Here is a 72089-nt window from a genome sequence, read left to right on the forward strand (position 1 = left end):
TGTCACATCTAATTCCCATGTCAACGAGCGGACCGGTCCTTTTGTGTGGCGCGGCGTACAAATCTGTCCATAGGGGGACAGAGGTCAGGGGTCAGACGAATAGAACGTTCACCCCGGAGCTGGGAGGATGTTAGGGGACTGGAGTCAGCATTGTGGCCCCTGGACCTCCGCCACTGTTTGTCTCCCAGGGGCCAGGGCAGGGCAGGTCAGGAAAGTCATGTGACCTTTAAAAGGGCATGTTTTTAATCAAATTGACTTTAATCTAACTTTATTCATACCACAATGGACAATTGTACTAGGTAAAGTTCCCAAATGCACAAAATGTATGCATGTATGACTAAGTTGCTTTGGATAAAAGCATCTGCTAAATGACATATTTAGTAAAGTTGTGTGTGTGCAAATACATGAAGTTAATACATTAATCTATAACCACATTCAAGCATACATTCTGGATAGCCATCAATATGATCATTGGAAAGCATAGTGACATTTTACTGAAAAAAAAGAGACAGAAAGTACAGAAACGCAAAATGTATTATAATAACACAGTTTATGCCAGACGCTTTTATCATAGCGTCTTACAGTTAGTTATATGTTCCGTGTATACATTGATACTTATCATTGGTCGTGGGAATCGAACCAACTACCCTAGCGTTACAATCGCCATGCTCTACCAACTGAGCTAGAAAGGAGCATAAATAGAGTAAAGTTAGAAGAATCCGATGCCCATGGCACAGCACAGTAGACCTGACCTCGGCAAGGCTGCTGAGCTGAGGCTGTTCCTTTCAGTGATTGATATGAGCCTCTAGCCGTCAGCAGAGGTTGGTTCATCAACTCAACATTGGGCCCTTTGTGAGCGCAGAGCGTCTGAGCGACCATGCTAAATGCAGTGTTGTTGTTTTTCATTATAAGAATTATATCTTATTATATCTCCGCTAACCAGATGTCATAACGGATGATGTGTTTGCTTCCCCAGGACATTTAGGCTGTATCATTTGGAACAGCAGGTGTAGGCTGTCATCGTTGATTTCGATGGTCTAACATACATTAGCCTATATAGTTAATTAGATTATTTTCGCTCACTGTATTTACCGTTTTATAGTCTGGGATATTGCAGAATGGACAGTTGCTTTGCTGGAGAACGATGATTTATATTTCCATTTTTTATAGGAATACATGTGTTGATGGCTCAGTTTGAACAAAGACATTGTACTGGTTTGTCTGTGCAAGAATGCAAGAAAAGTTCACATTTTATGACAAAAAAAGATTTCGAAATATTTCTAGAGGACACCATGATTCTAGAAGCCTAATTGGCTGACATCTCTGGAATTCAAATGAAATACTTTCAGGCAATAACACCACACCCATGCATTACTAACGGCGTTATTATACTGTTCTCATACGTATGTCACCGTTAACCCAGCCCTCTTCTGACCGGTGGGATTTGTCCCGTAGGCGCATGCCCAGTATGCGCTGTGTGTGACCACCAGTTCTCCATCTCCTCCACTATTCGGCCTGTATATGAGCGGATCACGAGAGAGAGCCGCATACGCTAATGTAGCCGACACAGAGGGTCTCATGGAGCTTGTCAAAGCGGCAGTGTTTTATTTGTCTTTTCGTCCACAATGCACTTTAGGATTTCAATAAGATGTATGTGTGTTTTGAGATAGTGACTTTTCTTCTCGCCTTCAACTTCTACGATTTGGTTCTTACTCAGGGTAAGTCTCCGCTTCGCTTTTCTTATTTCGCTAAACATTACAAACAGTAATTGATATGCCTGTGTCTCTCTAAGTTCATTTTTTGTGCTCTTGGGGTCTGTACTTGATTCAAAACATGCAAGGTATACAATGATAAAGTTCGCTCAAGTGAGAGCAAATCCTTGTAGGCGACCCAAGTTTTCACTGCGCCGAGTTTTAACTTGTTGATTCACTTCTACAGTACGCATCCTGCAGTATGAGACCTGTGAGTAGCCAGCAACCGTTTTAGGCTAGACTGTTTTATGAACAGAACGGACCACACTTTGTGTTTTCTAACGGTACTTTGTATTGGGACGTTTAGGTGACATTTTTCTAGTGTTTCGGAGGGAATACAGTAATGACCCCCCCATATAGGTTTCCGTTGTGAACATGATATCCGTAATTTTCCTTCACATTGTGTCACGCTGGTTTCTACCTCTCATTTCTGACACATTGTATCACGCAAATGGGGAGGGTCCCTTTACCGGTGATGGAACTGCTGCCAGCCATAGCTTGTTGTGTAGACTATTATATACTGGTGACATTACATCATTTAATAGGTGTTATATTTGTTTCTCTTCGGTGCCTTAGAATAGCCTGTTGATTAGGCTATAGTAGATCCTATTAAGGGCACTAGCTAGATATTGTGTGATGTAAAATCTAAACGTTTTACTTATTAGGTAATAACATGGCTGAACATTTGACACCAGGTGAATGAAAGTGTAGCCTAAATCAAATCAAATTGTGTATGTCACGTGCTTCGTAAACAACAGGTGTAGACTATCAGTGAAATGCTTAGGCTGCTTACTGGCGCTGTCCAACAATGCATAGAGAAAAAAAAACATAGAAATATAATTACACGAGGAATAAAACTGCATAGGCTCCACAATGACTAACCATAAATTGCCTATATACACATGGTACCAATACCGAGTCCTTTGATAACGATAAACTGCTAATCCTTCACACCGGTCAATTAGCAAATAGTGTTTAGGTTATGTAGGCGAGACTTTTATTAGGGTTAGACAACTGCCCTTGACTTTACTTTCTCATGCTAATGAATTTGGCAAAAGTGATTGTTTGTTGCATTTGTCGCACTTACAATTTGTTAACCAGTTGGCGCACCCCGGTTTCAATATAACAACAATGTCTGAAGGCAACATTGTAGGCGTACCTTTCTTATCAATAGTCATTTGGCCACATCATTCATTGGTGCGGGATTCCTCAATCTTTACGGATGGGGTTAGGGTGGCAGCAGCAGCTCTAAATTCGCATCTGCCATATGAGGACTTTGATGTTGTGAAAAGTGCTGTGTGTCCACATGCGCTCAGGATGTGGATTAGTTCGCGTAAATATCGCTCTAATCTGTCACACTGTGCATTGAACATGAAAGACGAGACATCGTTTAGAACTGCAGTTAGGACCCACATTAGCCAGCTGGCATTATGAACTGAAGAGAATAAATGAACCTACACATGGGCCGTTTTGTGAAAAGTTCTACAATTTGATAGCGTAGTCCTCGCGCCTTGGGAACATCTGGGAAACGAATTTGGCCCCAATCGTGACCACTGCCGCAAGATAAAGGTTTTCTCATTGTCCCACTCCCTCGGTTATTTCGTGTGAAAAATTCCCTAAATGTTTTTCTCCCCACTTAGCTAAAACTACCTCCCCCTTTCCTTTTTAGTTTATTTTCATGTATGGGCTATTCAGGCTAGTCATCCCTGTTTTAAGGGGATGCATCTGCAACCAATTGAACATCTCCTCAAAGTAAGGCTGGTTTAGGAACATGAGTCAGAATAGAATGGACGGCAGTCTTTGCATCATCTGAAATGTGTGTCATTTCAAGCATGCATCGTTTTTTTGCATCATGTTGTGCCATGCTTTTACAGACAACAAATGTAGTTATTGTTTTGATCTAAGCAAATTCAAATAATAGGCAATAGTATAATAGGTATCATCATTTTTATGCAATGTTTTAAAACTGTGATTGTGTAGCCTACCAAAGCTATTAACTTGGCACGTGGTTATTATTGAAATAAATTAAATAATGGTATTTATTTTGATCTGACTAATTATTCATTTAGGAGAGTAAAGAGCATGTTTGAAAGAACATTGGTTTACATTAATATCAATGTATATTATGTTTCAGATCTGAGACATAACTGAACAGTTTTCATGTTATTAGATTAGGCTCTGTAAAGCATATGTACTTATGTTGACACAACATTGAAGTTGTTACATTAAGGGCCACCATAAATGTCAAGATTGTCAAGTTATACCTGAATGTGACTGGGGAACACACACACACACACACACACACACACACACACACACACACACACACACACACACACACACACACACACACACACACACACACACACACACACACACACACACACACACACACACACACACACACACACACACACACACTCTTATCCCCCCATCCTTCCACCTCAGATGTATGTTCCCCAGTGTGTGTGTAGTCAGTGGAGGGACAGGCCGGCTCTGTGTCCCTTTTGATTTTCCTAATTGAATATGAAAAGAGGGGCGGGACGAACTCCCTCCATCTGGAGGCTGGAGTACAATCAGGGCCTCAACATCTGTTGCTCCACACAGACTGATGGTGTTCAGGTGCTCCTCCAGGGGTTGGAGGAATGTGCAGTGCCCTGCGTGAGCTGCACACCTGGAGCGCACATGGACCTGCTGGTCACACTGGCTATCTTTACGTAACCACAACCACAGACACATAGGTGTAGCACCTCCCATGTGAGGGTAAAATAGTCCAAACTTTAGACACACTATGTATGATTATGTGCTATATGTAGATAATGTGGAGTCAGGCATGCACATTTTTTTTACAAGAAGTTGTTCCCAAACGATAGGTCAGGAGCACTTACTTTTGGATCTTGGCTGAATTCTTTTGGGTTGTGGTGGGCCTTGTGGCGCAACACATTGATTGTGTTTGTTGAAATCCAGAATCTGGGTGGATGACCCAAAAAAGTTGGTCATCAATCATGGTTAAACATTAAGGGACCACCATCCTATGGCCATGTTTGGAGGTAAATACTGAAAAGGCCTATTGTTTACTTTTTGAAGATTGTAATGTGGCAGCAGCAGTGTAATTGATTTTTGCTTCATTGCTTGTGTGTTGCTATGAGTTTCCTAAATGGGAGTGTACTGGGGTTGATGAATTCAAACTGGACCCTGGTGTCGATCAATCCCGCATCCAATTTTAGCTCCGAGGCTACCCATCACCCGGTCTCTCTATTCCCTCTGGTTGTTTTATGAGTCCCTCAATCCTCACAGATGTCATTTAAAACAGCTGGAGGAAGATATTAGCGATGACAAGAACTTTGTTTTAGATATCTAGCACTTCATCCATCATCATTTATCTCTTTAGAATATTGTGTGAAGAATTTTTTTGAAGATTCTTCAATGGAGCAGACTTTTATAGATGCAAGACACAATTTATGGCCTTTGATGTTTTCACACCCCGAGTACATTCTCTTCTGTAGCTGGTTTCTTATGGATCTTGCGTGATGGAGGGACACAGATTTTTGTCAAATAATTTGCCAGCCCAGCATGTGTTAAAAACACACTTTCATGTTTTTATTTGATAGTTGTCGGTCGATTTTCCTGTCTAGTTACTCTGGTAAAGACACTTCAATGAGGGAATCAAATAAACTCATTTGAGCACAAGTCAGTTGAATAAATACAAGTTATCTATCAACCATTGATTAAAGAGAGTTTGGTCTCCATGGATGAGGGGTTATGATGACAATATTAATATTCTCTATTCATTCACTTGTTGATTTGAATAATTACTCAGGAATTTGCTTCTCCTGGTCATATAGTCTATTATGCACTCATACACTGAACAGAAATATAAACACAACATGTAAAGTGTTGGTCCCATGTTTCATGGGCTGAAATGAAAGATCCAAGACATTTTCCTTACGCACAAAAACCTTATTTATCACACATTTTGTGCAAAAATTCATTTACATCCCTGTTCGTGAGCATTTCTCCTTTGCCAAGATAATCCATCCACCTGACAGGTGTGACAAACCAATAATCTGATCAAACAGCATGACCATTACACTGGTACACCTTGTGTTGGGGACAATAAATGGCCACTCCAAAATTAGACATTTTGTCACACAACACAATGCCACAGACATCTCAAGTTTTGAGGGAGCGCGCAATCGGCATGCTAACTGCAAGAATGTCCACCAGAGCTGTTGCAAGAGAATTGAATGTTAATTTCTCCTCCATAAGCCGCCTCCAATGTCGTTTTAGAGTATTTGGCAGTACGTCCAACCGGCCTCACAACCGCAGACCACGTGTATGGCGTTGTGTGGGCAAGCGGTTTGCTGATGTCAACGTTGTGAACAGAGTGCCCCATGGTGACGGTGGGGTTATGGTATTAGCAGGCATAAGCTACAGACAACGAACACAATTGCATTTTACCGATGGCAATTCGTGTGCACATAGATACTGTGGCGAGATCCTGAGGCCCATTGCGAGGCCAAGAGATGCATATCTGCAACCCAGTCATGTGAAATCCATACATTATATTTTCATATGTGCAGACATATATTTTCATGTAGTGCAGACATATATTTTCATGTAGTGCGTACATATACAGTATTTTCATATAGTGCAGACACATATTTTCATGTAGGGCATACATATATTTCGTATAGTGCATACATATATTTTCATATAGTGCAGACATATATTTTCATATAGTGCCGACATATATTTTCAAATAGTACAGACATATATTTCATATAGTGCAGACATATGTTTTCATATAGTGCAGACATATTTTCATATAGTGCAGACATATACGGAGCATATCAAACATTAGGAACACCTTCCTAAAATTTCATATACAGATGTGGTCCAATATATTGGCTGCCTTGCACTTTACAATGGAGTGCAATGGAGCAGAACGTGTGTTTTTCTTCTTCCTCAAAACAGGTTAATGGCTTTTTTTACCCTGGTGGTACCTGCAACTTACAACAAGTAGGATAAATTACACTTGCAGAGAATCACTTGCCTCCAACTTAATTCATTAGAATTTTGAATAATTTAGTCCAGGCCATGTTTTGACTTTGAAGTGAAAAATGTAAATTTCAGTTTAGATTATAATTTTTTGGGTCCTGTGCATCAAATAAAACAAATACACGTGTTAACACCAAAGGTTTTTTCAATTTCAACGTATTTTTGAATAAATAGTGACTTGTACATGGGTGCCATTATATTTGACTGCATCTGTAGTACAAAGGCCTACACATCTTTTTAGTGAATCAGGACACAGAAAGAGTTTTGGTGCGAGGAAACGTCTGTGTCTCTAGTCTCTCCCACATTTCTTCACAACACACTGATCCCTTAATGCCTCCCTGCTTATGTCAGATCGCAATGTATTAATGCACAGGAAGTCACCTTTGACCCAGAGGCATTAAACTCTCCCCTAGAGGGTTCAGGCTGCCAGAGAGGAATGCGGGAGCAGCCCAAACATCAGACAAGAATCCATGACTATTCACCATTGTGTTTGTGTGTGTTTATAGCCCCGATGGTGAGAAGAGGACATCCTAGGCTGAGTTCTGAAACACAATAGGAGAGAATATGAGATTAGAAAGTTCATTTTAGTCTGCTATATTATTGACATTTTCGTCTCTGAAATCGAGAGGTTTGATATTGTTTAAGTTGTTTGGAGAGAAAGGACACAGAGCGAAAGACAAAGCAACCTCCACAAGAGCATCCGCACAGGAAGCGGACTGGCAGGAACCGCTTTTTTTTGGGGGGGGGTGGGGGGGGCACATTGATATTCCACACTTCATCAGTGGCTATACGCTTCAGCCAGGGCTAGCGCTGCTGCTATTTTCAGCTTTGTTTGTTATAGCATAAATACCCCTCCATTTTATCCCTACTCTCTCCTTTGAAGATTGCCTTGTGTTTTGTGGAAAAATACGGGAAGCGGCTTTCGTCGGACCGTAGGACGGCAGTGAGCAGAAAATACAGCCGTCCCATGCCGGCCCGCATCAACACACACTAACGGCAGGTAGCCTAGCGGTTAAGAGCATTGTGACAGTAACTGAAAGGTCGCTGGTTTGAATCCCCGAGCCGACTACGTGAAAAATCTGCCGATGTGCCATTGAGCAAGGCACTTAACCCTAATTGCTCCCGTAGGTGTCCGAGTGTCATCTAAATGACTAAACTGTCAAATGTATAACTGTTAAAGCCTGAAGCTGCTTTGTCAAATCTCAGAGACTGTATTCGCAGTGTCTCAGAGTAGGAGTGCTGATCTAGGATCAGGTCACCGATGCCTCATTCATTGGTATCTAAAAGGCAAAACTGACCTAGATCAGCACTCCTACTCAGAAACACTTTGTGAATACGGGCCCAGATATCCAGTAAGCTAAGCAGAGAAAACAGCTGAATGAAGCAGCTGAACCAACCAAGGCCTCGGCCAGCCCACTAGGTAAAGACAGACACAACACAACACTGGCCTGTCTCTGTCTGCTGCTGGTGCCAAGACTGCAGGATCAAACCGATCTGTGGTGTGGACAGAGGGATTTACTCCAACCACACAGGGCCAGATAGCTACTGAACTCACCCACGCAGTTACTACAGAGGCTTGGGTGAGCACCCGAGCCACAGACATGTAGCAGAGTTTGGCAAACACTGTTTCAGATGTTGACACCTTAAGACAAGAATTTCAATTAGATTGTTATTGTCATGGAGTTATGGAAGACAGTTTGCTGAACTCTAGCTACAGCCTGGGCGAGGTTAGTTAATGTAGCTGTAGCCAGTCATAATGGCTTAAAGATGGCCGTCCCACATTGCGTGTCTGTCAGCGTTTTAGTTGACATATTTTACATTTCAGACAAATATGGTGCAATATTGTTAAAAATGACTCAGCGGTTTGTAGCTTTCTCAGAGCTGATACTGAGCTACTGTAGTGGCGTTTTTTCCCCAGCTCTGAGCTATTGTAGTGGCGTTTTTTCCCTCCTTACCCTCTCCTCCGTCCTCTCTTCTCTTCCCTTCCTTCCATGCCTTTGTTATTAGCCGCCAGTCTGTGCATTGTATAGTTGGGAAGTCAGACTGCATCTGCTGTGAGTGCTAAGTCCTGTGATCTTTCAGGCCAGTCATACGGTACATGTCCCTTTGTATATGCGTAGCAGGGCAGGAAATGGGATGGGTACGTCTTGGCAGATGTCTCCGTCCCGCCAATGAAAGCGGCGCGTCTGACGTGATTGATTCCCGCTCTCGAGTCGTGAGGAGAAGTAAGGGGCATCACACTAGGAGAAGAAGAGGGTGCTTTTGAGGTGGGCAGTGTGTCCCCCTCATGAATGTGTGTGCACACACTGACAGATGGGGTTGTAGGAGAGACTGCACACACTTCTCTCACTGTATTTCTCTTTCACTCACTCACTCACTCACTCACTCACTCACTCACTCACTCACTCACTCACTCACTCACTCACTCACTCACTCACACACTCACACACTCACACACACACACACACACACACACACACACACACACACACACACACACACACACACACACACACACACACACACACACACACACACACACACACACACACACACACACACACACACTGCCTGCCTGGCCAGAAAGTATGTTTTCTCTTGAGTGCCGGTGGAAGGGTTCACTCAGTCTTCAGGCCTTCACAGCAAACACGACCACCTAGCCCCCCTAAACCAGCCACAACATAGAGTGATGTGTCTGTCACCCATCCACCCCAGATGACCAACCCTTAAAAGCCCTTTCAGTAGTCACCACCTCCATTGTGTTTGTGTAACCCCTCGGTGAGGGACCATGTGTGTTCTCTCTGTCCCCCTGACAGTATGGATGGATTACCCACCACACCAGGCCCCATTCCGACTCATCCGTTATCTCCTGGAGTTGAAGATAGCTGTGTGTGTTGTGACTTCCCTCACACTGTGCTCTCCTCTCCCCCATACAGTGCAGTCCATTCTCTCAGAGCTGACTACATACTTACCCAACAGGCTGTTCTGGCTGAGGAAACACTCTGACACCAATACAGGCACTGGAAAGTGTTGGGAAAACATGCTCTACTCAACTATGCTCTGCTCTACTGTCCTGTTCGGTCCTGTCTTGTCCTGTCCTGTTACTGTACATTATATTCTGTGTGTCCTCGTGGTGTCTGTCTGTCTCTCTGTCAGTCTGTCTCTAGGCCTACTATGCTCATTAGCAGCTCCTGGGGCCTCTGACTCCCAGCTCTGTGTATTGCTGATGAGCTCTCCCCACTCCGCACAGCCAGAGCCTGTCATTGTCTATTAAAGGGCTCGCAGCGGGGCTCGACGTGCCTCACTGGCCAATTCATTCCTCCTCCTCCTCCGACCTCCATATATTGTACAACCTCATCGCACCATGCCACCGTCCACTGCTGGCCCATTCATCCCAATAGAAACATAAAGATAACAATGTCAACAAAAAAAAAGATAAAACGCAACAATTCACGAAAAGTGCACAACTAGTGCTGTTGCCATGGCTTTTATCAACTGTCTGCCCTTGGCAACGGGTAATTTGTTTGGCCTCTCTCCGGGGCGAGGAGCACAAAGAGGGGCAGGCGAACAGCCGTGCGGACACAGACGGGTGAGGAGGAGGGCTGGAGGCCGAATGGTCCACTGGCCGCGCCAATTGTGTCATTAAAATGGCAGCTCGTTAAGAGAGGGGAGCGCGGACTTGCGGTCACCACAATGCAGGCTGCTACAGGGCTACTTGGGTTGGGTCGGCTGAAGCTCGGCTCCCTCCCCCTGGTGAGTGCTCCTAGGCTTGCTAGCGGTTGGCGACTAACGCTAACTCACTTTAATGAAGGATGACTGAGGCTGACGTGTTCCACACACGCCCAGCCCTGTCCAGCCCAACCTGCCTCCCTCCTCTCTCCTACATAGCTAGCTGGAATCTCCTCCCTCCTCTCTCCTCCTACATAGCTAGCTGGAATCTCCTCTCTCCTCTCTCCTCCTACATAGGTAGCTGGAATCTCCTCTCTCCTCCTACATAGCTAGCTGGTATCTCCTCCCTCCTCTCTCCTCCTACATAGCTAGCTGGAATCTCCTCTCTCCTCTCTCCTCCTACATAGCTAGTTGGAATCTCCTCCCTCCTCTCTCCTCCTACATAGCTAGCTGGAATCTCCTCCCTCCTCTCTCCTCCTACATAGCTAGCTGGAATCTCCTCTCTCCTCTCTCCTCCTACATAGCTAGCTGGAATCTCCTCCCTCCTCTCTCATCCTACATAGCTAGCTGGTATCTCCTCCCTCCTCTCTCCTCCTACATAGCTAGCTGGAATCTCCTCCCTCCTCTCTCCTCCTACATGGCTAGCTGGAATCTCCTCCCTCCTCTCTCCTCCTACATAGCTAGCTGGAATCTCCTCCCTCCTCTCTCCTCCTACATAGCTAGCTGGAATTCCTCCCTCCTCTCTCCTCCTACATAGCTAGCTGGTATCTCCTCCCTCCTCTCTCCTACTACATAGCTAGCTGGAATCTCCTCCCTCCTCTCTCCTCCTACATAGCTAGCTGGAATCTCCTCCCTCCTCTCCTCCTACATAGCTAGCTGGAATCTCCTCCCTCCTCTCTCCTCCTACATAGCTAGCTGGTATCTCCTCCCTCCTCTCTCCTCCTACATAGCTAGCTGGAATCTCCTCCCTCCTCTCTCCTCCTACATAGCTAGCTGGAATCTCCTCCCTCCTCTCTCCTCCTACATAGCTAGCTGGAATCTCCTCCCTCCTCTCTCCTCCTACACAGCTAGCTGGAATCTCCTCCCTCCTCTCTCCTCCTACATAGCTAGCTGGAATTCCTCCCTCCTCTCTCTTCCTACATAGCTAGCTGGAATCTCCTCCCTCCTCTCTCCTCCTACATAGCTAGCTGGAATTCCTCCCTCCTCTCTCCTACATAGCTAGCTGGTATCTCCTCCCTCCTCTCTCCTACTACATAGCTAGCTGGAATCTCCTCCCTCCTCTCTCCTCCTACATAGCTAGCTGGTATCTCCTCCCTCCTCTCTCCACCTACATAGCTAGCTGGTATCTCCTCCCTTCTTTCTTCTCCTACATAGCTAGCTGGTATCTCCTCCCTCCTCTCTCCACCTACATAGCTAGCTGGTATCTCCTCCCTTCTTTCTTCTCCACTCTCCCCTGCCCAGAAAGGTTTGCCATGTTAACGCTTTACTCTTCTAGCAATTGGCCTATATGTGTAGGGCTACATTGAAATGTTTCTTACAGAATATATATTAAATGCAAAAGCATGGTAGCAATTGAAAGGGAACAGTTTGGAGATTATGGGGAAATGATTAGACCAAAGTTGAGGACATAACAGTTCACCTGACACAAGACTGAAACCAAATCTTACACTGTTGATTTTATGTGCATTTTACATTCACTTTACTTTTCGCTGAATTTGTTGAGAACAAAATCTCAAAATACACTGGATACATTCAGTAACAAGATAACAGTATTCCTGGAAAATGTGGGGTAGGTTCAACATAAGGCAAATAAAATGACAAGGGTTTGAGTGAGAGGACTAACTGGAGTCTCAAAGTGGTCACACACCTCTCCAAAGTGTGCTCAGTTCTCAAGTCATTTCAATGCACTTATTTGAAAGGTTGTCCTATTACCAACATGACTAGCTAAGTTATAAAATACAATGTTACAGTAATAGGCTTTCACAGGGCCAGTCAGAGAAACAGATGGTCATTTTGGTGAGCATAGAAAGGAGTCATGAGTGCATTCAGGTGCGGGTTCCGCAGTGAATTCTCTTCACAATAAACAAACATAGGCTCATTCTGTTCAGAACAACCCAGGGTATGACGCCATGTCATATTGTAACTGTACATCAAACATAGTGATCCTAAATGTTGACACTGTATATGACGTGAGCTTTATGATATGGGTGTTTGGCTTGCTTGTATGACATTAAAGCAGTATTTATTATAATCCTCAACGTCTCATCTATCAAAATACAATTTTCAAAATACAATCTTAATTTACAACATTTCCCTTACTCGGACAACAAAACATTAGCAAAAGTGGCCTAATTAGCGAGAGTAATGGGGGCAACTTCTTGTCACACGTGGTTCTCAAGTTTAGAATGTCTGTCAGTTAAAATCCACACAGAGCTGTGAAGAAGTGAGTGAGCTCTTGCGTCATGTATAGGATGTCACTGTACAGCCTCTGCGTTCCAATTTAGGCGCTTATCAGTGCCCAAATCTGCAATTTTCAACTCGTATTCGGGTAAGAGTGTATTAATGACACCCCCACCCCCATGTCCTGTTGTCTATGGTGGAGTGGCATGTCTCTGGCTATGTGTCAGTTGAGGCAAAGAGAGTAACAGAACAGTCACTACCGTGGTGATACTGTACTCCTCCACTGTCTCGCCTCTCCTCTACTGGACTGGGGAAGACAGAGAGTCACAGACACACAGAGCCAGGATGCCGAGGCCTGCTCTATCTCACTACGACACTGCATCGGTGATGGCATGAATGGAATCCAGAGGCTGTTGTGGCGCCTCCCTCTGGGTGGAAGCCACGGGGCCACGGGGTTCCACGGCCCCATATTGTAAACTGTCCCTACTCCCTCCCTCCCTCTGTCTGGTTCTCATTCCCGTTTGATCAGTTTTGCCGAGGCTGTCAAGTGCCGACCCTTTTAAGTTTTTGGCCTTAATTTCTGCCAGAGTTCAATTTTTCTCTCTGTCTCTCGCTCTGTCGCTGTCTCTGACTCCCTCACTTCAAATATCGGAACATCAAATGCTGCCTCTTCACGTAACTCACGCAAGAGATGAGAGCCGGGCCAACGTGTTCCTTCCCTTCGCTTGCAAACAACTTTGCTGTGTGAAGTAGTTTGGGGAGCAGGGCATGAGGAGTCCAGAGGGGCTGGTCTGTGGGGCGGCTGGTGGGTTGAGTTAGCGTGGGAGGGGGGCATTAAAAGGGTTGGGGTGGGAGTGTGTACTGAGAGAGAGAGGTTGTGGGGGGGGGGGGGGGGGGGTCTTGAAGAGGGGAATTCCTTTCATGTGGCTTGTGGGTGGGATTATTACTATTCCTCTGAAAACAGGGACACAGTAGCAGGGCTAGCTCAAAGTGCTAGCACATGTTACTGGGTTTCAAGAAAAGGAGAGAGAGATGGAGAGAGGTTGAGAGAGAGGGAGATAAAGAGTCAGAGAAAGAGAGAGTGAGTCAGCACCCGGAGACGCCTAGCTCTCTGACTCACTAAAAGGGGCCTTGTGGTTGTGAGTGGCTGGAGAGAGGACCGAGACCCTTTCCAAGTCCCTGCCTACCTCTAATGACAGACCATCTCTGTCCAAGACAACTGCATCGCCAATCCACTTTACTGCACTCACTCACGCTCTGCAGCTCTATATATAGGTCACATTACATGTTGACATGTCTTTTCTGTTAAGAGAAAAGGTGAGTCAGTTCCTGCTACATAGTTAACCAACATGATTCAGGCCGGGGCAAGGTTTGTTTGTGGTGTCACTGGTGTTGTTTGCCGCTATTCTGTTAGCTCCCCTCGTATGACCCATGTCTTCCTCTCTGGTGTGTTAGTCACGCTGCTTCTCTCTGTTTACTCCCAGGCCTTTATAGCCTCCTCATGAATGTGGTGTCATTAGAAGCCAATGGAAACCATCGTAGCAATCTGACAACAGCTTTTGTTTAGCGTGGGCTGTCAGACAGGAAGGCTCTCTCACCTCAGAACAACAACAATGTGACAGGTGAAATTGTAGCGGTGCGCAGAGAGAATGCTAAGGGTTGTCACACTGATGCACATAGACACACACACACACAAACTCTCTCTTTCTCACACACACACACACCCAGACACACAGACACACACACACGTACTTTAAAGGCTACTACTGGGGGTCAAGCCAGAGAGATCTGTGTCTCATTACAAAGACAACTAGGATGGTTCTGGTTTCCATCAGACCGAACCCAGAGCAGGACCCTACCCAGACCAGACCCACTCGGATACATCACAGACGGTCAACGATGCAGCACTTAGACCCTAAAACACTTTCATCCCCACCGCTGCTGTTTGTTGTTCCTCCTTTAGCGTGTCACCGATACGAGATCGACATTAAGAAGGCAAGAGTAAGGAAAAGAAAACAGAATCAAGTTGATGAAAGGATTGAGCCTGGATCAGACATAAATGGAAGGGGAGGAAGAGAGGAGGAGACGAAGACCATGTCTGGGCCGAGATGAAAGACAAAAAGCTGGAGAGAGAGAATTCTGATAATTATGACATTTCCTCAAGGAGCATAAACAGATTATAATATGTTTCTGTAAGAGACCTTTTCCCCTTGTTGTGATTATTATTCGGAAGGCTAGAAGTCTGGCTTGAGCATGTGTGTGAGCTTCCTCGATCCAGTCTTCTCTCTCTCCACCCGCTCTTCTCTCTCTCTCCACCTTCTCTCTCTCTCTCCATCCCCTCTATTTCTCTCTCCATCCCCTCTTCTCTATTTCTCTGGGTCCCATTAAGCCCGATGTTCTGTCTGCTATATGTCCTCAGGTCATGGAATTGAGGTTATTCACTTTCATTTAAGACCACAAACGTCTCTTCTGACAGTTTTATTCCATTTACCAGAAGAAAACGTTCATTGACCTATCATGTAAACTTTTTTTTTGTATGGAACTGAATATTGTGTATGTTTCCAGTCTTGAGCATCTTAAGATGTCCTGACAAAAATGATGCGGTAAAATGCATTGTATCATGCTTCATTGTTAGGCCATTGATGTGTTTGCGTTGGTTACATTGGGGCAGAAGGTCTTGGTTAAGCAGAGACCAACGCTTTCTCAAGAATACACACTTGTTGCTCTGAAAGGGTAGATAATAAGAGCTTACTCCAGATCTGTTTAGTCTGCAGACATTGTTGACCAGGCGCACAAAGGATGAAATAGGTGTATTGAGACAAACACATAAGCTCAGCTGTAATACCCTTTATCAATCAATCGCTCCAGCCCCAAAGCAGAACTGTGTTTTTAAGCCACTGTGAATCCGTTATATTTATGGGTGGATTTCAAGGTGCCGCCCGCCTGGAGAGTCTCTCCGGGTTCGCCAGGGCTTAAGACAAAACAAACTGGGGAGTGAGTGAGTGCTACTGTATCAAAGCAAAGACTTTCTCTGCAAAGACTAACTCCTCCGTGTCTGTCTGTTTCTCCTCCACAGATTCGTCCTGCTGCCACCATGCTGCGGAACTCACACCATGTAGGGAAGCATGCGATCAGGTAAGGGAGGCCACAGACTGAACACACACACACACAGTTTAAAGTAGAGCACAAGAGTGAGAGAACTTTAGCCCCAGCACAATGGTCTCCGTATTATTTGAAGCTCATAAATAATGACTATTTGATGAAGAGCACTGAAATGTATTTTTTTCTCTGTCCTTTGAAGTGTAGCGATGAGCGCTAGAATAACAATTCTGCCTGTCTCCCATTTGAGTTAGGAGCAGGTGAGGGGTCTATCTTCTTTTGTTCCTCTTATGCCCTCTCTCGCTCTCTATCTCTCTCTCTTGCTCTCGGTCTCGCGCTCTTCAGATGTAAGATCTTAATTTGATCACTCTATTGTTTCCGAGAATGTTCCTGCACAGCAAACTTTAGAAAACGTTGAAAAACTCAAATACACTACACATTTGCATTCCCTCTTTGAAATGTTAGATTTGATTTGCCCGAACAAAAAAGGTATCGATCCCTACAAAAATGTCCATGAATTATAATCCACATAATAATTCACATTTCCCGTTGCTGCAGGATTATTTTCCTGCTGTAGCAAACTATCTCAAATTAAGATCCTACATCTGTATCTCTGCATCTTATTCTTATTTATTGTAGTGAAGGAATCTGCCAAAGCAGTGCACAATTTCATGGATCCTTGCCTTCTGTGTCTCACTAAGACATGAAAGAGACATCTGAAAGGCTTTTTATTTTTTATGGAACCGAAAAGGGCAGACCCCTAGCCCATTTCAGTAGGCTATTACTGGTGGCGTACCACCAGCACCACTCTCCCCCTCCCCTTTAGAGAGAGAGAGACTCATTGATGCTGTAGTGTTGAACCACGCTCAGCAAGGTCGCCCTGTCCCCAGCACTGCACCTGCCACTGAGGGGGGAGATTCAAATTATAGAGGGGGGAGAGAAAGTAAGAGAGTGACAGACAGAGAGAGAAAGAAGGGGGAGAGGGCAGAGATATAATGTCCGTCTTGTTCGCGTCCCTGCAAGCGGCTGTGTATCTGCAGAGAAAGTGTTTTTTTTTCAGGGGTGTGCCACAGGGCTCCGTGTAAACAGTGTTCCATTTCTTCTTAGAGGATGACTACCTCTTTGATGAGGGGAGGCCTTCAGTCTCTGAAAGGACAAGGTCATTCCTCTTTGGATGGTTCAGTCTGGCACCCCACATTTATTTATCTTTAAAAGTTGGACTGAGAAAGAGAGAGAAGTTTTATATACTGAACAAAAATATAATATAAATATAAATGCAACGATTTGAAAGTTTTTACTGAGTTACAGTTTATATAAGGAAATCAGTCAATTGAAATAAATGCATTAGACTCTAATCTATGGATTTCAAATGACTGGGAATACAGATATGTATTTTTCCATGTGTTTGATGCCATTCCATTTACGCCGTTTCAGCCATTATTATGAGCCATTCTCCCCTCAGCAGCCTCCTGTGCTCAGCAAACCACTCGCCTACACGACGCCACTTGGTCTGCGGTTGTGAGGCCGGTTGGACACTGCCAAATTATCTAAAACGATGTTGGAGGCGGCTTATGGTAGAGAAATGAACATTATATTTTCTGGCAACAGCTCTCGTGGACATTCCTGCAGTCACCATGCCAATTGTACGCTTCCTCAAAACTTGAGACATCTGTGGCATTGTGTTGTGTGACAAAACTGCACAATTTAGTGTGGCCTTTTATTATCCCCTGCACAAGGCGCCATTGTGTAATGATCATGCTGTTTAATCAGCTTCTTGATATGCCACACCTGTCAGGTGGATGTATTATTTTGGCAATGGAAAAATGCTCACTAACAGGGATGTAAACAAATTTGTGCACAAAATTTGAGCGAAATATGTTTTTTCATGCATATGGAACATTTCTGGGTTCTTTTATTTCAGCTCATGAAACATGGCACCAATACTTTACATGTTGCGTTTATATTTTTGTTCAGTGTAAAAAAGGTGCTATCTATGTAGAACCTAAAAGTGTTCTTCGCCTGTCTACATAGGAGAACCCCTTGAATAACCTTTTTTGGTTCCAGGTAGAACCCCTTTGGGTTCCATTTAGAACCCTGTCCACAGAGGGTCCCACATGGAGCCCAAAAGAGTTCTACCTGGATCCAAAAAGGGTTCTACCTTGAGCCAAAAAGGCTTCTCCTATGGGGACAGACGAATAACCTGTTTGGAACCCTTTTTTCTAAGAGTGTAGGTTGTACGTTTCCATGGCCCAAATTAACCACGTCTTTGTAGTGTTCTGCAGATTTATTTTATTAACGGCCAAGAACTCACCGCACGACAGCTGCTTTCGAAGGTACAGATCTTGGGAATGTTCCAACTGTAAGAAGATTACCGTCCGTCAGTCCCCAGCGTATACCTCAATGTATTTCACCTCACAAATAAAGAATGTGTTATTAGTTTCAGGTGATTCATTCCATGTGGACTTGATGTTCTGGATAGAATGAGTAATGAGGATAAACAGTGAGAATGCATGAACAGAAAGCAGAACAAGCCAACTTTATCACCCTGGTTAGAATAAAACAATAGCAGACACACGGTGGTGTAGATGTCAGTATCATAGACGAGTCAAAAGGACAATGCCGTTCAACAGTTGGGGGCTGAACTCCGCTTTAGTGTAGAAATACTCTACTACTACAACATATTACTCAGATATTACACAATAACTTCTCACGCTGAATCCAACTGTGGTCTTTTTTTTGTGAAGTTAAACAACGAAGGAGTGAAGGAGACCAACCAAAAACAACATCAACTCCCAATTCCCATCATGTGTTTAGTCTTTTAGATTTGCTCTGACTAAGTGGCTATGAATCTTCCAAAGTTCATTTCATGACTGTGCACTAAGCCAGAGAGTGTTGGCAGGCGCAAGATTCTCCCAGACCGTGTGGGAGTCAACCAACAGCTCCTCACCCTGCGTTGATAAGGCCACAGTTGGCAGCTGTCATTGGCCCTGCCATGTTTGTTTTACGTCGCAGGGTCACACGACCTAGAGAGCCACGCCTGAGTGTGAATAGAGTTAAGATGAACTCTTCTGTCATTTGGGGACGATTTCTACTTTTCTCAGGCAAACGTTAGTCTTGTTAATTGAGTGGTAAGTGTAAGCATACCAAATGGCTGTTCTTGTTACGATACTGTTGTTACATGAGAATTTCATTATACAAAACTTGTTTACATAGATTAGAGGTGTCGGGGGAGGGGGGGGTAGATCAGATTTAATATTGCAGATAGATTGTGATTTCCATAAATGTAATTGTCCGCATCATTTCCAATCCCCCTTATACTTTTTGTGAATATATATATATATATATTTATTTATTATTTTCCCCTAACCATACCACCCCTCCTCTAATTGTAGTAAACTAATGGTCAACAACACTTAGGCTTCTACTTCCAGCTTATACATACTATATACATTTTACGGACATGGTATATTTTACATGAATGATCTTTTGTTTGTTTTCAGTCCCATCCTTCAGCTTCAACTCCTCCCATCTATCTCTGACGACCATCCAGTTCTGATTTCTGTTTGCCATATATTTTTCAACTGTGCTGTGGTGTTTCACAGAAGATCTGAACCTTTCTTTTCTTATAGATTCTACACATTGTCAATTAAAGATACATATTTAAGAGTATTATTATATTATTGAACGATTGACAATACATTTTTAAATCACCCAGCAGTGCTATCTGCAGGGTTAGCTCCAGGTAAATGTTGCAATTCTTCATCCATTCCTGAACCTGCTACATATGGACAGTACCAAAACAAATCATCTAATGATTTTGTCTCTTCGTATCAAAATCTGCAGAGCTATCCCCCATATTTATAACATTGTAGTGGTTGCAAGAATGTTGTATAATTTCAATTGAAAAACTCTACGTTATGAATCCAGCGTTGTTTTGTGTATCAGTTCATAAACCATGTGCCTTGGAATTGTAAATCAGTGAAAATCTCTTCCCAACTATTTAGCTACCTATATTGCAAATGTATGGATATTGTTCTTGGTGAAAACATGTTTTGAATTCATAATAACACGCTGGTTTTCTGTTTCCAGCTCGCCACCATAAAAAGCGAATCTCGTTTGAAGCACCTACTACAGCGATTACCAAGCTACTGCCCTGAGTCTATGGTAAGTGCCGATTTCTGGTCTACAAATAGTCTTCGGGTCAAATGCGTCTGTAATAAAGTTGGCTATGAAATATTTCATTATGACAGAGGAAATGTATCGGTGGCCGTGGTAAAGCTTTATACGCATTAATCACAAGTCTATTGCACGGGGTTTGGCTACAAGTATAAGATAAGTATCAAAAAGCGGAGCTTGAAACCAGGCTTAACACTCCTCACCCACCAACGTAATTACAAACCCTAATGTTTTTGATCTGCTCCAAACAGCCAATTAGGAACCAGTCTGTCATTAGCTAGAGGTAAATACTGTATCTTATTTGCACACATGTCTTGCACTCATTTGCTAAAATGGATTAGATGTTTGGATTTTGGAAACGATTTCACCGGCATGTTAGCACTGAAGTTCCATGGTTCCTTTCACTCTCAGACCCCGCAAAACACCTCAAAGGTGTTCTAAGGGATTCTTGGCTCTGTGAGGTGTAATAGAAGATGTACTAAAATTCGCCCCATGTCGTCCTTCATGTTCTGAAACTTCCTTGGGTTTCCCTTCATCACAAATCATGTTTATACTTCATGTAAATATATAATGTCTCTCCGTCGGCCTCGCAAATTATAGTGATGCCTCCTGACAAGCGGCTCCTCTCTTCGCGAGCCAGCTGACTGACACGAGGGAGTGTTTACAATGATGTACGGAGTTGAACCTCAGACAATGTCCAGTTTTTAAAGTTGATCATCTTGTTTAGGGCTGTAGAGAGAGAGTGTGCTCTCTGAGCAGTGCTCCTTCTCCATGCGTTGTGCTCTCTATCCGGAGGAGCCTGGGATGTTTGTGTTTATTACTGTGTGTTATTAATCCCACACAGTATGTCACCACAAAGCTCTTATGAGTTTATGTGTCTCTGTTGTTTGTCCCCCACTGCATTCATATAGGTTTTAATTCAAAATAAAATGCTCTCTATAAAATACAATAGCCTGTTGTTTCACCAGAGCCAGGAGTTCTCTGAGGTCATTTTTTCTAGGGCTGAAAAAAATGTTGGGACAGGATGTCTAGAAATGCACAGACATCCTTACTTTCACAAACCCCTGACAGAGGTCTTCCGTGTGGTTCATTCATGCTCACTTATGTTCAACACAAGGCCCCTTATAATAATAATAATAATATATGCCATTTAGCAGACGCTTTTATCCAAAGCGACTTACAGTCATGTGTGCATACATTCTATTTTGAATTTGTCCCAACTAAAGAGAAACCACCGTACGTCAAGACAAACTGTCGTTCTGTTATGAACTGGGCATTTTCATGGCATTTTCTTCTCCTGTTCTCTTGCTTGTTCTGGCGTTGGTCCTCTGTTTATAATGCTATGACCTTTCTTCTGTATTTCACAGAATGAGCTTTGGATTTGCATCAACTCCACACTACCTGGTAAGATCTGCAGGCAGCGTTTCAAAGGGATACATTGCTGTTACAGACAAATCTACCTGTCAGAACATAACATAATGCCTACCAGATGCAAAAACATTGTTGATCCTTATGCACACACACACACACACACACACACACACACACACACACACACACACACACACACACACACACACACACACACACACACACACACACACACACACACACACACACACACACACACACACACACACACACACACACACACACACACACACACACACACACACACACACACACACACACACACACACACACACACACACACACACACACACACACACACACACACACACACACACACACACACACACACACACACACACACACACACACACACACACACACACACACACACACACACACACACACTCGCACCATGTGCACACACACACACACACACACACACACACACACACACACACACACACACACACACACACACACACACACACACACACACACACACACACACACACACACACACACACACACACACACACACACACACACACACACACACACACACACACACACACACACACACACACACACACACACACACACACACACACACACACACACACACACACACACACACACACACACACACACACACACACACACACACACACACACACACACTCGCACCATGTGCACACACACACACACACACACACACACACACACACACACACACACACACACACACACACACACACACACACACACACACACACACACACACACACTCGCACCATGTGCACACACACACACACACACACACACACACACACACACACACACACACACACACACACACACACACACACACACACACACACACACACACACACACACACACACACACACACACACACACACGCATACACACTCGCAGTGTTGCTTGGCCCAACACTGTGTACCCATTGAGCCCACACTAAAAGTCCATATAAGTCCACAGTTTAAAGTCAGACTCAGTAAGTCTCAGTTACGTAGTTTGTGTTCATGAAATATCAAACTGTCGGGGTGACAGTTTTACTTGTTTGTAAACAAACCTAGGCAAGACGTCATAACGTGCACTACCTTAGATTTCTCAAGCAGCCGCTGGGCCAGCTGCCCTTTGATCAGTATCAGACAGCTGGTGTTCTCATTTGCTTGTAGCCTACAACTGGCACTTTAAGTTACTCTACCGTATTATTAAAATGAGTCGGCTATGGACGTTATAGCAGTATAACGTTATTCTAATTAACACACAATGATATACTGCACCACAACGGTAGGCTATATAGCACCGCCGTTATCTGCTTGATCTCTTGCTTTTGCAGTGCAAACACCCTCAGAAACTATAGGATTATTATAAAATAAATCGACCAAGAGGAAAACAACCAACCAGCTAGCAACTCCAGAAAAGTGTGCGAGTAAGTGCATTAACGTTTACTTGGCTGTAGGCTAATCATTCACCAGTAGGTTATGCACATTACAAGCAATGCGTGTGTGGAAGTATCTATTATCTAGCCAGCTAAATTAGCTAGCTTGTTAATTAGCTTCACTGACCAGTAGACAGAGCTGGCTTTTTAAAAGTTTTTTGGCACTGTCCACGGTGTCCAGCATACTGGTCATGCTGAGGAGTCGAAAATATGGTCCAACTAGCTCATGCAGATGAGATGTTGTACCCACTATGACTATTAAAACCTTCCCTAACCAGAAATCGTGGATGGATGGCGGCATTCACGATAAACTGAAAGCGCAATCCTCCGCATTTAACCATGGATATAGGTCTGGGAATATGTCTGAATATAAACAGTGTAGCTATTCCCTCCAAGGCAATCAAACAAGCAAAATGCCAGTACAGAGGCTAGGTGGAGTTGCAATTCAACAGCTCAGACATGAGGCTAATGTGGCAGAGTCTCCAGGAAATCACGGACTACAAAAATAAATCCAGTTATGTCACGGACACCGATGTCACGCTTCCAGACAAACTAAATACCATCTTTGCCCGTTTTGAGGATAAATCAGGGCCACCATCGCGGCCAGCTAAAAAGGACTGTGCCCCCCTCTCCTCCATGGCTGACGTGAGTAAAGCATTTAAGCGTATTAACCCTCGCAAGGCTGCTGGCCCAAGACGGCATCCCTAGCCAGGTCCTCAAAGCATGCACAGACCAGCTGGCTGTTGTGTTTACAGACATATTCAATCGCTCGCTATCCCAGTCTGTTGTCACCACATGCTTCAAGATGGCTACCATTGTTCCTGTACCCAAGAAGGCAAAGCCAACTGAATTAAATGACTACCGGCCGTAGCACTCATTTCTGTCATCATGAAATGCTTTGAGAAACTAGTCAATGATCATATCACCTCCACCTTACCAGCCACCCTAGACCCACTTCAGTTTGCAACAGGTCCACAGATGATGTAATCGCCATCACACTGCCCTATCCCATCTGGACAAAAGGAATACCTTTGTCAGAATGCTGTTCATTGACTACAGCTCAGCATTCAACACCATAGTACCCTCCAAGCTGATCATCAAGCTGGAGGATCTGGGTCTCAACCCCGCCCTGTGCAATTGGGCCCTGGACTTTCTGAAGGACCGTCCCCAGGTGGTGAAGGTAGGAGACAACATCTCCACTTCACTGACCCTCAACACTGGGGCCCCACAAGGGCTCCTGTACTCCCTGTTCCGCCACGACACCGTGGCCATGCAAGCTTCCGACTCAATCATCAAGTTTGCAGACGACACAACAGTAGTGGGCTTGATTACCAACAACGATGAGACAGCCTACAGGGAGGAGGTGAGGGCACTCGGCGTGTAGTGTCAGGAAAACATCCTCTCACTCCACGTCAACAAAACAAAGGAGATGATTGGGGACATGAGGAAACAGCAGAGGAAGCACCCCCCTATCTACATCGAAGGGACAGCAGTGGAGAAGGTGGAAAGATTCAAGTTCCTCGGTGTACACATCACAGACAAACTTAATGGTCCACTCACACAGACAGTGTGGTGAAGAAGGCGCAACAGCACCTCTTCAACCTCAGGAGGCTGAAGAGATTTGTTTTGTCACCCAAAACCCTGACACACTTTTACAGATGCAAGATCGAGAGCATCCTGTCAGACTGTATCACAGCCTGGTATGGCAACTGCAACGCCCTCAACCGCAAGGCTCTCCAGAGGGTGCTGCAGTCTGCACAACTCATCACGGGGGGCAAACTACCTGCCTCCATGACACCTACAGCACCCGATGTCACAGAAAGGCCAAAAAGATCATCAAGGACATCAACCACCCGAGCCACTGCCTGTTCACACCGCTACCATCCAGAAGGCGAGGTCAGTACAGGTGCATAAAAGCTGGGACTGAGAGACTGAAAAACATCTTCTGTCTCAAGGCCATCAGACTGCTAAACAGCAATCACTAACTCAGAGAGGCTGCTGCCTACATTGATACTCAATCATTGGCCACTTTAATAAATGGATCACTAGTCACTTTATACAATGCACTCTAAACAATGTCACTTAAATAATGTTTACATATCTTACATTACTCATATCACATGTAAATACTGTATTTAATACCATCTATTGCACCTTGCCTATGCCGCTCGGGCATCGCTCATCCATATACTTACATGTACATATTCTCATTCACCTCTTTAGATTTCTGTGTGTTTGATAGTTGTTGAGGAATTGTTCGATTACTTGTTAGATATTACTGCACTGTCGGCGCTAGAAGCACGAGCATTCCGCTACACTCGCATTAACATCTGCTAACCATGTGTATGTGACAAAATTTGATTTGAACTAGCTAGTGGTAAACTAAGAAAATATTCCCAATCCATTGCTGAATGAAAATTGCCCACAAATACACCATTCCATTCAGAAGCTCAAGCTAGGAACATTAAATAAACGTTGTAATGACAGACCCGCCGGTGTTTTCAAATCTGCGACCCTGCACATCATCAGCTGTTGCACAGACAGGCAGCCGCACAGACGGACTAACAGCCAGGAGACAATATTACCTTTACGACACGCATTTGTCAGCTAAATTACACTTTTATTTTGTATCATTTAACTCTCATTTATAACGAGAGCGATATACAGTAGATAGGACAATTTGTATGTATTGTTGATATGTTGCTGTAGTCGTGGATGGATCAGAGGAACAGATAGAATATTCTATATGCATCATAATTACCTGGAGAAATCTGACCAGCAATTTGTAAACAAAACTTCCGTACTTATCATTCATAAAAACTTAATTTGAATCACTTTGAGGTAACACAAATGGCCAAATAAGCTTTCATCTATTCATTTCAAGATATATTAAAACTGGAAAAAATATATATTTTATTTGGGTCATACTGAGTCTGGCTTTAATATGCTGCCCATTAAAAAGTATGAATATTTTGCAAACCCCCACTAGAGGATAAAATGAACCGATATTTTTATTGTGATATTGCTACACCCAGCAAGATTTGTGGGTAATGGTGGCCATTTTTGTTTGTCTACAGGAGCGTCCAGGAAGTCCGATGGTTGGGTTGGCCTTGGCTGTTGTGAGCTGGCCATCTCGGCAGAGTGCCGCAGAGAGTGCAAGCAGGTGAGAGAGGAAGTTAGTTTGGCCAGTTATGGCCTCATCCATATTGTCTCACCTAATTCCTCATTCTCTGACCCTATAGGCATCATCCAAGAACGACATCACAAAAATATGCAAAAAAGACACTGAGGTAAGTAACACGAGGTCATGTGTAAAATAATGTGCTTTGTTTAAATTGAGCAGATGCTTTTGACTCTGAGAGACTGTATATTCTCTGCTGCTTTTCCCTGGCCTTTCCCTGGCCTTTTCCCTGGCTTTTACAAGATAAAAGGCAGTGTTAAGTCTTTACGGTCCATCTCAGTATCATGCTCATCCCCACCCCTCTTTATGAGGTCATTTCCTGTCAGTGTAGCACTCCATCTTAGCTCTGATTGGAGCCACTCTCGTCAAAGGAAGAGAGGAGTGAGCTCATCCAGTCTGCTGAGAAGATTTAGCTTAGCTATTAGCTTAGCATAGCGTAGGCTAGCAATGTGCTAGCAGAGGTCTCCTTTCATCTGGCTCACCTCCTCGTTCCAAACAAACAAACAAACAAAGCGGCGGGCTTAATGTTTGGTTTGGACCACAACCACAACCAAACTCCCCCCACCAGCTTTAATTAGGCACTGGCCCCTTTCATCTTGCCCTTTCATGAATCTTTGCGAGTGGAGCCAAAGCACGCAACAGCATTGGCCTTTATGTTCCTCTGTGGTGTTGTTGGAAAGAAGCCAGTTAGTTTTCAGATTAAGTTTTAACAGTAATTAGGACAGGACTGTTTTTATGTATTTAAAAAAAAATCTGGTAATCAGGTAAGTTGACTGAAAACACATTCTCATTTACAGCAACGACCTGGGGAATAGTTACAGGGGAGAGGAGGGGCGATGAATGAGCCAATTGAAAGTGTGTGATTAAGTGACCATGATGGCCTTTTTGGGAATTTAGCCAGGACACAGGGTTAACACCCCTACGCTGACGATAAGTTCCATGGTATCTTTACTGACCACAGAGACTCAGGTCCCAAAGACGGCACCCTACACAGAGCAATGTCCCCAATCACTGCCCTGGATACCCATTTGATGAGCGATAGAAAGAAAGAGGGATGGAGAGAGGGGTGGGGTGGAGAGAAATGGAGAGAGAGAGAGAGAGAGAGAGAGAGAGAGAGAGAGAGAGAGAGAGAGAGAGAGAGAGAGAGAGAGAGAAAGAGAGAGAGAGAGTGAAAGAGGGGGAGAGAGAGAAAGGGGGAGAGAGAAAAAGAGCTAAAGAGGGGAGAGAGAGAGAGAGAGAGAGAGAGAGAGAGAGAGAGAGAGAGAGAGAGAGAGAGAGAGAGAGAGAGAGAGCGAGAGAGAGAGAGAGAGAAAGGGGGAGACCGAGTGAGGGGGAGAGAGAGAGAGAGAAAGAAAGAGGGAGAGAGAGAGAAAGAGGGGGAGTGAGAGAAAGGGGGAGCGAGAGAGAGAGAGAGAAAGAAAGGGGGAGACCGAGAGAGGGGGAGAGCGAAAGAAAGAAAGAAAGAAAGAAAGAAAGAAAGAAGGGGAAACCGAGAGAGAGAGAAAGAGGGGGAGAGAGAAAGAAAAAGGGGGAGAGAGAAAGAGGGGGAGAGAGAGAGAAAGGGGGGAGAAAGAGAAAGAGGTGGGGGAGAGAGAAAGAAAGAGGGGAGACCGAAAAAGAGAGAGGGGGGGAGAGAGAAAGAGGGTGAGAGAGAGAGAGAGAGAGAGAGAAAGAGGGGGACAGAGGGGGAGAGAGAGAGCTGACACAATATATTTTTTTCAATTATACTTTTGATCACAAAATTATTTTTCTTCTCATTTCCAGAAACCACTCTACAGCTGTATCATCAAAAATGAGAGTAAGTTTCCCAAATCTCCATGATAAGCTGCTAGCCCAAGTCCATCAATCTGAGCGCGAATTTCCAGGTTGATTAAACATGGAGTCAGCTCAGGGCCCTTTGACCTCTGTGAGGAGGAAAAGAGTCACCACTCTGCTTGACGAGCCGTGTTTACATGCCTGAAAGGCAAGGTCTTGACCTTTGGTCCGCAGAAATGATTTCATCTGTCATGGAGTCAGCCAGCCGATGAAACCCTTATTTGTATTCGGAGCTGCAATGTGGTGGTGTGAAACTGCCTTGCAGACAAGCCCACCACAGATGTGACAGACATGCCTTTGGGCGATTATGAGGATGTGAGGTCTTGGACTTCCCTGAAGTCTAGCAACTGAGGATCACCCCCAATGTTCACCATGCATATTTAATCAGACTATTCTCTAGGAAATCCTGGAAGTCTACTCTATTCTACTCTAATTCAGCAAAGAAGAATTCCTGATGCTTGAATGTCGATCATGTTTGCGATGTCTGTCATATATTTCATGAAGCTAAAGTATATTTAAAAACAAAATAGACTAAATAGCCTTTATAATAATAATGATTAACTATTTTCTATTCAATTCTGTTTGCAATTCCATTGAAGTGAATGACTGATGGAAAGCAAATTGTAACTGTGTTGTCTGTCTGTGCTGCCTCAGTGGGCTCGGTGTGCTGCAGCTACGCAGGGAGACACACCAACTGCAGAGAGTACTGCCAGGCTATCTTCCGGACAGACTCCTCCCCCACCGTCTCTCAAATCAAAGCTGTCAAGGAATACTGCCAGAGCATCAGCCCAGAGCTCATTGGCTGTGTGGGCAACTACACCAAGTCTTACCCTATTAGAAGCCCCATAGACAGTAAGTATATCTATTACTGACCTATCAGGAGCTTCGTAGATACTGCGTATATCTAATACTGACCTATCAGGAGCTTTGTAGATCCTGAGGATATCTGTGCTTTGTAGCCTAGTGGTTAGAGCATTGGGCCAGTAACTGAAAGGTTGTTAGATTGAATCCCCGAGCTGACAAGGTACAAAAATACTTTGTTCTGCTCCAGAACAAGGCAGTTAACCCACTGTTCCTAGCCCGTCATTGTAAATAAGAATTTGTTCTTCTCACTTGCCTAGTTAAATAAAGGTTGAATTTAAAAACAAAAAAATATTATAATAATCTGATACGAACCTATCAGCAACCCGATAGATAATGAGTAGTCTTATACCCAAATAATTGCCCAAGTAAATGCCCCTAAAGAATAAAGAATAATATATTTAATTGAATTGAAATACTAATCAATCAGGAACCCATTTAATATATCCAGAGTGTATCTTATGTCTGTGTTGCCCTCCTCCCATCATTGCCTATCACTAAGTTTTTTTGGTCCATCCAGGCCTGTATTGCTGCGACCGGGCAGATGAGCCCCACTGCCAGGTGGCATGCCGGCGTATCCTTCGCACCATGACCACGGAGCATGAGATCATGGAGGGCCTGATCGATGAGTGCGGCAGCCAACCACTGCCCCAGGACCCGCTGTGGCAGTGCTTCCTGGGCAGCGCCCACCCCCCAACCAAGAGCGAGACGGAGACCTCCCCCACCGCCAAGATGGACGGCGCCAAGCTGCACTGCTGCTCCAAAGCCAATACCTCATTATGCAGGTTAGTTGTTTGTACTCTGATGAGATGCGTATAATAATATATATGCCATTTAGCAGACGCTTTTATCCAAAGCGACATTTTACATATTGGTGGTCCTGGGAGTTGAACCCCCTATCCTGCCATTACAAGGACCATGCTCTACCAACTGAGCTAGCTACAGAGCCTTATGGAAACCACATTCATTTCAAGTTAACACATGAAGTGTTCCAAAAACCCATTTTCATGTAATCACATATGACAACATATAAAGCAAAATGTGATAACATGAAACTACACATGTGAAAACGTGTTTTCAGATTTCAGATTATTGCACATTTCAAGATGACTTTATACAGTTAGATGGGCCAGGAGGTTAGGCACACTCAAAGTTATGGAGATTTTTTACATTGTTCAAAGGCAGTGTACATTTGAGTCTGGTTTTACATTCTTGGGTTATGTGTCTGTCTGTATGGTTAACTCGGGTTTTGTCAACCAAAAGGGATATGTGTCAGGAGATCAGCACCAACTGGGGCACTCAGACATGGCAGGAGTTTGACCAGATGTGCGAGTACAACCCTGTGGAGACGGATCTGATCACCTGTTTGGCCGACGTCAGGGAGCCCTGCCAGCTAGGCTGTAAGGACCTGGCCTACTGCACCAACTTCAACAACAGGTATGGTATATACCCAGCTACTACACCAGATAAGTAGATAGGTATTGATATCAGCTGTGCCCCACTAGAGATCCTAGTTCAAGTCCAGGCTCTGTCGCAGCCGGCCGCGACCGGGAGCCCCATGTGGGCGGCGCACATTTGGCCCAGCGTCGTCCGGGTTAGGGGAGGGTTTGGCTGGCAGGGATGTTCTTGTCCCATTGCGCACTAGCGACTCCTGTGGCAGGGCTGGATGCAATGCACGCTGACACGGTCGCCAGGTGCACAGTGTTTCCTCCGACATATTGGTGCCGCTGGCTTCCGGGTTAAGCGGACATCTGGTCAAGAAGCAGTGCGGCTTGGTTGGGTTGTGTTTCGGAGGACGCACGGCTCTCGACCTTTGCCTCTCCCGAGTCCGTATGGGAGTTACAGCAATGAGACAAGACTGTAACTATCAGTTGGATACCATGAAATAGGGGAGAAAAAGGAGTAAAAAATGGTTTTAAATAATGCAAAATTAAATTTTTCTTGCAAAATGCATTTTTCTTCCACTTTGTCATTAAAGAGTATATTGTGTAGATTATTGACAAAAAAATGGCAATTAAATCCACTTTTATCCCACTTTGTAACACAAGAAAATGCGGAAAAACTCAAGGGGTTGGAATACTTTCTGAAGGGACTGTATTATTATAATAATAATAATTATTATTATATAGTTCCAATATGTGACACTCTTAACAGATGATTTTATGCATACATTTTTGTATGAGATCCCTGCAGCAAATTCACAACATTTGCATTGTTAGTGCCACGCTTTTACGAACTGAACCACACAGAACCACACAGGACCACACAGGACCAGACTGGACCAGACTGTACCACACTGTACCAGACGTACAATAGGTCTACAACAGGTCTGGTACCTACTATACTGTACTGACTAACTTAAAATCCCACGTCCACAATGACTGCATACATCCAAAAAGGAGTCTGTAGTACTCTGTTGCATTGATGGGCCTTCTCATTTAATCACACGTCCAATTTCAACACATACAAACCACCCCGGGATATGACAATGAGAGCGAAAGAGAAAAAGGACACGTAAATGATAAATGAGTCATTTCGTTAAACCAGAGTGTTACTCACAAATGGCCGAATGGTGAACTGGCATCCTGCAAACCCATGTTCTCCATCACCTCAAGCATTGGGCTGGTCTGACACAGGCTAGGCTAATAGGATGTTTTAGTCCTGGAGTGTCACAGGAAGGTCAGGGGAGAAGGCGAGGTTGGGTAGGGAGCGAGGGAGTGAGTGCGTCCACCCCACCATTTTCCCCAGCCCCGTGGTTGGTGGGTTAGTGGCTTCCATACATAACCCTATGTGCACCTCCAAACCCAAACTGGAACCAACAGCCTCGTAACCACATTAAATAATACACTGCAGTTAACACAATGACATTGGTACGTTTCATGTATTTATCTTTCTGTTTAAACGTTGGTTGTGAAACGAAGCCCTGTGTCTAGTCGATCCCATGCTAGTCATTATGGCTGGCCAACTGGTTGGGGCCGGGTGAAACCAAGACCTCTGGGGTCTCTTCAGAGAGACAATGACTAGTTGACGACCATGTTACTTTATAGGCTCTGTGAGTATTGTGGTCGCCTTCCATGACTTTGTACTAGGTTGTTTAGAGGTCACCGAGAAAGAAGGAAAGAGAAAAGGATAGAGAGACTGTGTGTGTGCGTGTGCGTGCGTGCGTGTGTGTGTGTGTGTGTGTGTGTGTGTGTGTGTGTGTGTGTGTGTGTGTGTGTGTGTGTGTGTGTGTGTGTGTGTGTGTGTGTGTGTGTGTGTGTGTGTGTGTGTGTGTGTGTGTGTGTGTGTGTGTGTGTGTGTGTGTGTGTGATTATAGTTTATGGTATGTGCGTTCCCTTCGACAAATACACTTGACCTTGGAGGCCAGCCGTGTCACAGCTTGCTGCATCCTGGCTTGGGACAGGGCCTGAGACCCATGCGGGACGCCATCAAAGCCCGGCGGGCGAACTCACACAAACACACACAGTTCAACAGAATGATCCCCACTCGTGGACTCATCCCCACCAAGCACTGTCCACAAAGCTCCATTCCACCACCAGCCATTTGCTTTGTCCGGTTTCAAAAGGGACTGAGAAAATGTATGATTGGATACCAGGGGATCTGAAGAACATGAGCTACAGACTTAAACTTCATCTCATCGCTTGATCTCTCTTTGTCTGTGATATAGTTTTACATGTCTGTTGACTGTATCGGTTACAACACAATAATAATGATAACCATAACGTCATGATTATCATAAACACTTGAATTGCAGCCCGGCAGGCAAACAATGTAATCAATGTTCAATCAAACAAAAAAAAGTAATTGAAACTTCTCATGGTAGGCCCTCTTAGAGAAGATTTGGAAATCCCAAGTATTCCACGTATTATTTTCATTGGGGAAGATCAATGAATTCCTCTTTAGATGATGGCACCGCTGCTCCCCACTGTGGGATTTAGAGTACAGACAAACAAACGCTAGCTCTCATTTCCTTTGAAGGAGTCCCGGGGCCATTGCACGAGAGTCCCCCCCCCCCCCCGCCGGGGGTTCAAAAGCTGGGGTGACCAGTGGTGTGGGGGCACAGTCGCAGTATGGAAGTTAAATAGGGCTGGAGGCTAAAAAAATACATTGTGACCTCTGTGTGTCTGTCTGGCTGTCTATCTATCTGTCTGTCTGTCTATCCACCCGTCTGTCTGCCTGTCTGTCTGGACAATAGGGCCCAACAAAGCCCATTGCAGGAAGTCTCAATCCACATGCCAATCATTCTGAGAGGAGGGTGGGAGAGGGGGCAGAGCTAGAGAGAAGGAAGTCAGGGAAAGAGGTCATGTACACACACCCAGGACCTAGGATGTTGACTCCGGTTGACTCAAGTTGACTAGACCACTATCTTAGATAAAACTCTTCTAGTTCTAGTTATTGACTGAGAGTATGGAAACGGTTGCCATAAACACCATGCCTATTTTAAGTTGATCTTGAATTAGAATTTATTGAGTTATATGAGGAATAGCTGACTCACTGACTGTATTGAGCCTGCTTGGTGAAAATGAAATGTATTTCATAACAATCCTAAATACCTATGCTTTAATTGACTTTCCTCCCTTTCCATCTGGGTGAAAGAAAGAGAGAGAGCGAGAATAGGAACGAGTCACTGTAAATAAAAGTGAAGATGTCATTAAAGTTTATTTTTGGGTAGGTGGAAAACCTCGATGACCATTACACACTACCCACCAATGGGGTCACGTTTGGTTCATGACCTGGCTGTGGTCCCTCTGCTTGTGGTCAAGACCTCACTTTCCTTCCCCTCACACACACACACACACACACACACACACACACACACACACACACACACACACACACACACACACACACACACACACACACACACACACACACACACACACACACACACACACACACACACACACACACACACACACACACACACACACACCAGAGGTGTGGACTCCAGTCACATGACCTGGATTCATAAATGTAAAGACTTGAGGCTGACTTGATATAAAATAACTGAACCCTCAAGACTCGGGACTCGACTTTGACTTGAGACTGATGACTTGAAATGATCTTTCCATGTTTTGTAACGTTTTGACGTTACATTTTGTGGCACAGAGTTGCCGTGGATTACTCTCCAGACAGACAGAGACAGTATTTTACAAAAAGAAACACAACAGATTGGCTAGTGAAACATACACTCGGTCCTCTGATTGGACCAGAAATCTGTCAAACAACACAGGTCGTGTGAGCTAGTGGTCCTCTTTTGAGGGGTGCGAGTATGAAACTAAATGGGAAGAATCCATATTGTTCATAGTTTACATATTTTAATAGATTACATAGGTAGGCTTTAAGTCTACCATTTGTATTTGATATTTATACATTTTCCTATTTGATCTGGTCACGAACATAGGTCTACGGCATTGCACCAAATTATTGTCTCAAAAACATCTTATCTGTGCTTCAGAACCAAAGAGTTGAGCGTCTTGACTGCTGACCAATGACCAGTCATCATTTGGCGCGCAAAGGCGGGTGCACATAATCAGCTTAGTGACCAGAAAGCACTTGTTTAATTTTCTCCAGGTTATGCCCGACAGAAGCAGAGTAGCCTACGTTTACATTATCCATATAGAATGCAGTTTAGCAATCTGCTATGGACATATCTTTGCCAGAACAATAGGCTACATGGTAATTTCATTGATATTTCAGATAGTCCTAGTTTGGGTGAGTTAATTAGGCTATTTACATCAGTTCTGCGTACTGGCTACGTCTGAAGAGAGATGTAACATGCTTTCTAACCGCTGCATTACAGCAGATCATCAACCTCTGCTGCTGTCACGTCCGTTGATGGGAAGAAACCAGGGCGCAGCGTGATGGGAATACATTCTTCTATTTATTAACAAAGAAACACTAAACAAACTATACAAAACAACAAAACGAATGTGACGCTATATACTGTATAAACAGGTGCAGACACAGGCAAATAACCATAGACATCCATAAACACCTAGATAGTATACACCCCCATAAACATACAAACCCATAGACAGTCCAAAAACACATACATCACCCATGTCACACCCTGACCTAACCAAAATAATAAAGAAAACAAAGAATACCAAGGTCAGGGCGTGACAGTACCCCCCCCCCCCCCCCCCGCCAAAGATGTGGACTCCCGGCCGCACACCTAAACCTATATGGGAGGGTCTGGGTGGGCATAAATCCGAGGTGGCGGTTCTGGCTCGGGACATGGACCCCGCTCCACTTCACACTTACTTAATGTCTCTGGAGCGGGAACCCTCACCGCCGACCACGGACTAGAGGACGCCACTGGACTGATGGTCGAGTCTGAGGACTAGAGGACACCACTGGACTGATGGTCGAGTCTGAGGACTAGAGGACGCCACTGGACTGATGGTCGAGTCTGAGGACTAGAGGACGCCACTGGACTGATGGTCGAGTCTGAGGACTAGAGGACGCCACTGGACTGATGGTCGAGTCTGAGGACTAGAGGACGCCACTGGACTGATGGTCGAGTCTGAGGACTAGAGGACGCCACTGGACTGATGGTCGAGTCTGAGGACTAGAGGATGCCACTGGACTGATGGTCGAGGTCTGATGGGACTAGAGGACGCCACTGGACTGATGGTCGAGTCTGAGGACTAGAGGACGCCACTGGACTGATGGTCGAGTCTGAGGACTAGAGGACGCCACTGGACTGATGGTCGAGTCTGAGGACTAGAGGACGCCACTGGACCGATGGTCGAGTCTGGAGTGAGTGGCGCCTCTGGATTGGAGGGAGATTCTGGCGGATCCGGACTGTGACCCGTCATGGTAGGTTCCGGACTGTGACCCGTCGTGGTAGGTTCCGGACTGCGACCCGTCGTGATAGGTTCCGGACTGCGACCCGTCGTGGGAAGTTCTGGACTTCGACCCGTCGTGGTAGGTTCTGGACTGCGACTCGTCGTGGTAGGTTCTGGACTGCGACCCGTCGTGATAGGTTCTGGACTGTGACCCGTCGTGGTAGGTTCTGGACTGCGACCCGTCGTGGTAGGTTCTGGACTGCGACCCATCGTGGTAGGTTCTGGACTGCGACCCATCGTGGTAGGTTCCGGACTGCGACCCGTCGTGGTAGGTTCTGGTCTGCGGCCCGTCGTAGGAGGTTCCGGTCTGCGGCCCGTCGTAGGAGGTTCCGGTCTGCGGCCCGTCGTAGGAGGTTCCGGTCTGCGGCCCGTCGTAGGAGGTTCCGGTCTGCGGCCCGTCGTAGGAGGTTCCGGTCTGCGGCCCGTCGTAGGGGGTTCCGGTCTGTAGACTGTCGCTGGACGCTCTGGACTGGGTACTGTTGCCGGACGCTCTGGACTGGGTACTGTTGCCGGACGCTCTGGACTGGGTACTGTCGCCGGACGCTCTGGACTGGGTACTGTTGCCGGATGCTCTGGACTGGGTACTGTTGCCGGATGCTCTGGACTGGGTACTGTTGCCGGAGGTTCTGGACTGGGTACTGTTGCCGGAGGCTCTGGACTGGGTACTGTTGCCGGATGCTCTGGACTGGCTACTGTCGCCGGAGGCTCTGGACTGGCTACTGTCGCCGGAGGCTCTGGACTGGGTACTGTTGCCGGATGCTCTGGACTGGGTACTGTTGCCGGAGGCTCTGGACTGGGTACTGTTGCCGGATGCTCTGGACTGGCTACTGTCGCCGGACGCCCTGGACTGGCGAGGCGCACTGTAGGCCTGGTGCGTGGTACCGGCACTGGTGGTACCAGGCTGAGGACACGCACCTCAGGGCGAGTGCGGGGAGGAGGAACAGGGCGTACTGGACTGCCGAGGCGCACTATAGGCCTGGTGCGTGGTGCCGGCACTGGTGGTACCAGGCTGAGGACACGCACCTCAGGGCGAGTGCGGGGATGAGGAACTGGGTGTACAGAGCTCTGGAGACGCACAGGAAGCCTGGTGCGTTGTGTTGGCACTGGTGGTACTGAGCTAGGGACACACACCTCAGGGCGAGTGCGGGGAGCAGCCACAGGACGTACTGGGCTGTGGAGGCATACTGGAGGTCTGGAGTGTAGAGCTGACACAACCTGTCCTGGCTGGATGGTTATACTTGCCCTGCAAATGCAGGGCGCTGGTATATAGCGCCGGGCTAGAAATACGCACTGGAGACGCTGTGCGTTCCACCGCATAACACGGTGCCAGACCAGTAACACGCTCCCCACGGTAAGCACGAGGAGTTGGCTTAGGTCTCCAACCTGACTCAGCCAATCTCCTCGTGTGCCACCCCCCAAAAAAATATTGGTGCTGCCTCTCGGGCTTCCGTGCTAGCCATGTACCCTCATAACATCGCCGTTCCTCCTGTGCTTTCTCCACCTGCTTCCATTGCAGAGTCCTTTCCCCTCGGTACTTCTCCCCTGGCTGTGTACAGGGTCCTGCTCCATCCAGTATTTCCTCCCAGGTCCATTTCCCCATTAATCGCTGTTCCTCTTTATCACGCTGCTTGGTCCTTGTTTGGTGGGTTATTCTGTCACGTTCGTAGAATGGAGGAGACCAAGGCGCAGCGTGATGGGAATACATTCTTCTATTTATTAACAAAGAAACACTAAACAAACTATACAAAACAACAAAATGAATGTGACGCTATATACTGTATAAACAGGTGCAGACACAGGCAACTAACTATAGACATACATTAACACCTATATAGTATACACCCCCCATAAACATACAAAACACCTAGACAGTCCAAAAACACATACATCACCCATGTCACACCCTGACCTACCCAAAATAATAAAGAAGACAACTAGGCTGTATGATCCTGCTTGCTCTGGACATAACAGAAGTGACATAACATCCCTAGTTGATCATGACTGTCAACATAAATTACTTTCAGCACAAAATGCAGGTGCAAAGCGCAGTTTATTTCTGTGTCTTGCGTTTTGAAAATGCATCACCATTTATGGATGTAATGACACATTCATAGCCGCAGGAAGTAGGGGTTTTGAGGGTGCTGCAGCACCCCCTGAAAAATATTTTTTTCAGAAAGTAGTGCACTGGGCCTTTACTATTAGCGACCGCTATAGCTGTCTGTAGCACCCAGCCATCCAACACAATTCATTTCATGTAAAGTTTTTTATTTATTTTATTTTTTACTTGACTTGACACTTGACTAGAAAAAACTTGTGACTGGACTTGACTTGCTCTTAGAATGCATGACTTGGACTTGACTCGAGACTCGTTCTACTTGTGACTCGACTTGAGACTCGGACCTTATGACTTGAAACTTGCTTGTGACTCGAATAATAGTAACTTGGTTCCACCTCTGACACACAAACACGCACATGCACACACACACACACACACACACACACACACACACACACACACACACACACACACACACACACACACACACACACACACACACACACACACACACACACACACACACACACACACACACACACACACACACACACACACACACTGGCAAGGCAGCTTGAGTGACCAGTGGGAGATTTTAAAGGCTGTTATTAAATCAACCACTGGCTGGAGATCAGCGCTAGACCAGATTCAACATCAGCCCCAGAAACATCCCTCCCTCACCCAGTGGAACCTACAAATCACCCAGCCCACACTGGACCTACATAAACCTACCAATCACCCAGCCCACACTGGACCTACATAAACCTACCAATCACCCAGCCCACACTGGACCTACATAAACCTACCAATCACCCAGCCCACACTGGACCTACATAAACCTACCAATCACCCAGCCCACACTGGACCTACATAAACCTACCAATCACCCGGTACACACTGGACCTACATAAACCTACCAATCACCCAGCCCACACTGGACCTACATAAACCTACCAATCACCCAGCCCACACTGGACCTACATAAACCTACCAATCACCTGGTACACACTGGACGTACATGAAAGACACTTCCTCCCCACGTAGATCATTAAAGCAAATAGTCCTCGCCCAGCAACAGGTTTCTTCAGGAAGTAGTGCTTCTCGGGACCAGCTGTTGGTCTTTTGTTCCCTGGCTTGTATCTGGGATGTTTCTGCAGTGACTAACAGTACTAAACAGTGGCCGTCCGGCTGCCCGGGGTGTGACATCATCACAGCCACATCCATGTGCTGTTGAGCTGTGGACACAGCATCTGGACTCACAGGGCAGAGTGACTGTGCAACCCATTAGACAGAGACAGTGGCAGTGTTGTGGGTTACGTTTTGGTTTATATGGACATGGGTTTTTGTCTTCTGTAGTAAGATTCACTCTGTGACTCACTTTGTATCCATGTCCTAACCTCGAGTCGAAGCAACCTCGCACCCACCTCGAAAATGTTAACCGATTCTCTGTGTTTCTGTTGTGTGCACATTTGTATTCATTCTGATAGATGCGTGTTCTATTGAGTCCATCTGCTAATTCTATCACGTCTCCCGGTCTTATTGACTCCAGGCCCACTCAGCTGTTCCGTAGCTGTAACATCCAATCAGACCAGGGCGCCATGAACGACATCAAGCTGTGGTCCAATGGGACGATCAAGATGCCCTTTATGAACATCCCCGTCCTGGACATCAGGAAGTGTCGTCCGGAGATGTGGAAGGCTGTGGCCTGCGCCCTGCAGATCAAACCCTGCTACAGCAAGTCCCGCGGCAGCGTCATCTGCAAGTATGTACCCTCTCTGTTCTCATTCTGTTAATTGACTTCACGTATTTAGTATGACTATGGTCTAGTTTCCCAGACCCAGGTTAAGCCATCTCCTGGACTAAAAAGTGTCCATTGGAGAATCCCCATTTAAAGTGCTTTTTAGTCCAGCGATTGGCTTAATGTGGATCTGCTGTTAATGCGTTACCATTTATCCCGCCTTTGAGAAAACATTCTATCTTGAAATCACCCACCTGGTAAAATAAAGTTAATAAATAGTTAAATAAGTACATACAGCATCCCACCTTCACCTTCAATCGACTCCCGTTGTCACAGTAAAAAGTCCCCCTCAGGAAACGACCGACAAAGTACCAGCTGGAACCTAAAACCACATGAACCAAATACAGGTGATCTCATATAGAGCGCTCTGCTGACACAACATGTAGTTAGATTGACTCAGGGAGGAGGATGTTGTGGTTTCTGCATGGCTTGACTCACTATCCCACCTCAGGTTATTTATGTGCAGATCCTTTGACTGAAAGCAAATCTTTTGATTGGAGCTTTTACCTCTGAGAGCAATCACACCTGGGTTTCTGTCAGGCTGAATGGGGTAGTTAGCATGTTAGTGACTGTGGTTAACACACCAGCATTTACCTGTACACTAGGCTAGCCCTCAGGGCTGTAACAGCCAATGCATGTGGAGGCCTTATCAATGTGGTCAGGAGCGTGTTCCAGCTGACAGGCTTTATTCACAGGTGCTACACGTGTGTGACAGTGGCCTTTTGTTGCACCTTTATTTACATTTGCATTTCTAGGGGGAGCCCTTGGGCAGACACACACACACATAGACAAACAGACAGACACACACACTCCTTCATTGTTCTGGAGGTAGGGGGGGATTAGGCCTCCTCACGCTACCCCTTTCAGAGTCATTCTTCCTGGGCTGCTTTGGGATGTCATGGGGCCTGTCTGGAGCTCTGTATCCCCCGCCCAGGCTCTCCCCCCCTCTATACCCAGCCACAGAGGACAAAGACGGGATGTCAGTGAGTGATGGCAGGACAGAACCCCACATACATCAGCCAGGACTTAGATTGGCATGTTGTATTGGCCTTGTCCAGTACAACTAAACGCTGTGGCTTCGTTGTTCATGTCTGAGCAAGAAATGTGTGTGTCTGTGTGTGTGTGTGTGTGTGTGTGTGTGTGTGTGTGTGTGTGTGTGTGTGTGTGTGTGTGTGTGTGTGTGTGTGTGTGTGTGTGTGTGTGTGTGTGTGTGTGTGTGTGTGTGTGTGTGTGTGTGTGTGTGTGTGTGTGTGTGTGTGTGTGTGTGTGTGTCCCATGTACAAATAATCTGTCTCTTTAAATAATTACTCATACACAGACTGTACAACTCAACTTAATCTCTTAATCTTCGGCTCTCGGGTGAATGACTTTTCTATCACACATAATTGTTTTGTCAATCCTATTTGGCTCAGTGTGTGGAATGCCAGGTGTACCATACTGATTACCTGCAGCACAAAGGTACGTTATTACATTAGCCCGCTCAAGGCAACAGAAACGCAACATGCATTCTTAACTCAGTGTGGGTAAGAAAAGCTGAGACCGCAATAAAGGACTAGAAAGGAAATTACACCCCAGGATGGCAAATCAACAGAGCAGACAGACGGTTGGGAATGTAACATATGGGCCAGTGGCAAGCCTGAGAGCAGCCCGAGTCACTTCAAACACAAGTCCAGCACTTTAATGTCTGCACCTAAGCTTTCCCGGCACTAGGAGGATGCTGTGCGATGTATGCAGGGAATAGGAATCTGTCTTGTGTTTCGTCTGACCTCACTTTCAATAATAGCCTTCTGCTGTATCTGTCAAGCCAGACGATGCTACAGTATGTCTCTGTTTGTATCCACAAGAATATGTGACCTGGCTAAACTCTACACTGGGTTAAAGTTCAGCATCTTTAAACGGTTTGAAACTGTTTTTAGATATGTGTTGCACTGAATCAAAATCTTTCACAGTCAAATACGAACTAGAAAGGAGTTTCAAGTTACATTGCATACGTTGCCGTAAATGCTGCGTAGCCTTCGATCATTTCGAAACACCTTGTAGCGTTGCGATTAGGTTTGTAAAATTCAGCGAACTTTCAATAAATCCTGGTTGGATGATTCCGGATGTCGTTTTTATTCCCTACTAATTCCAGGAAAACCAGGGAATTTATTGAACATTCCCGGAATTATGCAACACTTCTTGCAATAGTGAATGTTCCTCACCCAGTCCTTCACTGGCCGTTTCCCCTGCTGTTGACAACCCTTCTTGCAATAATGAATGTTCCTCACCCTGTCCTTCACTGGCCGTTTCCCCTGCTGTTGACAACCCTTCTTGCAATAGTGAATGTTCCTCACCCTGTCCTTCACTGGCCGTTTCCCCTGCTGTTGACAACCCTTCTTGCAATAGTGAATGTTCCTCACCCTGTCCTTCACTGGCCGTTTCCCCTGCTGTTGACAACCCTTCTTGCAATTAGTGAATGTTCCTCACCCTGTCCTTCACTGGCCGTTGCCCCTGCTGTTGACAACCCTTCTTGCAATAGTGAATGTTCCTCACCCTGTCCTTCACTGGCCGTTTCCCCTGCTGTTGACAACCCTTCTTGCAATAGTGAATGTTCCTCACCCTGTCCTTCACTGGCCGTTTCCCCTGCTGTTGACAACCCTTCTTGCAATAGTGAATGTTCCTCACCCTGTCCTTCACTGGCCGTTTCCCCTGCTGTTGACAACCCTTCTTGCAATAGTGAATGTTCCTCACCCTTTCCTTCACTGGCCGTTTCCCCTGCTGTTGACAACCCTTCTTGCAATAGTGAATGTTCCTCACCATGTCCTTCACTGGCCGTTTCCCCTGCTGTTGACAACCCTTCTTGCAATAGTGAATGTTCCTCACCATGTCCTTCACTGGCCGTTTCCCCTGCTGTTGACAACCCTTCTTGCAATAGTGAATGTTCCTCACCCTGTCCTTCACTGGCCGTTTCCCCTGCTGTTGACAACCCTTCTTGCAATAGTGAATGTTCCTCACCATGTCCTTCACTGGCCGTTTTCCCTGCTGTTGACAACCCTTCAGGTCGGACTGTGTAGACATCCTGACACAGTGTGGTGACCACAAACGCTTCCACGAGGGACAGACAGCCGAGCGCATCTGTGAGATCCTGTCCCCCATAGACGACCCTGAACGCTGCATCCCCCTGGAGAGATATCTCAGTGAGTGGGACTGTGTGTGTGTGTGTGTTTGAACAACTAGCACTGTTACCTTACCGTTACCAATTGAAAGGACTTACCGATTTAAATGATTCATATTCACACAATGAAAAAGTATTTTCATGATTACACATACATGCAAGGAGTCCAGTTATTACAAGGAAAAATGATTCATCTCAGAGTTCTCTAAAGCTTCAAATGAAATGGCTCATTCGTCTCCACACAGCTCCTAGCTCCCTGGGTAACATCATTGAGGAGGTCATCCACCCCTGTAACCCCAACCCCTGTCTCAGCAACCACCTGTGTGAGGTGAACAGGAAGGGCTGTCAGCCAGGACAGGACTGCCTGCCCTACTTCTGTGTGCCTGGTACAGTATAACGACATACCATACCGCCACGTAACCCGCATCCACTGTACATAGAGACACACTGTTTTGAGCTTGTTCTACTAAGTAGTATTTAACGGTATATCGTAACGTCTGTACTTTTTCCATACTACAAACACAATTTGTTAGTAGAATTTTGTTACTTTCGGTTCTTCTATCAAATCTGTCTCGCCAACTAAATGTATTGAACTTATTAGAAAAGTAATTCATTTGCCCAAGTTTATTGTAAAACAAACAGAATGCATCAGTGATTCGCATTCCCTGCAGCTGTTTGACCCAGATATCGATTCATAATGAACCGTTTTTGGATTGCGTAAACAACAACAGTAATTGTGTGATGACGGAGATGCAGGGCTGTGTTCCAAACAAAACAACTGCAAGTGTGCTTGCTCTAGTTCCTCAACGGCACAGCTAGGAGAGATAATAAAAAAAACAAAAAAAAACTTATAGTTCAAGACTCTTGAGTCATAAAGTGCATTGAAATGATTTAGGAACTGTGCACACTTTGAGACTCCAGTTAGTCCTCTCACTCAAACCCTTGTCATTTTATTTGCCTTATGCTGAACCTACCCCACATTTTCCACGAATACTGTTATCATGTTACTGAATGTATCCAGTGTATTTTGAGATTTTGTTCTCAACAAATTTGGCAAAAAGTAAAGTGAATGTAAAATGCACATAAAATCAACAGTGTAAACTGTTCCCTTTCAATTGCTACCATGGTTATGCACATGCTTTTCATATTTCTTCTGTAGGCCAATTCCCACGAGGGTAAAGTGTTAAGTTAAGCATTGTTGTGGACTTGTATAATTTTTCTATTAAAAAAGTATGATTTTGAGAGTGACCCCCCCCCCAAAAAAAGGGACAAACCACAGTCCTTTTTCCTGCTTTCTTTTTTCAGTGGCATTGTTTTGTTATCGAGTATAATGATACTTAACCTGGTATCATGACATCACTGCTGCTAGGAGAAGGCAATGTGTCATAGCATACCATACTGTCTTGTGCCCCTAGGAGGCGCCTATTTCCACTGTAAATACATGTGTATGTGTGTAGACGTGAACAGTTCGTCTGACTGTACTCTGTTCTGGGTGTGTGTGTGTTTGTGTGTACATACGTGCGTGTGTGTGTGCAGGCTGTAAACTGGGCGAAGCCTCAGAGTTCCTGGTCCACCTGGAAGCCCGTATCCAGGTGCCCATGCGTAATGGGCAGGCGGGTTGCTTCGAGGTGTGTACCTGTGGCCAGAGTGGAAGGCTGGAGAACTGTGCTGAGATGCCCTGCATAGACACCTCCAAGAATTGCATTGTTGGGGGACAAAGAAAAAGTAAGCTGCCGCTTACTTGTTCTAAATGGCTCCAATTCATGTTACAATTTTCAGTAGATCTTACTATTTTAAAAGCACAGAACACTTTACATTGTGTGAGGGTAGTTTTATTTGCCCCATTCACCACCAATGTGTAGCATCCATCTTGTTTTCAGCTCTAAAGGAACAATTTAGACATGCTGACATTGGGCACATTTGTTGTTATACGTCTGAAGCTGACAACTGACTGTTGGACCACAATTTTGTTCAGTAGGCACAAAACGGGAAAACTTGGAAGCACAATACCTGAACTCAAAACAAAACATTTTGCTACTCATGCCCTGCTGAACACGACCCAGGAGTTGACTTGGGACTGGAGAGTGTTCTCTGTGGAGGAGTTCTTGGTGCTGTTGTGCCTGTTTGTGAAAGTAAAATGCTTCCTGTAGTGTAAACATCACTGCCACTCTTCTTCTTCCCCTAGCAGCATGGCAACACTACATTTAATTTGAAAAAAAAACTAAAAATAAGGCACCCAACCAACCGCATGTTGGTATTTCCTTCCCGCGGTCTCCCTCTGGCCCGCCCTATATGTCAATACTGTGACTTGAAAGGAGCCTGCTGCCAGTCTCCTCTCTCTCTCTCTCTGTCTCTCTCTCTCTTCATCACACACACACACACACACACACACACACACACACACACACACACACACACACACACACACACACACACACACACACACACACACACACACACACACACACACACACACACACACACACACACACACACACTCTTCTGTGAACAGCAGGGAAGAATTCAGCATAGAGTAACCACATCCCCCTCTAGGCTACACATGGCCTTAGTCACTCTGTGATGTTGCCCCCTAGTGGCCTAGTGGCTAATCATATCCCCATAGAGAAACAACACTTTGAACAACAGGATTGTCTTTCATATCTAGGTTTTATATTAGCATTTTTTCCCCCTTTCCCCCTTTGTTTAATGTACCGGCTTTGAATCTACATTTGTTTGAACCCAAATCAGTTTATTGCTTTTGCTTTTATGTTTGTTTTCGCTCCGGTTCAAAAGGGGGGTCAGACGTTTCAGCCTTATTTGACACAGATGTGGTTTGCCTGAGAGTGAGAGTGGTGGGGCTTCGGAGTTCTTATATCCAGCATTAGGAGAGGAACATGAAGTAATCCTATAGGGAAGCCTTAGTTTAGTTAAAGATCATTCTTTTGTGTTTCAGATCCTAAAGAAATAAAGCTAAGGTATACCAGGACAGCCCAAACCCGAGGGTTGCTTTAACTTCCACAGACTTTCTTGTAGATGTGGCCTGTGTAGTCTAGCACTTAGAGCCGCAGACCCTGGAACACACATACTGTACCAGAGTCGGCATGGTTTCAAATCCCACCCACGCCCTACTGAATCGCAATCTTCCCTGCTATCTCTCCATTGTCCTATTTGTTCAATAAAAAAACAATAACAAATACCTAAGGGTTGAGACTGCCCCACGGACACAGCAGAAGTGTATCTTGTAGAAGTCAAGTCTCATATCAGCTCCCAGGTCTAATACTGTTGCGACGTGGTGAGGCTGGACCCAGGTGCAGAGAAGAGACCAGACGAGGAATCAGTGCTTAAGGATAAAGGTGGAACCATGACAACTGTAGGTGCCATGACCCAGATCGCATAGTTTAAGTCTATCAGCTGCTGGAGGACTCAAAGTGTCAGATAACAGTTACATTTGCAGCCCAATAACCACTGAAATCAGACAAGGTCTCACAGGGTGACGATGTGTCCTTGTCCTACAGACCATGGGACGTCCTTCAGGGTAGACTGCCACCCCTGTTCCTGCTTCGCTGGAGAGACCATCTGCTCCACCCGCCAGTGCCTCAGCGCCGACAGCTCAGACGAGGACCGCCGCCGCTTCACTGGTGTGTGTGTGAGAGAGAAACAAAGACCAGTGTGTGTGTTGATGATCTTGCTATAATGTTTATTTTTTCCTGATCCTGAAAGCATTTTCCCTAATCTCTCTCCCCCCCCTTCCCTCTCTCTCTCTCTCTCTCTCTCTCTTTCTCTCTCCCTCTCTCCTCCTCTCCGTAGGGCTCCCATGTGGCTGCCCTGACCGCTTCGTGCCAGTGTGTGCCCGTAATGGCCGCACCTACCCCAGTGCCTGTGTGGCCCGCTGCATGGGCTTCAAAGACAACCAGTTTGTGTTTGGCCACTGCCGCAGCAGCGACCCCTGTTCCCCCAACCCCTGCCAGAAGAACCAGAGGTGAGATACTCCATCACTCCTTCTTTCCTTCAATCGTTTGTTTATTGGAATAATGACTGATTCAACACAATTGGATTGGTGAGTGCCGAGGTTCCACTATGTGCATACCATGTCCGATCAATGATTACTTCAAGGAAGGAAGGTAGGGAGGATGCATTTTCAAAGCATTCCATACAGCCTTAGTGGATAAGACTGGACACCTCCACTCTAGAGGACGCTATATCTCTCCTAACAGAGGCCTTGAGCCCTGATCCTCTTCCATCTCAGTCAACTAGCAATGTTCCCTCAAAAAAATGTAGACGTTGAGCAAATTTCAGGTCTGCTGAGCGCAAACTTGAATGTTGTGAAGATTCTGGGCAACTTCCAGCGCGCGTTTACTGTGAACAATGAGGCTATACCCGCTTTAAGTTACAGTTTTAACAGTGGTCAAGTAGGCTACTGTGTCTATTTGATCATAATGCAGGCCTACCAGAGTGGCCTACCATTAAAAAACATGGAGACAATGTATCCCATAACATTTTGACATGGAAATAGCTGTTCTATCATTCAGCCTACAGTAGCAGCCAATGTGTGGTTTTCATGTAGGCCTAGATTCCATTCAGGGCTCGGCATTAACCTGTTTATCCACTTATCCTACAGACAAGGAGGCGACTGAACATTTTGTTGTGTTTTTTGATGCAATAAACCACTTTACAAAATCAAATGCATTATTATTCCCATACCATTATTACAGAGAATCAGACAAATTATGCTACCCTCTGCCTATTGGCTACTTAGATTATTCAAGCCTGTCTCAAAATACAACACTGGGAGAAAAAAATCACTACCTGACTTGCTTTTCGAAGATGTTTAGAAATGCACACATTTCGTGTGCTTGTAGGAAGCAATCCCTTCCCTATTGCTGACTAGAAATTATCTCTAACTGGGCTAATAACTTAGTAACTACTGCACCAAAGGATATGAACAAAATGTGCACACATGGTTACATGCAGCTCCCGCTTTGATCTCAAAACAAGTGCATCTACTCATGACTGCGCATGCTGTAAACACAGTCCAGTTCAAAGTGAATGGCACAGATCCATATATGGCAATGGTCTATTTGCATATCTGCCTACTGTTGCTCTGATTGTTTATGCCGCGCCGGTCTGTGTAGAGTACTGGCTGAGTCATATGTGTCAATGCAATAGATTTCTACTCTGATGCATTCTGCCTACAACATAATCTCTTGCATAGTTTGTTTTGTTTCAGTATGTTGCATTGAAAGTGGCTAATATGGAGTTGATTCAATCACAATTTCCACATTAAAGGGAAATGTTGACAGTGTGAATAACAGGGAAATCTCTAGAACAGTGGTCACCAACCATTTCTGAGTCAAGATCACTTTCTGTGTCAAAATGCAAGTCGAGATCTACCACCCTGATTTCTTTTAACATGACTTAAAAAAACGTAAGACTATGCAACATTAACCAATTAAAAACAGCCATCTAGCAATGAGGTTTGTGCAGTAAGCTATAGGCCCAATACATTATCACTGCATATTGGCTTTGCTTGAATTGTTGTTCGGGACAGTTTTTTAAATTATATAAAAACATTTGAGGTAAGCTATATGATCACACTGGTAATAGATCCATTGTTGATTTACTTGTGAGGCACAGCTGAGTGACCATACATTTAAATCATTTTTATTTGTGTTTTACCTGCATCTGATGGTCAGTCTCAGCGGAGGGAGAGAGCAGCAGACTGAGGGTCCATTTCTCAACATCCCTCCGCTCTCTCTTTCCTCCACTGACCGAAAAAGGGATACCGTCTTTCAGCTGATGGCAAAACTCGAGGTGTACAGCCTCATGCACAAATTCATGTTGAACAGAGAAAGTGAAATATTCCTCGATATTAAAAAAAGACCAAAGCCGCTAAAAATAACAACAGCGCAAGCCCATAGATACACTTTCCTACTCATTCATTACTGCTGCAGTACTTGTTGTAGCGCTGAGTGGAAGTAGGAAGAATGCACATTTTATAGCTTATAAAAGTGTTGAATACAAAATGTTGACCGTGCTGAGTGAGAACTTAAACATGAACTCACTCATAAAAACAGCAGCTCTTTGCTGTGTTCGTTGACAGTCTCTCTCTACTCATGGTTTAAAAAAAATTGAAATCTAACAGTATCAACTTCGCTGTAGATTTATTTTATGCCTGCAGAGATGGTAATCTGAGCCATCCAATTGGCCAGCAGTAGACCTATATGCACTTGATTTGCTCTCTGGGCCCGCCGGGATGGAAGAGTTTGTACCTTCAGACACAGTAAATGGTGAAAAATGGCAACTACCCAGTGCGGAGAGCTGCTGAATCTGGTGCACCTACAGCCAACAGCCCAAGACAAATAAAAAAGTTATTCATTTGTTTTTTTTACATAAATGTTTGGCGACTAGGAATGCCTTGGAGATCGGCTGGTTGGTTACCACTGCTATAGAAAGTTGAGTGCAATCTCGTGCTTCTCTCTGTGGGCTAATATTTGTTCTGCGTGGCAGTCCCAGGAAGCTGCGCTGCAGTCTCAGGGCTGCTGCAGGCAGGCGCGCAACTTAGAGGGAACATTGTCCACGAGTGTTATTTCCTCTCTTGATAGATCCTATTTTCCTGCACCCTTCTCCTCTCTTCCGCTTTTTCTTGAAATCCCCCTCTCAAACTGCCTCGTATCCAGTGGTTGTTTATTCAGGTGTGGCCAGGCTGTGTGTCCCCCTGTGGTTTTTTAAAATTATTATTTTTAACCTTTATTTAACCAGGCAAGTCAGTTAAGAACATATTCTTATTTTCAATGACGGCCTGGGAACAGTGGGTTAACTGCCTGTTCAGGGGCAGAACGACAGATTTGTACCTTGTCAGCTCGAGATTTGTACAGTTGCCGGCGGTAACTGTGTCATAAGGCGCATCCAACATCACTCACTCATCCCCAGACAGCATCGTCCATCTAACATCGCTCCCTCTTCTCCAGACAGCATTGTCCATCTAACATCGCTCACTCTTTCCCCAGACAGCATCGTCCATCCAACATCACTCACTCATCCCTAGACAGCATCGTCCATCTAACATCGTTCCCTCTTCCCCAGACAGCATCGTCCATCCAACATCGCTTCCTCTTCCCCAGACAGCATTGTCCATCTAACATCGCTTCCTCTTCCCCAGACAGCATTGTCCATCTAACATCGCTCCCTCTTCCCCAGACAGCATCATCCATCTATCATCGCTCCCTCTTCCCCAGACAGCATCGTCCATCTAACATTGCTCCCTCTTTCCCTGGATGGCACATTATTAGGACCATAGAGATCCTATTAAATGACTATTATTATTATTCTAATTCCTAATTCTATGGTTAGGACACACTCCTTAACCACACATGGCTCCGTGTTAACTCCTATTACTATGAACATCAGAGCTGGTCTGTCACACCCTGATCTTTCACCTGTCTTTGTGCTTGTCTCCACCCCCTCTAAGTGTCACCAATCTTCCCCATTATCCCCAGTGTATTTTTACCTGTGTTCTCTGTTTGTCTGTTGCCAGTTCCTTTTTTTTTCTTTGTGAAACCTACCAGCGTTTTCCCCCTTGCTCTTGTTCCTGTTTCCTAGTTTTTCCCAGTATAGACCATTCTACCTGCCCTGACCCTGGGCCTGCCTGCCGTTCTGGACCTTTTGCACCCTACCAGGATTACTGAACTCTGCCTGCCCTTGACCTGTCGTTTTGCCTGCCCCTGTACTAGTAATAAACTTTTGTTACTTCGACACTCTCTGCATCTGGGTCTTACCCAAAACGTGATACGGACGCATTTTACCCCCCTCTCCCCTCCACACAGTAAAGAAAAATGTGTTTTGGCATCGTTCCTTATGTAAAGCACTGCAAACTCATTCTATAATGTCTCCCCTTGGCCATCTGTTCAAAGGCACAGAGAGTTGGTGGGATCTCTCAAACATTTGTTATTCTTCCGTAAACAAGGTGATAAAAATCTAGCTGCGGCCTGCAGACCACCTGATTGGTGCTGAGGTACGGATGCAGGGATGGTTACCTTGGAGATAGGGGGGCTGTGGTGGAGAAAGAGAGAGAGGGTCCCTCCTTTTTTACCTAAACTTTTGCTTGTTTTGTATAGTTCAACTCCACTGTGTACAAAAGGGCAGGGCTCATTAGGTTTCATAGATTTTCACTCTCTGTTTCCCATCGAAAATCAGCATTAATGTACTGATATAAATACGTCAACATATTTACTACATTCCCCTAAAGAGAGGTACCATTATGATTGTAATATGGTTTATGTTTTAAATAAAGGAGTAAATGGGGTAATTCACATGGTAAAAAAGCACTGATGTCTGCTGTGAGAATAACACACCATTAAGGTACACTACTTCACAATAATAATCAGGAACATCAGTGCTCAACTCAAACCAAAGGACCTACACTACTTGAAAAGAATAGTTGTGTACACTGACGAAAGCGACAGCTGTAACGCGTCCATGTTTTGGACTTCCACTGCTTCAAATAATCACTAAATGAACCCCCCCCCCTCCTTCCGCTGGTCCTCAGGTGCATTCCCAGCCGTAGAGTGTGCCTTACAGACATGGTTGACTACCACTGTCCCCAGTATGAGTGTGTCGGTCGTCCCTCCGGCTGTGGCAAGATGCACATGGACCTGGCCTGCGACACAGACAACGTGGAGCACCCCAACCTCTGTCAGCTCCTCCAGATGGACAAGACCCTGGCCTATATGGGCCACTGTCAGGTAACAGCTAGACCAGGAGTATTTAAATATGTACCCTCCAAGATCAAATCAAATCAAACGTTATTGGTCACGTACACGTGGTTAGCAGATGTTATTGCGGGTGTAGCGAAATGTTTGTGCTTCTAGTTCCAACAGTGCAGCAATATCTAACATGTAATCTAACAATTCCACAACAGCTACCTAATACACACAAATCTAAGTAAAGGAAGGGAATAAGAATATATACTGTACATATAAATATATGGATGAGAAATGACAGCGGCATAGGCAATATGCAATATATGGTATAAAATACAGCATATAAATATGAGATGAGTGATGCAAGATATGTGAACATTATTAAAGTGGCATTATTAACGGAACTAATGATCCATTGATTAGAGTGGCCAATTATTTCAAGTCTGTATGTAGGCAGCAGCCTCTCTGTGCTAGTGATGGCTGTTTAACAGTCTGATGGCCTTGAGATAGAAGCTGTTTTCCAGTCTCTCTGTCCCAGCTTTGATGCACCTGTACTGACCTCGCCTTCTGCATGATAGTGGGGTGAACAGGCAGTGGCTCGGGTGGTTGTTGTCCTTGATGATCTTTTTGGTCTTCCTGTGACATCGGGTGCTGTAGGTGTCCTGGAGGGCAGGTAGTTTGCCCCTGGTGATGCGTTGGGCAGAACGCACCAGCCAGACTACTGCTGGTTTTCTATTCTACCTGATAATTAATTGCACCCACCTGTTTTTCCAGGTCAAAATGGGTCCCTGATTATAGGGGAAGAGTGGAACTGGAACTGTCTTCAAGGTCCAGATTTTAATATGAGGGAGCTAGAGCCTGTCCTGCATGGGCCATTGTCGGGTAACAGTTTGACAGTTAGCCAAAGAAACTTGTTGAAGTAGAACATTTGAAACTTGCTCTCCAAGTTTCCATAACATCTGCACCAACCTTTTCTGAGTCAGGATCACTATCTGAGTCAAAATGCATGCCGAGATCTACCGCTCTAATTTTTTATTAACATGACTTACAAAATGGAAGCTTATCGAAACTCGAGTCACACCGCATTATTTCAGTCTCATGCACAAATTCATGTTGTTACTCTTATGAACAGAGAAATGGAAATATTCCTTGATATTAAAAAATACCCAAGCCGCTAAAAATAACAACAACGCATGCCTATAGATACATTTTCCTACTCATTCATTACTGCTGCAGTACTTGTTGTAGCTCTGAGTGGAAGTAGGAAGAATGCGCATTTTATGGGTTATACAAGTTGAATACAAAATGTTGACCGTGCTGAGTAAGAAGTTAAACATGAACTCAGTCATAGAAACAGCATCTCTTTGCTGTATTTGTTGACAGTCTCTCTCTAGTCATGGTTTTAAACGTTTTGAAATCTCACAGTATCAATTTCGCTGTAGCTGTATTGTACGCTGCTAAGTTACTGCAGACTCGGTCATCTGAGCAATCTGATTGGCCAGCAGGGGAATAGTGCACTTGATTTCCTCTCCACGGCCACCGGGAAGGCAGAGTTTGTACCTTCAGACACATGAAGTGGCGCGCAGGGCAGCTGAATTTGCTGCACCTATCACCAACAGCCCGAGACTAATAACAAAATAGGAACTCAAGGCTTTATCGTTGTGTTTTTTACATAAATGTTTGGCGATCGACTAGAAATACCTTGGAGATCAACAAGTCGAACGACTGGTTGGTGACCACTGCCCTAAATTGACTATAAATGTTGACAGTGTTTAAGGGCTTTTGGACAATTCAATACATGTAATTCATTTGTGATGAGAAGGCATGCCAGAACTCATAAGGAGAGGCAGCAATAGGTAGCATTGTAACACCTGCTATATAGCATTAAACAGTCAGCTATTTGAAAATCGCCCTACTGGAGGGAGCTGCACAGCATGTAGTCAATCACACAGAGATAATCCTTGTTTTTAGAGTCTCTGAAAAGCTTTTCTCTGTTTGTGTTCGTGAACGCTTAAATGGAGAGCCTGTATTCAGAGGTAGGATAACAAGGCCCAGCTGTTGCAACACAAACACACACACATACTCCAAATGTGCATATCCTACCTCCAGTAACTGACTGAGTATGTATGTTTTTGCCATGGTTTATGAGAGGAGGCAGATATCCCAGCCCACCAAAAGCTGAAATACCCTATGGTTTTGTCTAATAAAATAATATGTTGCATTTAGGTTCTTAGTCTGCCCATGCACTTAGTCTACCTGCAGACACATATATCTCCTGTGTAGGACTGTGCTTGTACATGATACAGGCAAAATCCCCCCATGTTTGTGTGTGTGTGTTTGTGAAAGTGGAGAATTAAGGCTGAAAGTTGAATTCAAGTGGTTATTTAGTGTTTAGGGCCTGGTAGGATCATGTTTCTCCATTGCGGTCGCTCACAACGTCAGCCTGATGGCGTCCAATACACCTGGTGTGATATATAAACAAATGGGCTCCCTATGTGACTAATTGGAGTAGCTTACCTTGATTAAGTTTATCTGGATATGAGTGATGTATTATGAAGAGTAGAAAGGTCACGTGTATTTATGTTTTTATATATTATATTTTTCACAAAATACATTAATAAGGGCTGAATCCTAACTCAAACTTTCTTGTGTCTGTGTGTGTATGTGTTTGGGTTCTGTGCAGGATGCCTGTAAAAAGGCACGGCCTGTGTGCGGCCACAACGGCGAGACGTACAACACAGTGTGCGAGGCCTACTCGGACCGCGTTGCCGTGGACTATCAGGGGCGGTGCCACGCCGTGGGGGCGGTGGCAGAGTTTGCCTCTGACTCAGGCTGTGACATGATCCCCTGCCCCGCCCTGTCCACCCCGGGTTGCATCCCTGTCACACCACCCGGTCAGTACAATAGAGACAGAAATCATATAATATCTAATGTTTTATTTAATTCTGTGGTCAGTACACTCAGTGGCGCAGCCACGTTCACTTTGACATATAAAGGCTCTCATGTTATACTTAGGATTTTTCCACACAGGAACACAAATCTTATTACGATATTGTTGTGATTGACTCCTAACCTCTGACCCCTGACAACTTGGTGGCAACCCCTTCCTCTCACAGGTGCATGCTGTCCTCTGTGTGCGGGCATGCTGCAGATCCTGTGGAACAAGGAGCAGATTAACAACTTTGCTAAGGTCAGCACCTTCTGACATGCTCCTCACTTATTTGGGTCCCAGGCTGTGTTCCATTTCAGAAAAGTTGTCCCCTTCCCTCTCACTCACTCACTTTTCCAACCAGCTGGCTGCTTTGTTGGATTTTAATGGATTTTAACATTAAAAAGAGGGTTGAAAGGTTTCCTGTTGTGTTATATATGTTGAACATTTACGAACAATTGTTTTGCTGCATATCTGAATCTAAACTGTCGACACTACTTTGTGGATTGAAGAGGACTGTCTATGTATAAGTAGGGTTGCAAAATTTAGGTACATTTCAATAAATTCCCTGGTTTTCCAGAAATCATGGTTGGAGGATTCCGGATTTCCTGCTTATTAACTCATAATTCCCGGAATCCTAAAAACTGAGCATTAGGAAAACCCAGAGAATTTATTGAAAGTTTCCAAAAATGTGCAACCTTAGGTATAAGCAATAGCTCCACCAACTGCGGAATTCTGTGTGCAGGCTTTTGTTATACGGTCATGCTTCTAAACACTAGATTCTGCTAATCAAGGGCATAGTGTTAGGTATGATTGTGCAGGGCTGGAATAAAAGCCTGCAAACCCAGTTGACTAGGTCTTACTCAACTGGGATTAGCCACCCCCTTGGCATCGACTGTTGATTTTGAGCTGTAATGACACCAAACGACCACTAGAGTGAGGCCTAGATCCAAAATACCAAGCATCAACATCACATGTCTTCCTCTGGAATTCTTCGCCAGTTTGAAATGACTGGGTCGGGCCGCAGCTTTAAGAGCAAATGCCCAGAAATGCCTCGTATACATGCTTATAACAGCTAATAAGCTAAAAAAACATGTAATTCAAAGCAGGTTCGTTATAAACTTGGGCTATTAGTCTAATTTCCAACACAAACATCTTATCAACGTTAAGTCTAGAACATAAACCTGCTAATCGCAAACAAATTGCCTTTGGATTTGGGCCTAGACGACATGACTCACTCAGACAAGCAATGGATATACACATCATAGTTTTTCCAACCAATCCTCCATATTGGTGTCAAACATTCCATGACAGCGGACACTATACTGTAAGACATTCATTGCCCTTTCAACTTCTGTTCACAAAGGTATTTCATATTTCTTAATAATTGGGGATGAATAACATGTATTGACCACATTCAGCACGAACTTGAAGAAACCCGCAGTTCAGTTTTCCTTTATCTGCAATGAATTGAATCTCAAACTTTTCCCCCTCTGGCTCTGGTTCTGTGTGACTGTGTTTGTCCTCCTGGTTTGGTGTTGCAGTTGAACAGGAAGCAGCCAGTGACGGTCCATGACATCCTGAGGATCCTGCGTCTCCACATCTCCGTGCCGCAGTGTGACATCTTCGGCTACCTGAGCATTGACTCAGAGATCATCGTCCTCATCGTCCCAGTGGACCAGCAACCCACCCCACTGCAGGTACGCACACTTACGCAGACACTGAGCTAGCTAGTTTGCGGTGCACGCTAATAGCTTTCCTTCGGGGATGTCACCAGCTCTGAGACCTTAAAGTAGACTTTTCCCTTGCTCTACAATGCCTGCGGCTTTTGTGAAGTGACAGGTAATGATGCTTTGTTGGTGTTCAGAGGGTCCCTGGTTTGAGCCCAGGATGGGGCAAACCAGGTGTCTGTCTGTCTCTCTCTCTCACACACTCTCTGTCTGTCTGTCTGTCTGTCTGTCTGTCTGTCTGTCTGTCTGTCTGTCTGTCTGTCTGTCTGTCTGTCTGTCTGTCTGTCTGTCTGTCTGTCTGTCTGTCTGTCTGTCTGTCTGTCTGTCTGTCTGTCTGTCTGTCTGTCTGTCTGTCTGTCTGTCTGTCTGTCTGTCTCTGTCACTCACTCACTCTCTCTCACAAAGACGTATCGACTGTCCTTCGTTCACAATAGATAAGCCTGGTGCTCTGGCTACATGAGCTTCCTCTCAGACGGACAACAATTGATTCCCTGCTTGTAGGCCTATTCTTCAGTGTTCCAAGGCCAAGTAGTGCACTATATAGGGAATTGGGTGCCATTTGAGACACATCCTTCGTTTTACTTCCTGGTTAATGCATGACCTGGATCCTAATCAGCATAGTATACACTAAACCTTGGGGCCAGATCATCCCATCATGGTGTTGTGAGCGCTTTTGTTTCCTACGCAGAACTGAGCCCTCTGTTTCTCCACCCCCTCACAGTCATTACAGAAGAAGAGAGGAGGCATTTGTTAACAAGCTGATCGCTCACACAGAGGATGCCCACAGGGCAGTGTTTAGAGACATGGGATATTCCGGAATGGGCTTGGAGGACACTTTTGTGATTATCTTCTCATAGATTCTGAAAAGAGATCACGATTATTTGGATTTTTTTATTCGGCTTATATCCCAAACTCAAAAAATGTGTTTGGTGGTAACCTTTTCACCACAAATGTACCAGCTGGACTGCTTATTATCTCTCTCTCGCTCTCTCTCTGGTTCCTCCTGTTTGAAATGTAGTTCAGATAACATGTTTTGCCATGCTTGTGGTTAGTCTGATGGGGTTCATGGAGAGGAGCGTAGTGAGTTGTGACACAGCCTGTAGACTAGCCTTCTGGTGGCTCTGTAGTGACTATGAACTAATGGTTCAGTCACACAGATGTCCCAGGGGTGTGTGCTCAGTACAGTGAAATGTTTGAATAGAGCTGCCCGAAACGACTTCCTAATTCTACACGAGAGAGAATCATATTGGTTCTGCAACAATACATCAATTACTGTCTGACGGTTCTGTGACGTTGGTGCCATCCTGAACAGGGACTTTATCGGGGAGGGCACAGGAGTCATGATAAACATGTCTGGGCCAATATTTCCCTGTTATTTGTTCAACTGCCGTCTCCAGTTCTCCCTGAAAGTAGGTTTCATTTCAATGACTAAGCTGGATAAATAAAGGTTAAACACAAAGATTTTCTAAACGCCTCATGAGCCCGGAGACCCAAACCCCCTCTTACTGGGGGACTAATCAAAGTCCTCTCTCAGAATCTCTCTTACTCCACTGGGACAAATAATCAGACATCTCATCACTACTGTCTAGGGTGAAACGCCCAATGAAGTTGTTTTGCACACCCTTTCCACCCATTGTATTGCTGTCTCTGCAAAAACAGCCCTGAGCGATAATGATCGATGCAACCCGGCAAATGGAGTTCACAGCCAGCCTTGCATCATTCTCTCTATGACTCTATTCATAGGAACTATTTGTCAATAATGTGGGCTTTTAGGTGGTTCGTTAGGATTGTTTCATACACAAATAAAGAGCCTGGTTTGGGACACGTTTGTACCAAAATAACATTTTCAGAAGGGAATAAACATACACACACACACACAAAAGCATAGAAAACTGTGGGAGGAGGACTGTGTGTCTGTAAATTTCACCTGATCATTGTGCGTGTGTGTATCCCGTCTCAGATTGAAGCCTGCAGCATGGAGGCGGAGAAGATTGACTCGCTCATCAACTACGGCAGCCCCACCCTGGTCTCCCATGTTCCTCTGTCTGCCTTCCTCACCTCCGAGGTCTCCATCTCCACCATCAGGTCCGCGGGCCACGCCAGCTCAACGCCCTCCTCCCTGCCCATCTTCTTCTGCCTCGCCCTGGGCCTCCTCCTCACTTTAGCACCAGGCCTATCCGAGGCCAAGCTAGTCTCTGCTAGCCAGCCAGGCCCCGCTGGCAGGAGGCTGGGTGTGTTGTGGAGTATTCTGACCCCTTCTCGGGTCATTGCCTGACAGGAAGCATCAGCCTGTAAAAGCCTTGACAATCAATCCCATTAACTCTACTGCACCAGCGTCAACACAATCATGGACGAGAAGCTATGAGATGAATCCTAATTGAACGAGAGAAGCGGAGACACAATCACATTCCAGCTTTGGTTCCACAGAGCTCTATATATATCGTTCTAAAGAAGATGAGTTTTATCACACAGGGTTTTGTATCCATTTTATTCTGCAACAGAAGCTCTCTCCTCCTCTAAAGCTGTGGAGTGGGGAGTTTGTGTGGGTTTTTGCCTGCGTGCTTGTGTTTATGCGTATGTGTACGCACACGTGTGTGTGTGTGTGTGTGTGTGTGTGTGTGTGTGTGTGTGTGTGTGTGTGTGTGTGTGTGTGTGTGTGTGTGTGTGTGTGTGTGTGTGTGTGTGTGTGTGTGTGTGTGTGTGTGTGTGTGTGTGTGTGTGTGTGACACAGAGAGAGAGAGGAACCAGGTGGTTAAGTCTCAGAGGGGGAGTCAGGTCTAGATGTCAGACAGGTGCGCTCCCAAACACTGACATTTGTCCCAGATAATCTCAGGGGTGTAATTACCCTCCTCCGCCTCCTCCCCCTCTCCTCCCCTTTCTCCCACTCCCGTTTTACATTTGTACTATTGTAAATAAAGAGCGAGTGGGGAGGTGCTGACTGAGACAGTAATACTGGAATGTGAAACAGGTCAAAGGCAGGCAAACATTCCCGCTCCGTAGGCTGAAAGACACACAAAAGGGATTCTCGTTGTTCCTCTAGAGTAGATAAGATATCAAATAAGGAGGAACGACAGCCATGTTTTTAATGAAAATGACAATCATCACTTTACCCATGATGCACATGGGTAGGAACAAAAACAAATAGCAACAACATGCTTTGCATATAGTTCCTATGTGAAATAAATGCAATAACTTTATAATGTTGATAATAATTATTCCGAAACTATTCCGAAATGTTCTATATTTCAAATAAGAAATGGATCGAGATGTGATTCAATATGTGCCATTTTCTAAATGTTTTATTCTTGCATGATGACAATTATGAAGTGTTTTTACTCCAGAATGTATTGTACTATGTTTGTCCTGTCCCCACGTTTGATTTGATGTTGTCTCTATGCCTACGCAACACGAAGTGTCCCCGTTTTCTACAGTATTATCGTGCTAGGCAGCTTTGTAGCAGCAAACCCTTCAAGGGTCCTTGTAGTATTGTATCTGTTTCCGAGGGATTTAAACTCAGTTTTATGTTGTTTTTATGTTATCAAGTGTTCATATTGCCAATGTTTAGAAAGAGTATAGCTGTAGGCACTTAAGCATTATGTTAATCATCACTGTATTGCATCATTGTCTCGTTGGAGATGGCAGTACTTGCAATGTGTTTGTAAAATGCCAACAGAATGCATATTTTATAAAATATAAAGTCCTACAATCAAGTTTGTTGTTGTACATTTCATCATCTTAACTCCTTAGGAAGAATAATTGAAGTTTTAAAGATTCCACATTGAAGCAGAAGTGACAAATAAAATATATTTTATCAATCCAGTCACATTAATATGCTGTTCTGAACTTCTCATTTGTCTTCTTCATCCTCCCTCCTCAAAAAGTGTTCCAAAGTTCCTCCTCTCAAATCTTCTCCTCAAATACGTTGTGAGCAGGAGGCAAGGAAGGACACGAGGAGTCTAAGGAAAGACAAATGAGAAAGAGCCAAAGCCTTCCCAAACCACTAGGCAGGTCGCCTAGTGGTTAGGGCATTGGACTTGTAACTGAAAGTTTGCAGGTTTGAATCCCTGAGCTGACAAGGTAGAAATCTGTTGTTCTGCCCCTGAACAAGGCAGTTAACCCACTGTTCCTAGGGTGTCATTGAAAATAAGAATTTGTTCCTAACTGACTTGCCTATTTAAATATAGGTAAAATAAAAATGTATCCTCTAACATGCAATGACATACTATCACCACAAGGGGGTGTCTGGCTCTGGCACAGCCTCTAAGATGGTTGAGTGCTGTAGATAGTGACCTGTAATGATGTAGTACTCTCCTACAGGGCTGGCTGTGATGGGAGTAAGGAAACAAGTGTGTATTTCCTAGGGCCCCTCATAGGTAGTGCTCCAGCGAGCGGATGTGGAAACCCCTGGTGTCTGATAAAGGCCTTGGCGGCTCCCCTTTAATCCAACGTTGATTTACACGCTTAACTATCCACTGTGTAAATAATGATGACGAGAAGCCTCCTCTCAGTGTGTGTGACCTGCTCTTGAGAATTTGCGCTGGTGTGTGTCTGCTTGAAATGTGTTAAACTTTTATTTAGTGGGATGAACTCAATCACCTCTCTCCAAGAGCAGTAATTTATCCAGATGTAGAATGGTTTCCTAAAACATTTTTCCCTGATCCATTTAGAGCGTTGGGCCAGTAACCAAAAGGTTGCTGGATCGAGTCCCTGAGCTGACAAGGTAAAAATATCTTGTTCTGTCCCTGAGCAAGGCAGTTAATGCACAGTTCCCCGGTGCTGGAAGATGTGGATGTCGATTAAGGCAGACCCCCCCCCCCCCCCCCCCCCCCCCCCCCCCCCCCGCACCTCTTTGACTCAGAAGGGTTGGGTTAAATGCGGAAGACACATTTCAGTTGAATGCAGTCAGTTGTACAATTGACTAGGTATCCCCCTTTCCCTTTTCCATTGCTGACCTACCTAGCCCCAACACTCTTAGGTAAAAGGCCATGGCTAGTACCTAAAGTGAACAACCATGTGAACGCCTAACTAGCCTGTGCCCAAGTCGCCAAAGGCCGTATCTGGAGTCTCCTGGATCTCTAACTCTAGCTTTTAAATGAACCTGTTGGCCTACTGCACGAGTGGAAACTCATCTATTCTCGCAGGTTCTGTAAAGCAGTGTAGAAGGATGTTGTCCCGTAGTGCACTCTATTAAATTACAGCTAACAGAATTGATTCGCTACACAGTTCCTTTCCTTTCCTCCGTACTTATGATTGTAATGGATTCAATTAATGTACAGAATCTGCTTTCATTTACAGGCCCCAAAGCTCTTTCCATCACTCATCACTGTACCTCACTTGCATAACAGAACCCTTGGTATTTTGGTATTTTATTAAGATCCCCATTAGCTTTTGCGAAAGGAGCAGCTACTCTTCCTGGGGTCCACACAAAACATGAAACATGACATAATATAGAGCATTAATAGACAAGACCAGCTCAAGGACAGAACTACATATATTTAAAAATGGCACACGTAGCCGACATATCAGCACATACACACAAACTATCTAGGTCCAATAGGGGAGAGGCGTTGTGCCGTGAGGTGTTGCTTTATCTGTTTTTAGAAACCAGGTTTGCTGTTTTATAGTGATGCATGGCTGACATTTTTTTGCCAGATTTCTCCTGCATCAGCAGTAGCCATGGAGAGATGCGAGATGACTATAGTCAATGTTAAGATTCCTGACAATCATTGTTTCTCATTCCTCCTCAGCCCTGACCCTGAACATACAGTTGATGTCGGAAGTTTACATACACCTTAGCCAAATACATTTAAACTCCGTTTTTCACAATTCTTGACATTTAATCAGAATAAAAATGTCCCGTTTTAGGTCAGTTAGGATCACCACTTTGTTTTAAGAATGTGAAATGTCAGAATAATAGTGGAGAGAATGATTTATTTCAGCTCTTATTTCTTTCATCACATTCCCAGTGGGTCAGAAGTTTACATACACTCAATTAGTATTTGGTAGCATTGCCTTTAAATTGTTTAACTTGGGTCAAACGTTTCAGGTAGCCTTCCACAAGCTTCCTACAATAAGTTGGGTGAATTTTGGCCCATTCCTCCTGACAGAGCTGGTGTAACTGAGTCAGGTTTGTAGGCCTCTTTACTCGCACACGCTTTTTCAGTTCTTGTCACAAATGTTCTATGAGATTGAGGTCAGGGCTTTGTGTTGGCCACTCCAATACCTTGACTGTGTTGTCCTTAAGCAATTTTTCCACAACTTTGGAAGTATGCTTGGGGTCATTGTCCATTTGGAAGACCCATTTGCGACCAAGCTTTAACTTCCTGACTGATGTCTTGAGATATTGCTTCAATATATCCACGTAGTTTTCCTCATGATGCCATCTATTTTGTGAAGTGCACCAGTCCCTCCTGCAGCAAAGCACCCCCACAACATGATGCTGCCACCCCCGTGCTTCACGGTTGGGATGGTGTTCTTCAGCTTGCAAGCCTCCGCCCCTTTCCTCCAAACATAACGATGGTCTTTATGGCCATTTTTGTTTCATAAGACCGGAGGACATTTCTCCAAAAAGTTAGATTGGGGCGGCAGGGTAGCCTAGTGGTTAGAGTGTTGAACTAGTAACCGAAAGGTTGCAAGTTCAAATCCCCGAGCTGACAAGGTACAAATCTGTCGTTCTGTCCCTGAACAGGCAGTTAACCCACTGTTCCTAGACCATCATTGAAAATAAGAATTTGTTCTTAACTGACTTGCCTGGTTAAATAAAGGTAAAATAAAAATAAAGATATTTGTCCCCATGTGCAGTTGCAAACCTTAGTCTGGTGGTTTTGGAACAGTGGCTTCTTCCTTGCTGTGCGGCCTTTCAGGTTCTGTCGATATACGACTCAATTTACTGTGGATATAGATACCTTTGTACCCATTTCCTCCAGCAACTTCACAAGGTCCTTTGCTGTTGTTCTGGGATCAATTTGCACTTTTTCGCACCAAAGTACGTTCATCTCTAGGAGACAGAACGCGTCTCCTTCCTGAGCGGTATGACGGCTGCATGGTCCCATGGTGTTCATACTTGCGTACTGTTTGTACAGATGAACGTGGTACCTTCAGGCATTTGTAAATTGCTCCCAAGGATGAACCAGACTTGTGGAGGTCTACGATTATTTTTCTGAGGTATTGGCTGATTTCTTTTGATTTCCCCATGATGTCAAGCAAAGAGGTACTGAGTTTGAAGGTAGGCCTTGAAATACATCCACAGGTACACCTGCAATTGACTCAAATGATGTCACTTAGCCTATCAGAACCTTCTAAAGCCATGACATTCTGGATTTTTCCAAGCTGTTTAAAAGCACAGTCAACTTAGTGCATGTAAACTTCTGACCCACTGGAATTGTGATACAGTGAAATTATAAGTGAAATAATCTGTCTGTAAACAATTGTTGGAAAAAATACTTGTGTCATGCACAAAGTAGATGTCTTAACCGACTTGCCAAAACTACAGTTGGTTAACAAGAAATTTGTGGAGTGGTTGAAAAATGAGTTTTAATCACTCCAACCTAAGTGTATGTAAACTTCTGACTTCAACTGTAATATAATGCCTAAAAGCAATGCTCAACCACAATAGATAGCTCCAAACAAAATGTTCCAACCCTGGTCTATATGAGGCCATAACACTCTGCAAATAAGTAAACACCAGCACATTCAATTTCATGGCAGAAATTCACATTTTTTGAAACATAGAGAGTGAGTCAGGGTTTATGAGTGTTCTTTTAAATGGCTCCTGTGTTGGTAGTACTCCACAGAATTCCACCGTGTCTTTGGTTTACAGGTGACAGGTTGGGGACACATTGGTGGTGGCAGGCCCCTCTTTAAGTGGTAAATGGGAAGTCACCAGCTGTCCAGGCAAGTATATCTAGGATCCTGCTTGGGTGCCATCTGTGCGCCCAGCCCCACATCATTAGTGAGAGAGAGAGTGAAGGAGGACTGTAGGCTGTGAGGACCGGATTAATATTCACACCTGTCACTCACTCCTGAGATAACCCCCTCCGAGCACCACCTGCCCTGTTTGTTCCTCTCCCTCTCTCACTCAAACTGAAAAGCGTGGCCATTTAAAATTGCCACATTATCGCATTGTCACAGAAACAGAGACACAGGTCATGTTTGAATACCCTGAAAAAGCACCCTTTTTTCCTTCCTTCCAACAGAGAGAGAGACTGTTATTAGTGCTCCACCAACTTGAGTTAACACATGGCTAATTTGCATCTCCACCTATCTGTTTATCCCATTTGCATGACCATGTGTAGCTTTGTCCCACAACTATCCATTTAGATGAACATTTATATGAACAATTTAGACTTTTACTTTTAATTTTACAGATGTCATTCATTTGAATGGCTAGTTGCGGGATGAAGCTAGGACATGAGGTGCAGTTGGTTTCCTTTCAAAGCAAAGAGTTGCATTAACCACTTCAAACTGAACCAGATACTAGATACAAAGACTTGGGTGGAGGGCACTGTCTGAGGGTATTTCTAATCAACCATTACATCATTTCTTAAGAGAAGCCAAAACAAAATCAAACCATGGGAGCTGCTTAATTTCAAGGATGATGTTATCTTCTCGGTTCAATTGCCTTTGTGACTCAAAGTGTTGATGCAACCCTTTCCTGTGTTCTCGTGAAAAAGTAGCTGCAGTCGAATCTGCCTTTGGATACTCCCTTGGATACATTTTAATAGAATATAAAAATGGGAGAAAAGGCCAGTCTCTCTCTCTCTCTCTCTCTCTCTCTCTCTCTCTCTCTCTCTCTCTCTCCACTGTCAAACTAAGACAAATCAAAAGGCTGCAAAAGAATAGGAGAAATAGGCTAATTGGATATGGGTTAGGACTTTTTAAATATATATAAAAAGGGATAATAAAATTACCCCTCCAAGGCTTCTTCTTTGTAAGGCCTCAACAAATGATGTGTTCCGGAAATAAGACACCAATGTGTCATGAATAATATCAAAGTGAGTGCGCTGTATTGTATTTGTATTGACAGAGCTGCGTTAGCGTTAGGTACAGTATATCTGCAGGCTTTCAGCTTCGTTCTCCCTTAGCAGATGAGCAAGTAACTAGCTATTCCTGAGGCGGGGAACAAACGCGCACCACTTTTCATCAAAGGAGAACAGCATTGATAAGCTCCATTGTTGGTTAATTCGATAACTGTAGTGCCCTCCTGTGCTCTTTCTAAAAAGAGAAACTTGCTGTGGAGAAACTTGCTGTGTTCACACACCAATGTTCAACAGGGATAAAACCCTCGTAGTTATTTATGAGACACAATCATAAGCTTCAAATGTCTTTTTTTCCCCACATGAAAAATGACTGTAGTATACTATGGTATACATTATATAGTATTCACAGTAGTGTTTTTGCAGAGAATACTGTAGTATTTACTGTAGTGTTGTGGACATGACTATAGTGTCCGTATTTACAGTTTACTATAGTATTAATATTGTAGAAGAATATTTGTTGGCATATGCTATAGTAATTACTGTAGTGCTTTTGTTGACTGTGGTATTTACTGTAGTGTTTTTGTTGACTGTGGTATTTACTGTAGTGTTTTTGTTGACTGTGGTATTTACTGTAGTGTTTTTGCAGACATTACTGTAGCGTTTATTACAGTGTTTTTGTTTTATTACCTTTAACATAGCAGTGGGGCTTTCTCCTTGATGAAGAAAAGATTAACCTACTGGACAAAATACTCAAAGAGCAAATGTCCATAACCTGTAGGACTGAATGGAAAGTTCAGAGCTTCTGCTCTTTTCTATGACCTGTAGGGAACACAACTAATTGTCTATCCTTGGCATGTATTAGGTTTCTCAATTATGGGTGGCATAAATTGGTGTATGGGGGAGGGGAATGGGCAGGTTATATGCAAATTAAATACTGTAGTATATACTGTAATATTGCATAAGCACAAGATACCACAGTGGACAAAATCCTATTGGCGGTGCATGGGGAGGATTTTTTGGGGACCAGGTCACCATGACCAAAAATAGGAATGCCAGATTTGTCAAAAGTCAACATCTTCTCCAGGGGCTGTCAAGGTACCCTGACACATAGCTTAGCCTAAGTAGACTCTACTCAGTCTTCTGTTCTGCTCTGTCCCTAAGCGGACAAGACACAGCAGTGGACAAATTCCAGATGGCGGTGCATGGGTGGGATTTTTTGGGACCAAGTCACCCCCACCAAAAATAGGAATGGCAGATAAGGGCACCCAACCATTCCCGGCCTGTGCTGGCACGGCTCCATCCCTGCCACTAGAGGCTGGGCTGTTTCTGGGTAGATGGCTCCAGGAGGGTACACAGTCCACTCTGCATTCTCTGTTGGGCAAACACTGGCCTGCCAGCTGTTGCAATATCCAACGTTTTCACGCCCATTTTTTGCTTATTTTTTTAGGGAGGGAGGTTCATGTGTACATCTGTGGGGGATGAGTGGCACTGAGTATTCAGGATTTACACAAGGCCCAGACAGAGATCAAACAATGGACCATCATCACTCTTCAACCACAGGTACAGGAGGGGAGGTCAGGAGCTTTGTGCAGTAGAGGGGTGCAGAGTGAGAGTGTGTGTTGGGGGGGGGGGGGGGGTGCTTGATTGTGTGTGTGTTTGTGTGTGAAGGATGGGGGTGTCCAGACACAAAAACAACCAGTCACATCTGAGGCCAGAGCTAATGTCATTGTCTTTGAGGACTGCACCCTCAACATTGTCCCATTGTTCATGTCATTTGAGAGCATATATTTCCAGTGACAGTGTAACATGTTCTCAGGCCAAAGGTTTCTGAAGTCACAAGGCTTATTTTCATCTTCCTCTTTCAGTCTGTTCTAATGAATGCACACACAGCCCCAAAGTGTTAGGTATTTTTTGCTTTTCATGATTTGCATAGAGATAGCAGCAGTAATGATTACTTCAATATTAAACATAATAGACTCTGATCTGTCCATACTGGAACAATAATTGCTTCTTGTTTTGGTAGAGCACAGAATTATGTTTTTAGATAACAAGAGTTATAAATCTTCTCTCAGAAATCTGTCCCCAGAGTTCTTGTGTGTCCTCAGGACTAATTGCTCAAACCTATTATAGAGCATGATTCATGAATATACTCCAATTATCCAAATGTCATAGTATTTTTTTTAATGAACAACATGGTTTTCATGAGTGGATTGCCAAGTCAGTGTTTCAGTTCTAAGTCTTGGCCACATCCCTGTCTATTCATGACATGTTCATGCCTGCTCAAATTGACACAAAAAGTCTGCCGTATGCCTGGTTTAGTCATTTTAATTTCACCATAAGTGCTTTTTGCCTATGAAAACAAGCAAGTTGTAAAATTTGACGCGAGAGGCTTGCATAAACTACACCGTATCGGTTCATTTAAATAATTTGAAATTATTTAATAAAACCCCGTCGCAAATAAAATATTAAATGGAGAATTCTGTGAATCGTCAGTAAATGTTTACCACCCGCACGAGAAGGCTTGCATGGTCTGGGCGGGGTGTGGTAGCGGTCCCGGCCAATCAGACAGTTTTTTTTTCTCAACCATGGACTATCGACAGAAGTTGAGACAGGCAGTCTGGAGTAAATCTGAACCACGATGGATGCAATAACCCGTTGTCTCGTGTTAATAGTCCTGTTCTTTGGGACTAGGATTCAAGAAAATGATGGTAAGTGAGCGAGGCTATGCCCCGACAGCTATTTAGTTCCTCCAATATGTTTTGGTCACGAAGTTTGATTTCGGGGCGTCCGTTGTTGCTCTTTGTTTCAAGAAGTGCCAGCCCTAAAGACTCTTTTCAAAGATGGCGCAGGTCAAAGCAAGCTGAGCTGTCAGTGGAATGTTTATTGTTTAGGGAATGTTTGCTGGGGGGGTGAACGAGCGAAAATAGCTAAAAAGCCCTCCAAGTGCTTCGGCTTTAGTCCAGGAACAAAGCAGGATACACTCCGGTCAAGTCGTTTGCAACCCGCTGTGCTCGAGCTTTGACTGATTTATGTAGTAGTATTCCTCATTTGAGAAAATACAAAGTTTGGCATCCTGCACAGCTGTTTGTCATCGTCGTGTTATCGGTAATTCATCGTGCTGGACACGGACGGAGGAGTTTACTGAGCGCTGAAAAACGCCTCATGGCAGGACTGTCCAGGCCATGGCTATGTTTTGCATTTGTGTCCGTGTAGCTAAATAGTCGCAGCTACTACGTTAGCTAACTTAGCTGTCTAGTTTGAGGGATAATTGAGGTTAGATATCTACAAATACCTGTTCAGTCAACAGAGACGAGATTCATTTGGTTTAATTTGATACCTAGTTATAGTGACGTTATAGCTTTCCAGTTGGTTATAAATCCATCTATTTAGCTAGTCTTTTATTGTTGCTACAGTATGCATTCGCTAGTTACTCATGCTTTTCCTGTAAAACAGCTACGATTTCAAATGTGTTGACTGTTTTAAGTTAAAGCAAAGCTAGCTAACGCTAGTGACCGATCAAGGGGCTGTTTAAAGTCATGCTCATTTTTTACAAACTTGTCTGTGCTCTCGTGTGAGCTTCGCTGAGAGCTGAACTGGCAACATTTTGCTCGAAATTCTAGACAAGCTAAGCAACAACTATAGCTAGTGTGCTGGGCAACTGTCTTGCAACATTTGCCGACCATTTGATCATCGCGAGTTAACTCACAATAACAAAGACTTGACCCCCCCCCACTATGCTTTCTATATACCTATATGGCTGACAGTGTGCATTCACACTTGACACGGTTCCTTCATCCTAAATGTCGTTTTTGATGCTTTGTTGAAAAAACAACTGTTATTTGTATGAAAGTCAACCTGTGATTACCACAAACGTACTTGATTATATATATATTTTTTTACAAGAATATAGAATAATTCTGCTGCTTCGGAACCTCACGATATTCCTTTGTGTGACATTCCTTTGTGTGGATAGAGAGAGAGTCGATGCAAGCATGAATACATCTCAGCTCACAGTGGTTGTATCTTGATAATGTAAAGATGACCATTGAGGCAAACGGTTCCGATACGTTTATCCTGTGTTCTTAAATAACGTTATTTATACTCAATTGATATGTTGCCCTGCAGAGGATCTGTCTCTCTTTTTGATATACCATTGACATGCTCCGGTAACATGGGAGCCGAAATGAGGCAGGATAATTTGCATCAGAATGTAATGAAATCAATAACCTTGATGCATATAATCCCATGGCTAAAGGAGCTGACCACTTACTCTGAATTGATGGCACTGGACTTCTGTTCGCTTTTTCCTCACCCATAAGAAGCTTAGCATTAGGCTATCTGTGCATTTCGTGGGAGTGTTTTTGTGTAAGATAGGGGATGAATCCTCAGTTCCCCATCCCAGAATATTTGATGCCGTCACCACTGTCATCAATAATTCACAGCTTCAAGACAGACCAGATATGAAATGGTTCATGTAAATACACACACTAAAATTGTACATGTTCTTACTTCGGCTTGTAGAGGACAGTAGCCTAGTGCTCATCATACATGCTGTCAGTAACATGTATGACACACAGAGGGCAGACAATAATCGATCAATTGTCAATTAGATTGGTCACCCATGTTGTTTACATCATGGGAACTCTCTAAACAGACTCAGTACAACATCACCTTTATTTTAGCTACATTGGATGGGACGGGACGTTAGTCACAAGCAGTTCATTTCACATCATCTGTGGAGACAGCTGGTGTTTGACCTTTGCGTCCTCCGGTGACCTTTTGAAAACCTCATTACTGTCCAGCACAGAGCTCCCGTGGTGCTCAACACGCTCACAGAATTCTGTGTGCCGGAGCCCCCTTTTCCATTTTGGATCTGCATAAAACTTGCATTGCTTTCTCTCTGCAGACTGTGCAAGGAAACAGCACATTTTCGTCTGGGAAATAAAAAGATGTGCAGCTTAGTTTGTGACATCTCTGGGGTGCCATTTCTGAAAATAAAACCGCATCAAAAGCTCTAACTGCCAGTGTTACCATGTCGACGTGGCATCAGAATATCAAATGGGGGAGCAACTCCAGTCACATAACCTTTTTCTTCTGGAACAACTCTTTCCCTCTTCTCTGAACCTCTATGGATGATTATAAGCCCCACAAACTGAGCTCGCCCTGCTAGTCAAAGAGGGGTGTTTGTTACGGTAAATACAGTAACGCTACCTTTTGGTCAGAGGAATCTGAAGCATCTGAGTGACTCCAAACTGCCTGTTGTCCTAGCTTAAGGGACCACATCTAATATGAGAAGTTGTATTTTTGCCAGCTGTGATTGGATTCATGGGCAGTGATGCATTCAAACGGCCCGCTTTCGGTGGCATCTGCGGGGATTGTAGCTTTTTCAAGAACAGAGAGACATACCTATTATGTGCTGGGCTTTTGGTTTTGTTGTTTTTCTGCTCTTATCCCTCCAATTGCCTGTGTTTAGGCTTACAGGGTTTGAATAAATGTTGAGAGAGCTGTAAGCATTCTTTCTCAGTTAAAAGGCTCTAGCAATTCTGCCAGGAAGGAAGTACATTGATCATAATCCTCACACAAATACAGAAACTGAATAATGGCTTTTCCATTGGAAATAGTTTAGGCCTACCTGTTTTTGCAATCTCTATTAATCGGTCGCTGCCTTTCTCTCCCCCAATTGCTCTACAGACACTCGTATCAAGCAGCTGTATGCATTGCTTTTATGTCACTATCCTCTTTATCTGGAGAATATTTTAGAAGCAATTTTGGCTAAGTGCCTTTCTCAAGGGCAGAAAAGACCCCACCCCCCATATGAACTGCATGCCCCTATCTAGCTCATAAAACTCCTGCCCATCACGGAGGAATGGTGTGCCATGCACTGCACTACACATCCTGAACTACCTTCCTGCTTGGAGGATACGTGTGTGCTTGGAAGAGACGTCAGAGGAGCAGTTATAATAATAATGTATGCCATTTAGCAGACGCTTTTATCCAAAGCGACTTACAGTCATGTGTGCATACATTCTACGTATGGGTGGTCCCGGGGGTTGAACCCGCTACCCTGGCGTTACAAGCGCCATGCTCTACCAACTGAGCTACACAGTTGGTCCCTACTGGAGTTGGCCAATCCTCTCAATCACCTCAGCTGGCGAACGGTTTGGATAGCCAACCTGCTATGAACTTGCTGTTTTAAACTGATGGAGCGATCAATTTGAGTAAAGGTATAGTCTACAGCCCCTTGAATCAGTGATTTTGAACAATCCCGCCCTGGATTAAAACCAACGGAAACGGTCAACGTTGTACATAACCACATGGTACAGTAGCTCCAATGTTTATCATATTAATGTTGACGTGGCTAGCTTTTTCAAACAGAAATTTGCATCCTGTAGTACTAACTCAAAAAAGTTCTCGGACACTGTGAAGTCCATGGAGAATAAGAGCACCTCCTCCCAACTGCCCACTGCTCTGAGGCTAGGAAACACTGTCACCACCGATAAATCCACTATAATTGAGAATTTCAATAAGCATTTCTCTACGGCGGGCCATGCTTTCCAGCTGGCTACCCCTACCCCGGTCAACTGCCCGGCACCCTCCACAGCAACCCGCCAAAGCCCCCACCATTTCTCCTTTACCCAAATCCAGATAGCTGATGTTCTGAAAGAGCTGAAAATCTGGACCCCTACAAATCAGCCGGGCTAGACAATCTGGACCCTCTCTCCCTCTGCCGCGGTCATCCCCCTCTTCAAAGGGGGTGACACTCTAGACCCAAACTGCTACAGACCTATACCTATCCTACCCTGTCTTTCTAAGGTCTTCGAAAGCGAAGTTAACAAACAGATTATGACCATTTCGAATCCCACCGTACCTTCTCCGCTATGCAATCAGGTTTCAGAGCTGGTCATGGGTGCACCTCAGCCACACTCAAGGTCCTAAACGACATCATAACCGCCATCGATAAGAGACATTACTGTGCAGCCGTATCATCGACCTGGCTAAGGC

The 72089-nt window shown here is 44.7% G+C and overlaps 2 protein-coding genes across 3 annotated transcripts in view; both read left to right on the plus strand.

Moving 5' to 3' along the window:
* Positions 1-1490: 1490 nt before the first annotated feature.
* Positions 1491-59819, plus strand: LOC124039675 (reversion-inducing cysteine-rich protein with Kazal motifs-like). Its single transcript, XM_046355894.1, has 21 exons — positions 1491-1718; positions 15958-16016; positions 20070-20144; positions 21524-21560; positions 26110-26195; positions 26275-26322; positions 27978-28011; positions 28683-28880; positions 29410-29674; positions 30153-30326; positions 39349-39561; positions 42637-42773; positions 42997-43137; positions 44288-44476; positions 46267-46389; positions 46559-46730; positions 51297-51492; positions 54134-54344; positions 54567-54640; positions 55924-56079; positions 58070-59819. The coding sequence occupies exons 1-21, from the start codon at positions 1649-1651 to the stop codon at positions 58382-58384; spliced, it is 2973 nt and encodes a 990-aa protein (XP_046211850.1). The 5' UTR covers positions 1491-1648; the 3' UTR covers positions 58385-59819.
* A 7806-nt stretch (positions 59820-67625) lies between these two features.
* Positions 67626-72089, plus strand: part of LOC124039676 (TGF-beta receptor type-1-like) — a 56132-nt gene continuing 51668 nt past the window's right edge. Inside the window, exon 1 of one of the 2 annotated variants that reach the window (XM_046355896.1) lies at positions 67626-67795. In XM_046355896.1, coding sequence (XP_046211852.1) covers positions 67726-67795 — 70 coding nt within the window. In that variant the 5' untranslated portion in view covers positions 67626-67725. The remainder of the gene's footprint in view (positions 67796-72089) is intronic. The other variant, XM_046355895.1, reaches the window with a different exon arrangement.

The sequence above is a fragment of the Oncorhynchus gorbuscha genome, linkage group LG07 (genome assembly GCF_021184085.1).
Source record: "Oncorhynchus gorbuscha isolate QuinsamMale2020 ecotype Even-year linkage group LG07, OgorEven_v1.0, whole genome shotgun sequence".
NCBI classification, from domain to species: Eukaryota; Metazoa; Chordata; class Actinopteri; order Salmoniformes; family Salmonidae; genus Oncorhynchus; species Oncorhynchus gorbuscha.

What these genes read in the sequence shown, in the direction of transcription:
- LOC124039675 (XM_046355894.1), top strand. Translation starts at nt 1,649, where the DNA reads ATGTATGTGTGTTTTGAGATAGTGACTTTTCTTCTCGCCTTCAACTTC. An exon ending in GCTACTGCCCTGAGTCTATG is followed by an intron (nt 20,145 to 21,523) that starts GTAAGTGCCGAT and finishes TGTATTTCACAG; the next exon opens with AATGAGCTTTGGATTTGCAT. An exon ending in CCCCCTGGAGAGATATCTCA is followed by an intron (nt 42,774 to 42,996) that starts GTGAGTGGGACT and finishes GTCTCCACACAG; the next exon opens with CTCCTAGCTCCCTGGGTAAC.